The sequence below is a fragment of the Xyrauchen texanus genome, chromosome 6 (assembly GCF_025860055.1).
Source record: "Xyrauchen texanus isolate HMW12.3.18 chromosome 6, RBS_HiC_50CHRs, whole genome shotgun sequence".
Taxonomy (NCBI): Eukaryota; Metazoa; Chordata; class Actinopteri; order Cypriniformes; family Catostomidae; genus Xyrauchen; species Xyrauchen texanus.
In genome coordinates, this window is record NC_068281.1 from 5,441,252 (window position 1) to 5,513,340 (window position 72,089).

Consider the following 72,089-nt stretch of genomic DNA (forward strand, 5'->3'; position numbering starts at 1 on the left):
GATCCCCACAGCCACCACCATTGTGTCCTTGAGCAAGGCACTTAACTCCAGGTTGCTCCGGAGGGATTGTCCCTGTAATAAGGGCTCTGTAAGTCGCTTTGGATAAAAGCATCTACCAAATGCATAAATGTAAAATGTAAATGTAAAACGTGTTATCCGCGAAGATCAATCATTATTGGAAACGAGGCCCTGTCCACTGACAGGCTGCGTGCTTATCCGATAACTATAGGTCTTAGCTCTTATGAGCATTCTCTACTTGCGAAGTTGCAAACGTTCTTTCCTTTTTCATGTGCGCTTCCCAAACCTGCACTTAACACGTATGCAAGATGCCCTTTTAAGTGCTTCTTAAGGGTTGCTGTCCAATGTGAAGTGCTGAAATCTGACCGTATAGTGTCGATCATCCATAGATTTGTGCATAACTTTATAAATACTTTTAAAATTTCTCAGCGAGGAAAATTACAAGTTATTTTCTTAAATAATCAAACTAATTAACTACATAATTAAATACATTGTTTTGTAATTATTTTTGTGCTGGAAGCAGGGGCGGACCGGGACTTTTCCCAGTGGGCTGGCCGTGAAACGGTGCAGCGATATGCACCTACCAACCCCCCGCCAACAGAGCAGAGATATTCTTCTAAACAGCTTTGTTTAGAAATAAAGTCATAGCACTATTTGTCCCATTGTTTACATTAACTATAGAGATAAATAACTGTTTACATTAATACCTCAGCAAGATGGAAGTGCATTTTACCTTTTAAGGGAGCATTACCGCAACTCGCATGCACATAAGCACACACATAAAAGCCGACTGTCAGTCAGTAAAACAGCATGCGCAGACCGAAATGAGGAAAAAAGGTGTTTGGTTGATAAACGGCTTGCAGATGCCTCACGTCTGTGAGATAGCTACCAATAAATGAGAGCCTTTCTGTTCATGTTGTTTCATGAACCACTTGAAAAGATTTTTAAAATCGATATATATATATATATATATAGATAGATAGATAGATAGCAGATAGTTCTGGTCCTCGAATCTGATTGGACGAGAGACGTTCCATGAGCACTGATGGTCTGACAGCATCAGCACTCAGAGGCTTCACTGTGTGTATCACTCCGCTTGTGTTTGTGCTGTTCAAAACAGGTGTAAGAGCAGTGCAAATCTGTTATGAGTTACTGTCTTTATTTTTGAAATTACATACAGTGAGGAAAATAAGTATTTGAACACCCTGCTATTTTGCAAGTTCTCCCACTTGGAAATCATGGAGGGGTCTGAAATTGTCATCGTAGGTGCATGTCCACTGTGAGAGACATAATCTAAAAAAAAAATCCAGAAATCACAATATAGGATTTTTTAACTATTTATTTGTATGATACAGCTGCAAATAAGTATTTGAACACCTGTCTATCAGCTAGAATTCTGACCCTCAAAGACCTGTTAGTCTGCCTTTAAAATGTCCACCTCCACTCCATTTATTATCCTAAATTAGATGCACCTGTTTGAGGTCGTTAGCTGCATAAAGACACCTGTCCACCCCATACAATCAGTAAGAATCCAACTACTAACATGGCCAAGACCAAAGAGCTGTCCAAAGACACTAGAGACAAAATTGCACACCTCCACAAGGCTGGAAAGGGCTACTGGGAAATCGCCAAGCAGCTTGGTGAAAAAAGGTCCACTGTTGGAGCAATCATTAGAAAATGGAAGAAGCTAAACATGACTGTCAATCTCCCTCGGACTGGGGCTCCATGCAAGATCTCACCTCGTGGGGTCTCAATGATCCTAAGAAAGGTGAGAAATCAGCCCAGAACTACACGGGAGGAGCTGGTCAATGACCTGAAAAGAGCTGGGACCACCGTTTCCAAGGTTACTGTTGGTAATACACTAAGACGTCATGGTTTGAAATCATGCATGGCACGGAAGGTTCCCCTGCTTAAACCAGCACATGTCAAGGCCCATCTTAAGTTTGCCAATGACCATTTGGATGATCCAGAGGAGTCATGGGAGAAAGTCATGTGGTCAGATGAGACCAAAATAGAACTTTTTGGTCATAATTCCACTAACAGTGTTTGGAGGAAGAAGAATGATGAGTACCATCCCAAGAACACCATCCCTACTGTGAAGCATGGGGGTGGTAGCATCATGCTTTGGGGGTGTTTTTCTGCACATGGGACAGGGCTGACTGCACTGTATTAAGGAGAGGATGACCGGGGCCATGTATTGCGAGATTTTGGGGAACAACCTCCTTCCCTCAGTTAGAGCATTGAAGATGGGTCGAGGCTGGGTCTTCCAACATGACAATGACCCGAAGCACACAGCCAGGATAACCAAGGAGTGGCTCTGTAAGAAGCATATCAAGGTCCTGGCGTGGCCTAGCCAGTCTCCAGACCTAAACCCAATAGAGAATCTTTGGAGGGAGCTCAAACTCCGTGTTTCTCAGCAACAGCCCAGAAACCTGACTGATCTAGAGAAGATCTGTGTGGAGGAGTGGGCCAGAATCCCTCCTGCAGTGTGTGCAAACCTGGTGAAAAACTACAGGAAACGTTTGACCTCTGTAATTGCAAACAAAGGCTACTGTACCAAATATTAACATTGATTTTCTCAGGTGTTCAAATACTTATTTGCAGCTGTATCATACAAATAAATAGTTAAAAAATCATACATTGTGATTTCTGGATTTTCTTTTTAGAATATGTCTCTCACAGTGGACATGCACCTACAATGACAATTTCAGACCCCTCCATGATTTCTAAGTGGGAGAACTTGCAAAATAGCAGGGTGTTCAAATACTTATTTTCCTCACTGTATGTTAGCCAGCAGGTGGTGGCAAAAGATCGTTTTTGTGTGTAATATAAGCCAGTTGGTGACGTGAAGTGAATCCGTTAGTCATTGTTGACATAGAAGAGCACTCCTTGATCGCTCGTATTACCACTACATTACTTAAGCTAGGACATTGTTTTAAATGGCTATAAATGAACAATTTCAGGATTAAGGCTCATTGCAGCTGAGAGACACAACGAACTGTTTGATTACAGATCTCAAGGCGCTTACTGAGTTTCCACACTGAATACATGCTTTTTAAAATGGTGGAGGACATCGCTGTTTCTATAGTAAATGACTCTTTGTGCGGCTACCACGAAAAAGGGAGAAATCCCCCATTGGATGCTATTTTTCCACTGAGAAAGCTGACATTCAGAATGCTGAAAGCATCTCTGCTTGGGAGTGGCAACAGGTGATCGCACACGCTCGGTCTCTCCCTCTCTAACACACACACACACACACAGACACACACACACACACACACACAGACACGCACGCACACACCTATCAGTCCATTGTTTATCCAATAACTTGTTCGAAACAGCACAAGCTGTGATACTATTTCTGAAGTGAACTTTTTGAATTAATGAAGGCTTGGATGCATCATTTGTTTTGAACCAGCCAAGTTCAATGCACAAATGCGTTTTATGACCATACTCAGTTTTTCCCTATTTTTCAAAATGTACTTGTTCATTGAACTGCATATAAGCAATATTACACTCGCAGTCGTGCTATATGGCCCTATATCAGCACTGATAGGCGGAATCACAGCAGTGCTGATGTAGGGCCATATAGCACTATTGCGAGTGTGAGATTGCTTATATATATATATATATATATATAAAAAATACAAATCAAAAGCCAAAAGGGGTTTTTATGTTTATTGCTGATATTTTGACAGAAATTGTCAATTTGCCAGAAAATGCAAATGTGATAAGATTAATTTGAGCTCTCAGTACAGATAATCAACATGTACATATGACAGTAAACATAAAGAGGCAGAGCCATATTCATACAGTACAGCTTCATAAATCTATAAAAAGTGTAACGAATACAGTCGACAGGTTTTTGGGTTCAACCTCGAGTAGTTAACTCCCTCCAGAGTATTTACAGATTAGTGTTCATTTTACCAGAAAAATCATTCAAAGCACATTTTAAAACCTGTAACACAATCAACGAATTGTGCATAACGAATCAGCTGCAGGTAAATGTTACAGTATATGTGCTAGACATGGACAACCATATTAAAAGCCTCGAGCCCTTCATCAAAATGTCTTTGAAAATATCAGAATAAAATCAGTACAGGAAATTTCCTCAATAGAAACATGCCAAATCTGTATATAAAAAGGTAGGGCTGCTTTGGCAATTTCAGCAAGATTTCACAAATGATGACAACTTTGATATTTTAATAGTTTACTTTTAACAAATAATTAAGACTTCTGAGATACTTGTCAATACACACTTTAAACTGATCTCATGACAATAGGCACGCCTGCTTTTTCTTTGACAATTATAAGAAAACATTTTCAGCACACAAGGTTTTTTTTGGATGCTCAAGAGTTGTCCCATGTTAACGAACACCTTTCTTACATCTTTTACATTGAAAATATATTAGGTTTTCCCTCATAACAGTGCTTTAAGCTTAGAATGAGTATGTTTGAATAAAATAGTCCACACAATGCAGTCTTCTACGCCATGAAGACTTTAATACACTGGTGTCGAGATCTGAAGCTGCATGGTAAAAAAACTCTTACGCTCTCTACTGGTCAGAGCTTGTAAATGGAGGCAGTAACTGCAAATCTGGGTATTTCAGTGCATTATAAACACAAGACTCACATTTTTCAGAGAACTGCTGTTGTGCATCATGTCTGAAACAATATCAGGGCAAACCAGCAGCATAATTTAAAAAATGAGCATCATTATTAGCTTTGATCTTCTCTCTTTATCAACGTTATCAGAGGGCAAAAGCAAATCTTTGATAACATATAAAGAACTTTCGAACTATGTTCACAGAAAACACATCTGTGTATTGTTTTTCTTGCATAAAGGAATAGTTAATCCAAAGTTAAAATTCTTTCTTGATTTACACACTCACATTGTTCCAAACCTTCTTGTTGTTATTTATCTGTGGAACACAAAATATGTTTTTGAAGAATCGGTAAATGTGGTCCGTATGACTGGTTTCATTCCAAGTCTTCCGAAAACAAAAGCTTTGTGTGATAAACAGACCGAAATTAAGTTGTTATTCACTGATAACCTTCACCTCGGCCAAAGCTTGCATCTTGTGCACGTTCAGAAATTATTTTTTGGATGGCCTCAGAAGACTTTCAATACAGTCCACGAGTCGTATGGTCTACTTTTTTGTCTTTTTGGAGCTAGACAAGCATGGTCACTATAATCTGATGTTGCATGGCAAGAGCTGGGTAAAGATTATTTGAAAACTCTACTTTTGTGTTCAATGGAAAATATCACAGCATCCAGGTTTGGAACAACATGAGGATGAGTAGATGACAGAATTTTCATTTTTGGGTGAACCACCCCTTTAACTGATCATAGCAAGTATAAAAGCCAATACAGATTCACCCGTGTCATTAAAAAGAAATACTGCAATGGAGAACTCAAGCTTCATTTTTCCTCATTACGCCAGATGCTATTAAAGAGTTCATAAAAAAGTCTTCTGACAAAAATAAAGTACTTATTCTGAACCTAAAACAAAAACCTCTTGCCACTTCTCCTACTTAAACTAGGACTAGATAATCGAGTTCCTAAGAAAACCACATTTTAAGGTTTTGCACCTTGCCAACTTGTCTTGCCATCATTGTGGCCGTGTCCAAACATTTCATATATTCTCTTCCTCTGTGGCTCCCTTTGCATGGGCTCTCTTGACAAGAATGTAAATACAAACATAAAAATCAGTCTAAAGCATCTCTGGAATGGCTTGTTCCCCTGCTCTCTGTCAATCATTTTTGTCTAGTGTTTCCGAGGAGGTTGGGGCAACATACTTCAGCCGGAAACCACCTGAAAAACACACAAACACACAGATGGGTGTTCACTATGAGAGCCAAAAGCATGGAGCTAGTGAATAAGGTTTGAAACACTCTACGCAAGTACAAGAACGCAAACACTTCTAGCTATGCAAGCTCGATTTCACACGTCATTGCATGTGTCCGAACTAGAGATGCATGATTGCACAAAAATAAATACAAAAACCATACTGCGATTTATTTTGATGAAAATTGTGATAGCCATTTGAAATGTGATTCCAGTGTTTCCCCTAAGATTTATTTCAGCAGCAGCGCTGTTGTGCGTGCTTTCACGAGCCTGTAATGCCGGACCTGTATTTGACACGTCAGTGGAGGAATAGCTTAAAACGTTTTAGATGGGTTATTCGTGCTTGCCTTGTCATGTGTGTGTTTACTGGGGGCTTTTGAAGGGCTCTGGATGGCTCCGGGGTAAAATTTACTAAAATATCCGAACATTTACAACAATCTTACCTAAATCTCATGGGGGTTACAATACATATGGTTAATTCACATACAACACAAATAAAAATTGCCTCGCATTGCTCGCGCAAGTTTGACCGCTGGATTATAAATTTGTGTTTAAACATGCGTTAGCGCGAGTAACGCGAACCCGTATTCTCCCATCTCGGGAAAGGGTAGGAGGGGGGGCTTGTATGACATAATTCATAGTAAAGTACAACCAATAGCTGGAATCAAGTAGACACGCATATTTTCAGAACTTACAAGGTAGTCCAACTTCCTCGCTCACTTTCCTCCAAGCGATGTCTTTTTTCATCCGGTTTCTGTACATGTATGACGTTGTGTCATACAATTTCGGGTGCCCACACACCGCTACAACTATTTTTTCATAAATTTTTTCCGATTTTGTCTGCTACTATGTCAGTGACTTTCGGACAATCTAAATGATGATAGGCTTTCGCGACAATGCGGCATGCGGATTTTTCGCTCGAGAAATTTCTAATAAGCAAATTTAGTGATTTTGTGTGTTCGAGTCACGCCATTTGCTTCATTTGCACCACCCGGTGCGAGGAATCTATTCGCATCTTTACATTGACTTGGTATGTAATCGCACCGCACGAAATGCTCGCTTCGCATTGTATGTGAACGCACCATTATACCTCTAGTTTTATTCTGATAAAATTATTTTTGAAGTATATAGCCTACAGGCCCATTCAAACCAAGAATGATAACTATATTAACATCCACACCAACAGAAGATAACATTCTGTTTATTCTAAGCGTGCACTGCAGTTACGTTTACAGTAAAGAAAATGGATGTATGTGGCCTGCTATTGCTCTACATTTAGCAAAGAAACCAAAAGAAAAATAGATGTCAAATGAGAGAAGGCATTGTTGACATTAGTGCTGGATACTGAGGTCATTTTATGCTAAAAGCTTGCGTTAGATTTCATTATCTAATCTCAGTTAATACAGGAGTTTCCATTTCATTTGTGTGTGTGTAATAAATGGCGATCCAGTGCTGGATTGAGTTAATTTTGAAGATGAGTGCACGTTGCGGATCGTGCCCTATAAAGTTGGATGGATTTTGAATGGCTGTTAATGTTTTTATCATTCATCAACTGGAAAGAAAATCACTCTCAAAGTGATCCCAACAATATCGTTCCATGGTGTCATTATCATTATAGTTGTGGTGTGGACTCTGCGATTCCCTTACAGTAAGAATGATATATAAAACTTTGTTTATAGTTATCATTATAGTTATAGTTTCTGGTGTGAACAGGCCTTAATTATGCTTCAGTCACTTGTTTCTCAGCAAGATGTGATGCAATCATGTGATGACTTTTATGTTGTTGTTCTTGGCAGATACCTTTAACAAAGACTATAACAGGTAGTTAAAGGGCAGTTCAACCAAAAATTAAATTTCTGTCATTACCCTCCACCAGGCCAGTATGATGTTCTTTCTTCTGTGGAAGGCAGAATTTTAGTTTCAGTCACCATTCAGTTTCACTATTTTGTTTCCTATACATTCTCCCCAACATCTCCTTTTTGAGTTACATGGTAGAAAGAAAAACGTTTGCAAGTGAAGACAGAATTACTATCAGTTTGAGTACAAGTTAATACTCACCAGTTACATTAAAATGTCAATTTGTGTTAAAATGTTAACAGATGAAATCCTGAGAGAAAACCTTGCTTGAATTATATGTACAGCCGTGGCCAAAAGTATTGGCAGTGACATACATTTTGTGTTTTGCAAAGTTTGCTGCTTCAGTATTTGTAGATAATTTTTTCACATGTTTCTATGGTATACTGGAAACAATGATACGCATTTCATAAGTTTTAAAGGCTTTTATTGGCAAAAACATTCAATATATGCAAAGAGTCAATATTTAAAGTGTTGACCCTTGTTCTTCATAACCTCTGCAATTCTCTCTGGCATGCTGAATATCAGCTTCTGGACCAAATCCTGACTGATGCCGATCCATTCTTGACTTATTAGTGCTCGGAGTTTCTGCTTGTCCACTTGCCTTTTTCAGGTTCTCTATGGGATTAAGATCCGGGGAGTTGCCTGGACATGGATTCAAAATTTCAATCTAATGATCTCCGAGCCACTTCATTATTACTCTTGCCTTGTGACATGGTGCTCCATCATGCTGGAAAATGCACGAATCATGGCAGTGTTTTTGGGCAGAATTGTGAGAGAACCCACTCCCTTGGATGAAAAGAAACCCCACATATGGATGGTCTCAGGATGCTTCACTGTTGGCACGACACAGGACTCATTGTAGTGTTCACCTTTTCTTCTCCGGACTATCGATTTTTCCAGATGTCTCAAACAGTCGGAAGGGGGCTTCATCAGAGAAAATAACTTTGCACCAGTCTTCTGCTGTCCAATCCTTGTACTTCCTGCAGAATTTCAGTCTGTCCTTGATGTTTTTCTTGGAGAGAAGTGGCTTCTTTGCTGCCCTTCTTGACACCAGGTCATTGTCCAAAAGTCTTCGCCTCACTGTGCATGCAGATGCACTCACAATATTGAGCAAGCTCTGCACTGGTGGTGACACGATTCCATAGCTGACTCCACAGGAGGAGACAATCCTGGGCCTGCTGGACACTCTGGGACGTCCTGAAGCCTTCTTCACTGCAGTTGAACCTCTTTCCTTGAAGTTCTTGATGATCCGGTAAATGGTTCTTTCAGGTGCAATATTCTTTGCAGCAATTTCCTTGCATGTGAGGCCATTTTGATGCAAAGTGATGATGGCTGCACATCTTTCTTTAGAGGTAACCATTGCTAACAAGAACACAATGATTGGAAGCACTTCTTCCCTCCTTTTATAGCAATCAGTCTGCTCTTATAATCCAATCAGAATGATAGAGTGATTTCACCTGACTAGTACTCGTAACACTTTCCCAGGTGCTGCTGATATGATTAGTGAAATGATGTTAGCTGGTCATTTTGTGTCAAGGCCAAAAAACAGTGAAATGTGGGTTTTTGAGATAAAGTTTTTTTTTGGCCAATGAAACTTTTTACCATTATTTAAAATGCATCTGATCACTCTGCACAATAATCTAGAAACAATGTGAATCAACACCACAACAACTCAAGCAGAAAACTTTGCGAAACATAAAATGTATGTCACTGCCAATACATTTGGCCATGGCTGTATATTAAAAGATACAAAAGGATGTATTTTAATATTATGTATATTATTAATATTATTGTATTTATAATTATTGACTATATTATAATTATTTATGCATATTTTTACATACTAATTAAAACTAATTAAAACTGACTGATTCACAGGGCAGAGAAAATACCTGTACAGGTCAGATGGGGCTACAGAGAGATGGAGATGATGGATGTAACGGGTGTTTAATTGTTTCTATTTTCCCTGTAGTAGGTTCTCTTCACCCAGAGTAGTTCTGGTATCAGTTTGCACAAAGCATTTTTGCTGTTTGTGCCTTTCTTGCCAAAGGTTCTGTAATATGATGGAGCGATATGAAAAAGTGGCGATCTGAATGGTGGGAAATATGCAACAAACTTACTTGTGACTTTCTCTCTGCGCGCGCTTACACGAAACTCAACAAGCATTCAGTGTGGTGCACGAGAGATGCGGAAGAGCTGATTTACTTAAGCAGATTCTGGAATTACTGTCCGATACAAACACAAGATTATTGATTTGTTCATCTGTCTGTTGGTTTGGTTTACCAATTTGCAGCTAAATGTTAAAGTGAATAAAAGTGTGTGGTAATTCCCGCATTCTGAACGTGGAACATGCAGGAATTATTAAATTTGTGCGTGATACCTGCAATCCTGTGCTGATTTTAAGACCCTGCGGGTATACTGCTTCTCCATTGCAGGACACACTCACGTTGGACTTCTCTGTGATTATGTGCCTGTGTGTGTGTGTGTGTGTGTGTGTGTGTGTGTGTGGTGGGGTCCCTTTTGTTTCATACCAGCCAAATTCAACAGCGTGCCGTGTAAAAAGCATGCAGCCAACTGGGCCTAGCAAGTGTTACGTTGCGTTAAGAATATAAATGAACAATGTGAAATCTCAGCAGCGGTGGTAATAATTTAGCGGTGCGCTGCTGCTAAATGCATAATAGGGGAAACACTGGATTCATATTGCAGCTGCTTAGAAATCAAAAGGGCATGAAATTGCATTGAAACAGCAGCTCTCATGATGAACAGGGTGTGTGAAATGACACAGGTGATTGTTGTTCTAATAGACTTGTTTTCTAAGCAGCAACAATATGACTAACATAATATGCCAATTAATTTTGAATCATTCAAATGATCAGCTTTAAGCCAGCATGTGGTTTGAATATATTATGCTATTAAAACACATTATAGTTAATATAATAATATAATTGAATAATTACAATTCCCAACTACAGGCCATCATGTGGTCAGAATGTTATATTATTAAAATTGTTATATTATTATTTTTTTTATTTATAATGAGATCATGGTTATTCTATTAAATCATTTTGAATATTTCAAATTCTCAGCCTCAGTCCAGCATATGGTCCAAATATATTAGTAATATATTATAATTATAATATGATATAATAATTAATTTGAATAATTCTCAGCTATAAGCCAGCATGTGGTATGAATACATATATATATATATATATATATATATATATATATATATATATATATATATATATATATATATATATATATATATATATATATATATATATATTTTTTTAATCTATTATATTTATAATAATACAATATTTGCAGTATTATAATAATTAATTTATAATATTTTAAATCCTCAGGCAAGCATGTGGTCTGAAAATGTTATCAATACATTATAATTATATTTATAATATAGCAATTAATTTTGTATAATGCAAATTCTCAGCTATAAGCCAGCATGCAGTTTGAATATAATATTAATATATTATATCATAATAGGTAAGGCAATAAAATTATATAATACTTGAACATTCAAATTATCAGCCATCATGTGCTCCGAATATTTTATATTATTAAGATTGTTAAATTATTATTATTATAGTACATTTATAATAATATAATAGCAATTATAATAATTGATTTTGAATATTTTAAATTGTCAGTCTCAGGCCAGCATGTGGTCTAAATATATTATTAATATATTCTAACTAAAATATATTTATAATACAATACATTCAAATTCTCAGCTACTGACCAGCATGTGGTCTGAATAAATTATATTATAATATTTATATAATATATTAAATATTCATATATTCAGCTACAATTGTAACACATTTCTGCCTTCATTTAAATCAGTCTTTCACAGTTTAATAATCACACAAGGTCATATTGCAATTTCTATTGTTATTCTATTAACTGTACAGCCCTAGTCTGAATGTACAACAGGCTAGTGTGCTTGCAATGCGTTTGCAAAGCATTGTCATCTGCATGTGCGTACTTGCGTAGAGTACGTTTCTGACCACATCATCATTTCCTGGCCCTGCCGTTACCCGTCAGCCCGGCATCGATGGACGGTTGTTTGCAGTCTTGGGCGTAATGCCCGCTCATACCGCAGTTATAGCAGGACACATTGGTGAGCTTTTTTGGACCAGTTCCACCTGACATCAGGCCCACCGGTGGAAAAACAGGTGGGTAGAACCGTCGAAAAGGGGGCATTTGAGGCATGCTGTAGCCCGCTTGTGAAGCCATCATAGGATCTGAGTGGGTGTGAAGAAAAGCAGTGGGAGGACCAGTGTGGGCGTAGAAGGGCAGAAGTGACCCGTTAGTTTGGTGACCTTGGGCAGGGAAACTGTTGCATAGAGACGGAGGAAGATGGAAGAAGGGGGGCGGTGGCCCAAACATTTGACGGGCAGCTTGAGGGGGCAAGAAGTAACTGGGCGACTGGTGGGTGGCGTTGCCTCCACAGCTTCCACGACACCCGCAGGCGTTGCAGCCCCCTTGCTGTGCTTGTGCTGTGACTGACATGCTAGAGCTGTTGATGTAGGACAAGGAATCGCTCGGAGCCGTGCTGTGTGTGACGGCAGGTGCCGGCAGGGGCCCGGGCCCCGTGGTGCGAGTGGGTACACTTGTATGACAAGATCCCGGGACTTGGCTAGAGGAGACGGGGCAGGAACTCGAGCTGAAAGGTATATAGACAGATACGGGCAATGATGTGGCCTTGACATTTGACTTGACAGGATTGTTGGTTGTGGCTGGGATGTTGGTGGGCTTTAGAGGACACTGGCCAGCAGAGAGGATGCTAAACGCCCCCTGTGGAGGCTGCTGCTGTGGGTGAGTGCTGGCCGATGATGGTTCCGGGTCTCGGGCCAATGGAATCGTAATGGTTATCTTACTCTCTCCGGTGTCCCTTTGGGTGGTGTTGTACTGCAGGGCATAGGGGAGGCAAGCGGTCAGCGCCAACTCCACCACTGAAGGCGGCTGCAGTATATTCTGAGGCTCAGCCACTAATGGGTTCACCATGGCAACCGCTTTACCGGCAATGCTTTTGGCGAGGCTAGTCTTTTCAGCCAGTTCTTGTGCCGAGTTATCTGATTGACTCTCTGTATCTACAAAAGACAAACAGTTTAAACTCCATGTTGATTTCATCGAAGCACTAGTAATTCATCAATTAAAAGAACATAACTTGTTCAATACAAGTTTAGCTCAATCGACAGCATTTATGACAGAATGTTGATTTACCACAAAGATTACTTTTGAGTCTGGGTTACAGTGAGGCACTTACAATGGAAGTGAATGGGGCCAATCAGTAAATGTTAAAATACTCACTGTTTCAAAAGTAAAGCCACAAGATGTAAAGAATGAGCAGGTTAACATAATTTTAGTGGGATAAATTGCTTATTAACCTTTAATTTAATACAGTTTTAAAACTTTGTAGCCATGACCATGTAATGCCACCATATACCACGAAACGTCTGTAACAACGTTAAACTTTTAAGTTTCAAAAGAAAAATGAATGTACATGCTTTTATAAAATTATACGCTTCTGCCTCTAAACCCTCCAAAAATTGGTCTCATTTACTTCCATTGTAAGTGCCTCAATGCAATTTTTTATTGTATTTTTTATTTTATTATTTACTGTGGTAAATCAACATTAATTAATACACAAATTAGTTTCAGAATATAATTACATTAACAGGTATTACTATTTACCAATGCATATATTAAAAACTAGGGCAATCAACAGATCGAGCACAAACAATTTGTTGTAATCTCATATTTTTAGGCATTAATGTGGTAAACCTCAAACTTTTCATTAGTATCTAAATACATTTTTATCCTACTAAAAAAACACTATAGAAAATAGTCACAAATCGTCTTCCATTGTGGGCAATATTAGCAGAAATCATGCACATATTTACACTTCTAAAAATCTGCTGAAATAGAGTGCCATTCTGGCATCTTTGGCATTCTGTTTTCAATGTACTATGATCTGGCACACACTTATTCTCCTCTCATATACTACATAGACTTAAAGCATTTAGAGTACGAGTTCTGTGTTAACTTCAGCAGCCTTATTAAAAACACATTAACACACCTTGGTCCTCCAGGCTCTTGGGGTGAATAGGACTTGATGGCATGGAGTTTGAGCTCTCTGATGATGTGTCACCATACCGGTCCCTTCCTATGTCTACAAATCAACAGACAGAAGTAAAAGCACAGTAGCAGTTCATGTATGCATATGACATGCACACACACAGAAAATCACTTTAGCATGTAGAAAAAGAAGAAAAGAAAAAAATCTGGGCTAATTACTGACCAAATTAAAACCATCAGCACATCGTGATGGTGCACAGCCGGGCACTGAGCCAACTGATCAGTGAGAGAAAGAGATACAAGGGAGCCGGAGACGACAGTTGGAGAGAGAGAGACGCACGTGGCCGCTGGGTGTGTCTTACGTTTTATGTTGTTTTAAGTTAAGTTTGTCATTAAAACTTTAGTTGACTGCTCAGCTGCTTCCCACCTCCTCCTTGCCAATCCCCAACCATTATAATTTGTAACTAATTAGTAACACCCTTTGTTAAAACTCTAATTTGAAATGCCCAATCCAGAAATAAAAGTAACCACAATGTGTCCTAGAAGGGATGGCACTCCTAAGATCATGTAATATATATTTTTTATTCTTTCTCACGTTAATGTGGAAAAACCAGTGTTACAGTCACGAGTACAGTTGTGAAAATGGCACTTATCTATAGGTTACAGTGCTGTGTGAGCAAGCACCGCCCTCTAGTGGTAGGCATTACCCGTTATACATTATACCATTTTAACAGAATCTAAAAGGGTTGTTTCTTTAGTTCAAAAATTTTTTTTCCATTATGTGGTTGACATTTTTTTTTAATGTTCTATCATATACAATACATGCATGTGAAAAGTGAGTTCTGTTGTTTTGAACTGCAAAAACAGACATGCTAAAATGTTTTAAAAGTACAAAATAACCTTATTTTTCAGATCAATCATGATGTTATCATATTAAGTTTTCTTTCTATATTCTCTATAAAATGTTGTGTTCAACACACAATGTTTATGTTCAATAGAGATTATTAATTGTTAGAACTGTAAAAAAAAAAGCTTTTGTCCCTCTTTGTATATTTGATATGATGAACAGTGATAAACAGTGATATGATGACAAAATAAGGTAATACCGATCTAATACCAAATATCGAATACCGAATATCAAATAATATAGTTTTTTGTTCAAATCTGTATCGGCCAAAATTGTTCATGTCAGTGCATTCCTAGTAATTATATTGGCCTTCGCCACAGCACACACCTTTGCAAGCGGCCTGGTTGATCATCAGTGTTGCAGAAGGTTTTTGGATCCCATTAGAACTCTTTGCACTGACCACTCGCCGGCTTCTCTCCCTGAAAACAGAGAAGAAAAAAATCTTGGATAATACCTATATGTTGATAACTGATCAATCAGAAGGTTGACATTATAAATCTACAGTGTTTTTCATTTTTTTTTTTTTTTTTACATTCAGTTTCAGCCTCAGCAATCCATGAAATTATCTGCTTCCAATACTAGTCTAATCAGGTCAATGTCGATAATATTAGCCCAGCTATTGTCACAGGGTCATTTCTGACTTAGGACAGTCAAAGAATGCGTTATAAATACAGCATAGTTTTTGATACTGGAACCAAAACGTTGTGACTTCATCATAACAAGCAAAAGAAAAACTAAATTTTAATGAACAGAAATAACAATTGAAAACAAATTGTTCCTTCCATTGTCTTAACTGGTCAATTTTGACCCATATGGGAAGAACCAGTTGTGACCTTTTACCTTCAGACTTTCTGGATGTTTTATAGCTTTAAATAGTTGTTTTGTATATTTGTGAATCAAATTTGACCTAAAAATACGTAAATTTCTCAAATTTAGCCCCTAGCCCAATAATGATCTCTAGCTTCCCTACCTGCTTTACTGCATACTTTTCTCTCAAGCTGGTTTGTGCATAGAAGCACATGTCCACAAACACACAGAAGAGAGAGTATTTTACAGGTACAATGGTGCTAAAGGCCCTCCAATGGTAAAAGACCTATTACATGTTATTTTCTCCAAAAACATTAGATGGCAGAAAGAACTATTAAAGCACCTTCCGAAACCCCTGTAATTCCACAACAAATTGTTTGATATTAGTGGGAAGGAATGGATAGACATTCAAAGATGGCCCATTTTCACTGCTGAAAATGCAATAGTGATTTATTTGTGAAATAGACATGTGCTAAATTTGTAACTCTAAAATGTACACTATTGATTTTATAAAAGCAGAATAATTGCTATATGAATTAACCAGCTCTGCATCCCTTTGAAAGGATTTCTGGGCTTTAAGCTGTCTCAATCTTCAATTCAGGCATCTTCAATATTTATCCTTGTTTTACTACGCCTCTGGTCATGGTGGTTTTTAGACGGATGGCGAGGCTTTTTAGGTCAGGTGGAATCTGTTATCTCTGATCCAGTTCGTTTTCTGGCTTCCATGGCTGCAGCACGCTGTGTTGTTTGCCAGTAAACTTGTTTAAATCTGGCAACCCAGAAATACTATTGGTGAGTGGGCAGTGGGCGGGAACACACAGGCAAAAACAAACAGAAATTCCTGCTGAAATGGAAACTTCAAAGTAGAATATACTGGCTGGTAGCATTGTTATCGGAGAAGCCAATATTTCAACTTAGAATGTTTCCTAATTCTCTAATAACATATTATGGTCATTTTATGATTTAGTAAAGTAAAAATATTACATATAGCACCTTTAACATACTATAACCTGACAAAAATGATCGAAATAAACGTAAATTTAGACATCAATGGATAATGTATGTTTTTTAAACTTTTTTTTTTTATTTATTCTTCAAATTATGTTACTCCTAGGAATGTCACAGTTATGTAATTTGGCTGATGATTAATTGTCAAATAAATGATTGTGATTATGACGATGTCTGTTTGAGGGCCACGGCGATTAACTGTCTGTTTGAGGGCCACGGCGATTAACTGTCTGTTTGAGGGCCACGGCGATTAACTGTCTGTTTGAGGGCCACGGCGATTAACTGTCTGTTTGAGGGCCACGGCGATTAACTGTCTGTTTGAGGGCCACGCCGATTAACTGTCTGTTTGAGGGCCACGCCGATTAACTGTCTGTTTGAGGGCCACGCCGATTAACTGTCTGTTTGAGGGCCACGCCGATTAACTGTCTGTTTGAGGGCCACGGCGATTAACTGTCTGTTTGAGGGCCACGGCGATTAATTGACTGTTTGAGGGCCACGCCGATTAATTGACTGTTTGAGGGCCACGCCGATTAATTGACTGTTTGAGAGCCACGCCGATTCATTTTCTGTTTGAGAGCCACGGAGATTCATTTTCTGTTTGAGAGCCACGGAGATTCATTTTCTGTTTGAGAGCCACGGAGATTCATTTTCTGTTTGAGAGCCACGGAGATTCATTGTCTGTTTGAGGGCCACGGCGATTCATTGTCTGTTTGAGGGCCACGGCGATTAACTGTCTGTTTGAGGGCCACGGCGATTAATTGACTGTTTGAGGGCCACGCCGATTAATTGACTGTTTGAGGGCCACGCCGATTCATTGACTGTTTGAGGGCCACGCCGATTCATTGACTGTTTGAGGGCCACAACGATTCATTGACTGTTTGAGGGCCACGGCGATTCATTGTCTGTTTGAGGGCCACGCCGATTAATTGACTGTTTGAGGGCCACGCCGATTAATTGACTGTTTGAGGGCCACGCCGATTAATTGACTGTTTGAGGGCCACGGCGATTCATTGTCTGTTTGAGGGCCACGGCGATTCATTGTCTGTTTGAGGGCCACGGCGATTAACTGTCTGTTTGAGGGCCACGCCGATTAATTGACTGTTTGAGGGCCACGCCGATTCATTGACTGTTTGAGGGCCACGACGATTCATTGACTGTTTGAGGGCCACGCCGATTCATTGACTGTTTGAGGGCCACGACGATTCATTGACTGTTTGAGGGCCACGGCGATTCATTGTCTGTTTGAGAGCCACGGAGATTCATTTTCTGTTTGAGGGCCACGGCGATTCATTGTCTGTTTGAGAGCCACGGCGATTCATTGTCTGTTTGAGAGCCACGGAGATTCATTTTCTGTTTGAGGGCCACGGCGATTCATTTTCTGTTTGAGGGCCACGGCGATTCATTGTCAAACAAATCATTGCGCTTAAGACGATTAATTGTCTGTTGAGGGCCACGTCGGTTAATTGTTTGTTTGAGGGCCGCGGCGATTAATTGTCAAAAAAATTATTGCACTTATGACGATTCATTGTCTGTTTGAGGGCTGTGACGTTTAATTGTCCCTTTAGGGCTTTCACGATTAATTGTCATATTTCTTAAGATGTATAAAGCACACATGCACCTTAAGTCTTTTTACATATTTCACTTAAAATATATAAATCAAATAATAAAATAGAGATATAAGATTTCCTTTTAAGGCTTTAAAACTTTAAAAGACATTGAAAAATGTTTTTAGATATCAAAATATTTCTTAATACTTAAAATATGTATATGTACATACATATTTGTATATGCATATTTAAATATAATAAAAAAAATATATTTTTTAATTATATTTATATAATATAATAGTATGTTATATCAAGCAATAGTCCAATATTTCTGTCCTAATGTCTTCACTTTCACATGTTATTTTAATGGTCTGATTAAACATACAAGATACTATTTCTAATGAATATTTATTTTCATCATTTTATCACGCCACAGAAATAAAGTGTGATGTGTGCACATGCTCACACGCTCTTCTTTCATTAAAATACTTCCATACGAAACACAATAACAGAGTGTGAATTTATATGTACCTTTTGCCAGCTGATCTTCCTTTGCTCTTCTGTCCAGGCGTGTGGATTCTTCTATCATTTGTGCAGCTCTATCCAACAGATACAAACAGAGCCACTTTAAGCATAACATGCCTCAAAGGACAATAAAGACCTCAAATCTGTAGTTATCTTAAATCTGCTGAGAGATCAGCTGTGTCGGAGAGAGAGATTTGGTCTACTACTTACTATGCAGTATATCCTGCTTTCTACATCCTTTAAATAGTATGTGAAACAGTATGCAGTGTTCAATGTTAAATGTGTCTGAAAGAAAGTTCCAGGGTCTCACCTGTTCCCTCTCTCCATTCTGCTCACAGTTTCCCCTTCGCTGGCATTCAGAGCGCTGATTACTACATGGAGAGACAGACAGATTAAGTGACAGGAAAATACATGGACGTGATTCTTACAGGAAAGTCCTGATATTGAGGATGAGGATGAGGATGAGGGTGTGTGTGAGCTCTACCTCAATCCTGTAGCTCTGATGCTGTAAGCCTCCACATCTGTAAGAGAGAAAAGGAATGATGAAACTCTTTAGTGCATTTGTGCTAGTGTGTATGTTACACTTCTTGGTGAAATATTAATGTGAGCAAATCATATTTATTTATGGAATACATGGATTTAGACATTTTAAAAAAGCTCAAATGTGACCAAAATGATGAAAAATAACGATAAAATAAATTTGTAAAATTTATCTTTTCAAAATGTACTTAGGTGGTGTGTGTGGCAGGTGTGTGTGTGTGTGTGTGTGTGTGTGTGTGTGTGTCTCTCTCACCCTCCTCTAGACTGGAGGTCTCGGAGCAGTCCTCAGAGAACCCGCCACGTTCAGGCTGATGGATTCTGGCTACAGGTGCACTGGTACCTGCAAAAAAGGTAGATGGGCAAGTATTACACATGCCTGCATGGCACAGAGGAATCACTGACTGATATATCGGCAAGACTGATTCAATGGTTCATTTTTGGCCAATTTGAGAACATATATTCACTTATTTAAAGAATAAATGTTGGTTGCTCACAGTGGCTGCAGGGCAGTAAAGACGGATCAGACATAAAGAATCTGTTAATGTCACACCTCTGAAGAACATCCTGTGATAAAGACAAGAATCTCTCCCTGTACAGGTACAAAAGAGAGTAAAGAACACACTGAAAAAGGTCAATCGTTTTCATTTTGTCAGACAGCAGTAACTGCACTGAAAGTATACGGTCACTAGCATTTTGATTTTCTTGCGAAATCTGTTGTCACACATAAACTGTGCTACAGGAAGTAGAATCCCCTCTGGTCCTGACATTGGTGTTACTGACCCAAATACTTCTGTGTGTTATAGGGCTTGAGAATTAAACAGTGATTTCCACTGTTATGGTGATGACAAGGCCAGATGCAATTTTTCGCATTCTACAGTCAGTTCTAAAAAATGAAAAAGTATGTTGCCATTTACTCATTTACAAACCTGTATGATTTCCTTTCTTCTGTGGAACACAAAATGAGATGCTAAAGGGATAGTTCACCCAAAAATGGAAATTCTCTCATCATTTACTCACCCTAATGCCATCCTATATGTAGGGTTGCTCCAATACCCACATTTTGGCTTCGGTACGATACCAGCCCTGGTACTTCGGTATCAATATCACCTTGATACTTGATGCAACGAATTAAATATATATTCATCTTTGATGAAATTACACTGAGAGAACTGCATAAAGTCTTACAGATTTTATAAAGAATTATTTTTGCTAATAAATAATAAAAAAAGATGCATAATTGAGCTTTACAGTATGGCTGACTCACAAAATGCTGATATTCAGTGCACTTGCTTTTGTGATATTGCTTACAGATAATAACATAATAATATAACCATATAATATGATATTATTGTTATTATGAGCATTATTGCTACTTTGAATATTACCCTTTTATACAGTAGTAATATTTTTCTGTCGTAATGTCTTCAATTTCACGCATTCAGTTAAATAAAGCCCTCATTTCAGAAGGACTTTTATTTTGAAAGAACTTTTGAAGTTTGTCCTGTTCTTGAAGGGTTCGTTATATTAAACTTCCTGTGACTCTTGAGCTGAAATCTCCGGTGAAAAAAGGTAATTTGAGAGTTCACAGTCGTTCACACTACACACTCTGTGTGTGTGTGTGTGTGTGTGTGTGTGTGTGTGTGTGTGTGTGTGTGTGTGTGTGTGAAGGAGATGACAGAGCAGAGCCTCTCATTCATTCTGTGGTGCGCAACGTACGTGACTATATTATATAATTAAATGGTATCCTTCTGCTTTTTAATGATCACACCTGGCCATATCGAGACTTTTTCTTTATTATTTTCAAATAGTCTTTGATTTCATCTAAAACCTCTCACATTACATTATGGTAATGGAAGCATACTTTAATATGGTACCGAAATTAACAACAAGATGATATTGCGATACCAAAAAATGTGAAACTGTATAAAATTTAGTTAGTACCGGTATATCATGCAACCCTACCCAGATGTGTGTGACTTTCTTCTGTGGAACACAAACAAAGACTTTTAAAAGAATATCTCAGCCCTGTTGGTCCATACAAAGCAAGTGAATGGTGATCAGACATTTGTAGCTCCACAAAATGCATAAAGGAAACATAGAAGTAATCCATAAAACTCTAGTGGTTAAATCCATATCTTCAGAAGTGATAAGATAGGTGTTGGCGAGAAACAGATACAAATGTAAGTCTTTTTTTTCCAACTCTAAATCTCCACTTTCACTTTTACACTTAAAGTCACATGTGGTGCCTGTTTAGTTTCACTTTCACATCTACATTTACATTAATGCATTTAGCAGACGCTTTTATCCAAAGCGACTTACAGTGCACTTATTACAGGGACAATCCCCCCCGGAGCAACCTGGAGTTAAGTGCCTTGCTCAAGGGCACAATGGTGGTGGCTGTGGGGATCGAACCAGTGACCTTCTGATTAACAGTTATGCGCTTTAGCCCACTACGCCACCACCACCACTCCAGCAAGTCAAAATAGAGATTTAGAATAAAAAACGACTTCAATATTGTTTTGTTTCTCACCCACACCTATTATATCACTTCAGAAGACATGGATTTAAACACTGGAGTAATCTGGATTATTTTTATGTTTCCTTTGTGATTTTTTAAGCTGCAAAAGTTCTGATCACCATTCACTTGTATTGTATGGACCTACAGAGTGGACAAATTTTTCTAAAAATACACATCTGGGCATGATGGTGAGTAAATGATGAGAAACTTTTCATTTTTTGTTGAACTATCCCTTTAAGTAGAATGTTAGCCCATCTAACAGTATGCTTAACATCTACCTTTGTGCTTCTTGAGGATGAGTAGATATTTACAGCATTTTCATTTTTGGTTGAACTATTCCTTTAAAAAAAAAAAAAAAAAACAGATATTCTGAACATAGGCGAGTTAACAGTTATTAAGATAACTCACCTGAGGGTTTTCTCTAGTTCTCTGTGTTCACACTGATCTCCCCGATTGAGTAGCATCACAATGCTCTTCTCAAAACCATCAGGACTCTGCTCCTTTGGAAGCTATAGAGAGAGATTATTTTACTATTTTCATTATCCGTAGCTAAGCTGCAAATGCTTTGGCAAAGGAAGAGGACTGTATTTGCCCTGCCAATAAAGCACGGTAAACTGAAACTGAAAAATAGTTGGTTTTCTATCGTTATCTGCAAAAATCAATGCTGAATGTAGTTGTCAATAGTTCCTCTTTGGGGAACCGCAGTGTGATTCAACAGTTAGAATGGCTTAGTTCTACAGTATAACTGCGGCCTCTAGAGGTGAAATAAAAACAATCGCGGGAATTTGCTGAACCTAAATCTTTCATCACTTACAATATTCATCCATGTTATTTTCCTCCGTAGCATAGGGTCCGAACATTTATTGTTCATTTGACTTATGTCAATATTATGTTGCATATATTATACATATTATTATACTAATAATTAACACAGAAATAGTTTACCGTATTTTTTCTAATTTGTCTTGTACACAATAATTCCCGGACACATTGGCCAGCAGGAACATTTCTTAGCGGAGCCTCTGATATACTATACAGTATGTAGTAGACAGTATGCTAATATTCCACTCCAAATACAGCCAGAATGGTTGAAATAGAAACAGAAAGCCATTGCAGGTCTGGCGTATCCTGGCTAACTTGTCTAACAACATCTTTAAGTGTGACTCTCTCCTCACCTTTAACAGAAATTCTTCTAACTCACGATGACTTTTGGTGACGGCAGTGGATGTGTCGTCAGACCATTTCACCTGAAAAAGAGAAACTGGTTTGAGGATGCTTTTTCCTTTTGCCACAGAATGCCTTGCATAAAACGAATTTCTTCACATTGCAAAATATTCCAATAATTTGGATCCAGAAGTTGGAGTACAAGAAGACTATTTGAGGTCCTAGACTGTTAACTAATTTTCAATGCTTATGATGTGTTAGGTAAATAAAACCATTCCAATGGAATCTCCCATTGGAAGCTGGGCATACCTAAAGCATTACAACTGGCCCAAATCGAAACAATGATATCAACATGTGGTGTATGCCCAGAATGTTCCAGAATTCATCCTTTGCCAAACTGGGTAATTTCACCATTTTAACACAATGCTTTAGCATTGTTTGAGTTAGTTCACCACAACTTCACTTTACAAATATTTAGTATGAAAACACTGAGAAATTGAGGTCTCTGTGCAAAACCGAAGAGAACCTCTAACCATGCATACCTAGCAGTTGTTAAGCAGATCATCAATCTAAAACGTTTAGATGCTGGAGAAGAGTAAAATCAGTGTCTACTTTACCCTAACCTCAAATTTAATTAATCCTTACTTCAACCCCTAACCCTAAATTTCAACCCTAACCTCATGGCTACAAAAGCCTCGATATTTAGTCAGCTCATTGATGATATTCAATATCATGATAATTATGCATTTGCACTGAAATGGTTTAAAAGTTGTTGTTTTTTTCCAGAGGACATTTACATTCACATTTAGAGGAACCGTAATTTTAACTGACCAGCCACTGTAGCCAAGAAGATTGGGAAATATAGTGGCGCTTTTTAGGAAATATCAGTGTCTACTTTACCCTAACCTCAAATTTAATTAATCCTTACTTCAACCCCTAACCCTAAATTTCAACCCTAACATCATTACATAAAAATGCATTCAAATCATCTTCAAAATATTGCAAACATTTTATATAGACCGCAAAAATCATCAAGATTATACTGTGAATATTCTATATATTGCCAAATGTACCCCTAACCCTATACTTAGGGCTATCACAATTATGAAATTTGGCTGGTGATTAATTGCGATTATGACGTTCTTGATTATTATGATTAATTGTCTGTTTTATGGTTTCCACGGCTATGATGAATAATTGTCAAACAAAGTGTGCTTTATACATTTTAGGGAGTCATTATTTCACTTTTAACTTGGAATGTTATAGTAAAATAGGGACGTATTATTTCCTTTTAAGGCTTTAAAAACATATTAATGACATACCATATATAATGTACTTCCAATTTCAATGTGTCTTTTTTCTATTTTATCTTAAATAACCACAATCAGAAAATGATTATATAATTGTGACAGGCCTACCTATACTTATTCTACAAATGAGTCCAACAATTCAAGTTTGATTTCCTTCATCAACACATACCTAAATGTGTCATTTCATATATGACAATTTATAAGACGTTGCAAATACACGGTACCATACGGGCAGGGACGGATTACCGACCGGGCCAATGGAGCCAGTGCCCAGGGGCCCTTTACTACCAGGGGGCCCTTGACTGCCCGGGGGTGCCCTGGGCTTTAAGGCTGCGCAATCTAGTTTGGTGACCCCCCCCCTCTCTTGAAAACCCTTTTGGGCATGAACAATGAACTACCGTACCATACCGTAGCTAACTTAATAACACATCCAGTTTAATAGCACAAATATTTGAAGGTAACTTTATCACCCCCTTTAGAACTGAGGCTTGAAAGTGCATGACGTGGGGTTTCAAGCCCAAAAAATATTTTTTATCAGTAACTTTCTATTTCATCTATGCTTGATAAACACAGTTGACATGTCTAGCTCTCCAAAGGATAACACAGTCACTTTCATAATCTGTTTGTGGCAAGAGATAGAGAAGAAAATACAGGAAGCTTGGGAATTGCTGGATTCATTTGGTAGAATTACACAATTCAGACCAAAATAAATGACTGCAGCTGTGAAAATTCTTTGAAAATCCATTTAGAAAGAGCTGATTAAGTAATGTCTGTAATTGCGTCAATTCATCTTTCCCAGACACCAAAGAAAGTGCTGAAGTGTTTATCAGTAACTCCACATCCGCTCTTTCAACACCGGGGTAGCCCATCGAGCAGAGTAAACATTTGAGCCCTAACAAGGGCTGGCAGTCTGTTTCGTCTGTTTCTCTAGTGAATACTGATGTCTTAATCTTAGGGTAACATACAGCAGGCTTGGCGAGACACAGGTGCTCAGAGTAAGTCTTGGGTGGGGAATCTGTCTGCCAGTGAAATATGGAGATTTCTGATTGGGATGCAACACACAGCTCAAAACCAAAAGGGTGATTTCACACTTGGTTTGTTTGCTTGGACTGAACCGGAGTTCATTTCCTCCCCCCTCCCCAGCTGGTCTCTCTTCACATAATATTCTTTGGGTCCAAACCACGGTATGATTGCGTCATCAATGTGATTGATTGCAAGCGTTTATCTGCCACGATCCTGCGGATGCATTGAAAGAATGTAAGCTCTTTGAAGGCGATTTATTTTTAAGACAAGCTGGTATGAGAAATGCATTATACAACAACAATTGTGAACGGGACCCTGCAAAGATGTTTTCAAATTGTGTCATCACAGGTAGTTCACGTCCACAATTTGGTATGATTGCATTAATCTCAGCAGCGAATCATACTGGAGTTCACATAAACCATATTAAGGCTAACATTCTGCCTATTGTCTCCTTTTGTGTTCCACAAAGCAAAGAAATCATACAGGTTTGGATTGGAACAGATTAAAACATTTTGTTGAACTATCCCTTTAAGCTCAAATCGATAATAGTTTAAATCTGGGGGATAAGAAGATAGTTCCCTGCTACACAGCTCCTGGTCCAAGCTCTAGTAATTTCAAGACTGGACTACTGTAATTACCTGTTGGCCGGCCTCCCTGCTAGCATGATTAAGACAATGCAGATGGTCTAGAATGCTGCAGCAAGTCTTGTCTTCAATCAGCCTAAGAGGGCTCACATCACCCCACTCTTGATTTTACTCCACTAGCTGCCAGTAGCTGCCCGCATCAAATTCAAGGCTTTGACTCCAGTCTTCAGGACAGCCAATGGAACAGTACTCTCTTAATTCAATTCACTCCTCCAGGTATATGTCCCAACTCACTCTCTGTGGTCAATGAACAAGCAGCGCCTGGTTGTCCCATCACAAAGAGGCAAAAAGTCTATTACACAATCATTACATTTCTCTGTTGCTCTGTGGTTGAATGAGCTTCCAACCTCCACACAATCTGCTGACACCATCTCAGCAATCAAGAACCAGCTGAAAACACATCTGTTCATTGGCACTTAACCAACCCACACTTAATGCACTAAATGTCTCTTTCTTCAGTGCTAGCATCTATACTAGTCTAGCCACTTGGTAAACTTGGCAGTGCGATATGCAAATACTGTTGACTTTTGTATGACAAATTGCTTATGATCATCATTTGCAAGTCGCTTTGGATAAAAGCATTTGCGAAACACAAAGGGACAGACGATAGGCTTATGTACAATAATGTGAAAAAAAAATTATATAAAGCCACTTTTTGTCTTGTAAAAAACGCAAACGTTCCATTATTCAAAGAATTTTTTTTTACCTCCATAAACTTTTATCTAAATATAATAGCTTGCTCCACCTCTGAAATAACTTTCCTTTTCAGCTGATGTTATCAAGCACTCTTATTTGTTTTAGACAGGATTCCTTTTGTTCAGCATTTTGTGTGTGTAAGATTTATACAATTTAAAGTGAACAATGAATTCAAATTGACACTATTTACTTTATTAATACACATTCCATGTTTTACAGTGAATTATTCATTGGCGTGTTCTTCCAAAAAATTATTTTCGTAATACTTTCATCAAAATAAAACAACTTGCTCCACCTCTGAAATGACTTTCCTTGTCAGCTAATGTCACCAAGCACTCTTATATGTCATCCCTTCCCCTCCAAACACCATATAGAGACCATGTTTCATGAGCCAATTGATAAAACACCCTAAATGTTTTACCTGTTTTTCATATCTCGTTTAACATGCATCACACTATCATTTTGGACTTGGAGGATGTTTTGAAGTCAACACGAAAAGCCATTTACAACACATTTTACTTGCATTAGCAAGTAAAATGTGTTGTAAATGGCTTTTCGTGTTGACTTCAAAACATCCTCCCAAGTCCAAAATGATAGTTATTTAAATCAAAAAAATATGTCAAAGTTATGGACAATTGCCCACATTTACACATCAACAGCACCAGTCACTAAGAGGCAATCCAGAAGAAGCAGGACAGTTGTTACACATACATGACATAAAACATGCTATTGGCGAAAACTTGTGAGATGATTTTTTTGATTTCTTTAGAGATAAAAGACTAATGTTTCACATTTTGCTTGGTATATTGTAATGGACAAGATATTTGTCATGCCATGACACATATATTGTGATAATTTTGTACTGCAGGATCGCAGGGCAATTCCAACCCCTCAAAATGATGTGATACATTAGGCAAAGGAAAAGAAAAGCACTCAGTCAGCACTGTCTCTCTCCGACAGTTTTGGCAGTGGTCCATACTCTCACTGTGAACCAAGCAAATGCCTCTTTGGTAAGGCTGTCAAGTGTGTATCAACAATCAGATGTTTACAGCTCAGGCTTTGCATGTTTCTTTACTTGTCCCAGGGATACAGAAATCTCATGTACACAGCTGACAGCATAGCCCAGCCTTCACGACACGTCTGGAGCCATAAAGTGCTCTGTACATGCAAATCTAAAGTAACAGCTTCTAGTAAGAGATGTTGATGAACTGTATATTGATTCACATTGCATATGATACACTACAAGAGACTGGCTTGATTTTATCCATCAGAAATGTTTTGGCCCATGAAAATATTTCTCTATATGACCGGTGGTTGGAGGGGAGGGGTTGAAAAATAAGAGGACTTTGCATTAGAAAAGAAATGTTGTTTTAGATGCGGAGCAAGTTATCACAGTTTAATGAAGGAATGGGGACAATGTTTAGAGGGTTTAAAGTAGACGTCAACCAATAGTGGATTTTGCGGATACTAAGGTGTTGGAAAAGGCAGCTAACGATAAATCAGCCAATAGTTTTTAAAATTGATTAATAGAATTTCACTAAAGTCTATACTTACCTTGAAGGGCATAGACATTGAGGCTTCAAGAGTCCAAAAGTAATACAATCCAAAAAGCAGTTTAATACACAACCAAAATCCCAATAATAACCAGCAAAATTAAGTTTAACCCGGAACATTCCTTTAAGATTTGGAACTAAATGTGGAACTTTTAACCATAACCAAGCCTGAAATACATGGGGACTCTTATTTTGAAGTGACAGAACTTTGGCTCCTTCACAATGCACTATATGTTTTTTTATAGCCTGTATATTCACCAGATGAAGAGTTATATATATATATATATATATATATATATTAGTGCCCGACCGATATGTTAGTCGGCCGATATTGTCGGCTGATATTAGCCTTTCAACCGATATATCGTATCGGCGTATATGTTTACCGATATGCACAGCTATGAAAACTTTTTTCCAGAACATATAATGCAGAAAACAGTGCTTTAGAATTGGTGTCATTACGTAGTTTGTACAGCAGAGTGCACTCCATCTCCATTGTTTACAGAGCTGGTAGTAGCTCTGCAGACAGGGTGGAGTTAAGCGGTGTGGAGTGGAGCAGAGTCTTCTTGGTAAGTTGCTAACTAGTTTGTGATATACATACTGGAAAGTTAATAAACAATGACCCAATCATTTTCCCTTTTCAATATAATTAATATAACGTTAACCCTGTCCCTGACAACCACGTCACTCATGCCAGCTATTGTTTGTCAGTGCAGTCAGTAATGTAGCAAACTGAAAGGTAAACATCAGAGCATCTTTTTCCAGCTCAGCAGACAATGGTGCGGTGGTGGATAGTGTCTGTTGAATGTTGATTTCATGCTTCGTTGTTACCTAGTTGGTGATACGCAATGCTGGAAATTAAAAAAATAAAGTGCATCTTTTGCTCTCCGTGACAACGCTAACCACGTAGCTACATTCATTGCTTGTCAGCTAAGTGGAAGCTAATGTGCAAAAATTTTTTCGCCAAACTGTTTTGTTCAGGATTCACAGTTTGGTACCCCCTACAACTGACCAAGACCGCTGCCACTGTTTAACTCTTGACTTGGCAGGTGAAAATGCCTGGTCCCTAACTAACTGGCAGTATTAAAATAGTCAGCATTTGACTGATACTAAAAAGTACTACTGATGTTTATTTAGCTATTTATTTTATTTGTATTTATTCTTTATTTTAATGGTCAGCATTTGACTTATACTAAACAGTACTGATGTTTTTAAGCTATTTATTATATTTTTATTTATTCACTCAGTGTTAATTTCTAGAACTTGTTGACAATGCATAATAATAATAATAATGTAAAATATTCTTTGATAAGAATATTTAAGAATGCAGCCTTCTGAGTAAAAACAACAAAATAAAAAAACTATCAACAACTACTGGCATCGATTTTTGACGATAACCGAAAAGCAACTATCGTCACCGATTAATCGGAAAAAAGATTTCAGTCTATCTATAGTTTAAAGGCAAAACTGTGAACCTAATCATTTTATAAAAGCACCTACATAAATTCAACTGTTAAAACTTGTGTATTATTTGAGATGTAAAATGGTTTAAATCGTCGTTTTTAAGGTCATTTTAGGGTTAATGGCATTACGTCGTCAAGGCAACAAAGTTGTAAATTGGATATAACTTTACACAGAAAAGATCAGTAAGTGATTTTATCACACTAAAATTATGTTAACATTCATATAGTTTACACCTTGTGGCTATACTTTTGAAACAGTGAGTACTTTAACATTAACGGATTGGCCCCACTGACTTCCATTGTATGTGCCATAATGTAACCCAGATTTATTTTAAACAAAGTAGGGACAAGTCGAAATTAGTTTTGTGGTAAACAGCATCATGCCACACATGCTGCTGATTGAGCTCAATTTGTATTGAACCCGTAATATTCCATTAAATGAATCACAATAAAGCAACAAGTGAAACATCCAAACTCTTCCATGTTAGAGGTGAGGCAAGTTCAAAAACATTTTCAAGAAAGGTTACAAAGTTACTTTTCTTTGGAATAGCATGCACTGATAAATCATGCCAAATAATTTCAGGAACATGTATTAAAAGAATAGTTTACCCAAAAACAAACATTTTATGGTGAGTAAATAATGAAAGTATTTTCCTTTTTGGGTTAACTGCAGTGTCAGAAATGAACTTTTCCATTAAGGGGCAATATTTACCCTGTTGATTTGATTTTCATGTGCATTTTTTATTACTATTATTATAGTATATACTATTACTAATTACTAATCATTACTATTATTACTAATCATACAAAAAAGTACTTTGTCCTTTTATGTGACATACTTAATTAATCAAGTCATTAACAGAAATTATCTCTATTACATTTTGTTCAATAATATGCATACCTAGGCACAGAATAGAGCGCAACAGTGCCCGACCCACTTTTTCAGCTGTCTGGATTCTGGAAGTAATTTTCCCATTAATTTCAAAAGAGTTTAAAGCCATGAACCAAACCAACCAGCTCCAAGGTGAATCACAAGATTACAAATAGGGGTTGGTAAAAAATATCGGTTTTCCGATCCACAGCAATCTTCATTTGAACGATCTCGATTTCAATTCTTAAATCCCAAGATCGATCTTTCACTCAGTGCACAACACTCCACTTCAATGAGAGGAAATCATTCGCGTTTGCAACCAAATTTCGCGCTATGCGACTAAAGTGAATATATTTGGCAACTGGCTGGTAAATGTTTACATTTCACTCACCAATAATTGTGTAGTTTAGTCGTGAATTATTCACCAGCGACATCCTTTCACAGCATGTTGAGAGTAAAAGTTGTTCCATGTAACGCGTGTCCAAAGACAAGATCCACGCAACCCATTTGTAATTGAATACGGTCTGTTTTAATACCTTTTCTGTTCTTTACAGTCAGTTGTTGATCAAAAACAACAACAAGGAAAACTTTAATTCAAATCATGCATCACACAGATGAGGTAAAGCCATTCAAGTCCTCTCTAGTTAACAGACGCTCACTTAGGGTGCTTTCACACAAGTACTTTTGGTGCGCACAGGGGGTTGAATGACGTCAAAGTTCGGTTTGTTTGGATAATGTGAATGCTGTTTTCCGAACTCGGGTGCGCACCCATGAACTGCACCTGGGTCCGCTTGAAAAGGTGGTCTGGGGTATGTTTCACGCGGCAGACAAACACTGATATTCATCACATCATTGCACATTTAATGCATCTGCGGGAGACAAACACAAGTGTTGTTCTGTGCATGGCAAGTTTTCGTGGTAAATCCAAAGAGACAAACTTTAAGACTTCACTTAACACAGTGACATCTTCACGAGTTGTTACCTAGATACAGTGGTAAACAACTGCGGTTTGTTCTCATGTTGATGACGTAATCGGACCGCGGTTTGGACCCAAAAAATATGATGTAAACAGAGACCAGCGGGGGCAGGGGTAGAGGGAGGAAATGAACTCTGGTTCAGTCCAAGCAATCAAACCAAGTGTGAAAGCACATATAAAGACGCTGTTTACAGAAATTTCGTTTTTTGTTAAAGAGACAGTACCGATTTTAGCATTCAACAAATCAATGTAAACACTTAGTACAAATAATGCAATTTAACAATGAATATGTAAGAAAAATTATTGATAAAATATAAAATCATTTTTATTGACTGAATACATTGATTTGTACATTTTTTAAAAGCCAAAATGTGAACAAAATGATGAAAAAGAAATAAAATATCATTAGTATAATTAATATTTTCCTAATTTACCTAGTTATAAGGTCCTCTGTATAATTAAAAGCATTAGCTGGGAGAGCGTTTCTTTCATATATAAGCAAAAGGGACAAAAAAAATAAAAATAAATAAACAATCGGATGAAAAGACAAAAGGTACAAGCCTATGTACTTAACATCTTTCACAAGAGCACAAACTACAATCCCATGAAGCACTGCGAATAACTTAATCGAATATAAAACCATGGAAAATATATAAACTACTGATTTTAGTTTGTTGATTATAACTGAAGAAGCAACATAGTTTGTTTATTTCTAAATATTCCGATATATATATATATAAATATATAAGTAGTTTAAGCGGGAAGGGAGACCGACTCGATTGCGTCATTCACAGTACCTCTTGGTTGGTCGCTTCTGGGCTTGTTTGGCGATCTTTCTTTGCCACAGATCTCTGACTGTTTGATCGGTCTCGGCTGAACCATGGGTAATGTAGTTGTTCACCAGGAACTCTATCAAACGCGATTTTTAAACAATAAAGTTGAAAAAACGTGGACTGATGCTTCAACAGTGGTTTGTCCATCAATGAGCAATCTCGGAGCTCACAGTAGGCCTTTACATATTTATGAGTTATCTGTAAAAATCAATTCGTTTATGGAAAAAATGAATGGTATTTTTACTTCCAGAACTCGACTGTTGCGCTCTATAGAATATTAAGAAATCCTGTATATCTGATGGGGGGGAAAAAACTAAAAGATTTGTTGCCATTTTTGCCCAGAGCCCTTTCTTTGCCTAATTTCTGACACTGGTGACCTATTCCTTTAAGATATTAAATGTGTACATTTTTTTACTTAATCTTAACTTTAAATTGAATTCAGTTGCCCTGGGGGAGTGTTCTTTGCTTTCAAGTCTTTAAACTGTTTTGGATAAAACTTTTAGCTAAATATCAATAATTAAATGAATCAATAGCCTAGATGATGACAGATACCAGTACTGATTTTCTCTACATTAATTTTTTCACATTCTTAGCAGACTTCCTTGCCAACGTGACACACATCATTCCAAATCATGTTCCACAACTGAGAATATGAGTTGAAACTCATCTGACTTTGAGAGGTTTTTGAACTTACCTCAAAACTGTACTGCCTGCCATCTCCTCCCACAGAAACTTCCTTCAGAACAATCTTCTCAATATGAACCACTACAACATCAAAAGACTTCATTACAATGCTGCAGTGGAGGATTTTTTTGGGCTCAAAGGGATTTCAATACGTAGAAGTGACATACCTTTCCTCTGTGATGTGCTGCTGAGGTGCGGATTGGGATTGCTTAATAGAGTCCAGTCTACATCATTCTCCTGGTGCGGACAGAGGAACCCCGGCCTGGAAAACTGGCTCTGGGACATCCAAAGAAAATGAAGTAATTAAACAAATGAATAAAGCCATTAATTTCCAATATCTATCTGATAAGGATAATGTTTTTTCCCCCTTTTTTCCCCAATTTAGATTGCACAATTCCCAATGCGCTTTTAAGTCCTTGTGGTCGCGTAGTGACTCGCCGTAATCCGGGTAGCGGTGGACGAGTCCCAGCTGCCTCCACATCTGAGACCGTCAACCCACGTTTCTTCATCACGTGGCTTGTTGAGCGCATTGCCACAGAGACAAAGTGCGTGTGGAGGCTTCACGCCGTCCACCGCGGCATCCACGCTCAACTCACCACGTGCCCCACCAAGAACGAACAACATTATAGTGACCATGAGGAGGTTACCCCATGTGACTCTAACCTCCCTAGCAACCGGGCCAATTTGGTTGCTTAAGAGACCTGGCTGGAGTCACTCAGCACACCCTGGGATTCTAACTAGCGAACTCCAGGGGTGGTAGCCACGATAATGTTACGTTTAGCATATTAAATTGCCAAATAAATATAAATATTTTTTTTAAAATGTGCGCAAGATGGAACGGCATGTGGAAAAATAATTATACTTTAAGGTGGTCACACACCAGACGAGAAGTGTTACGCCGCATCGTGGCTAGGACCGGACACGTTGTTGTGGTGCTGGAGGCAGTCCAAAGTTTTGAATAGTCACCATACAAACAAAAGTTAAGAAGGTCTTCACGAATAAACAAAGTGACATTGATGAGTATGCAGGTTAGTGTTTTAAATGGATAGCTCACCTCAAAATGAAAATTCAGTCATTGTTTACTCACTTCTGTGTTGTTTTAACCCCATATGACTTTCTTTTTCTTAATACAAAGGGAGAAATTGTGAACAATTTCTATGTTCAGTGATGCTATACAATGGCATTTTATGGTGACCAAGTTTTTAAGCTTCAAAAAGATGCAAAAGTATAATTCAGAAGTCTAATCAATTATTCCATGAGACTCACGATTGTTATGAAAGCATACGATGAGGTTTGGTGAGAAACAGACCGAAATATAAATTATTATTCAGTGAAATCGACCGTGATTAAGTTTGCCAAGTCGCTGTACTGTTAGTTGCTTATAGGTATTCCTACTTGACTTTAGTACGCAACTGTATCAGGAGGTGAAGCTTCACTGTATGTACTTGTATTGGTAGTCAACGCATCACTGCTCATTGCAAAAGTTAAACACTGCTCATGTAACCGGTCCGGATTGACCTGCTCAGGGCGAGATTTGAACCGGTGTCGCCGGCATTGGAGGCGGGTACGCTAACGAGGAGGCTAAAGGCTACAGCCTCTAGTATCAGTCGCTAGTGCACCTCGAGGTCAGGGGAGTGAGGTTTACACATACTACACAGCTATAACATACCAGCTGGCTCCCGTTACACTCAAATAGAAGTATGTCTGGTGTAGACAGGATGCAAAGGTTGCTGTCGATCATGTCACCTTAAAACAGCAATTTCAGAATTTCAGTTGCTTTATTACTTGTCGCATTGTTAGGTTGCACCGGTTAGGAGGATATACTTAAAATGAATAGGTTTAGTAAACAAATCCATTCAAAACCTAAACATTCTTGTGGTAAATGAGTGTAGTTCTCCAAATATTACATAAGAGGGCTTTTTAGGTATGACACTTCCACTCAAATCAAAAGCCATTCAAATTCAGCCATTCAAGATGTTCCAATTAATTTGACTGAACCGAGTTCTCACTCTTTCTCTTGTTTTAAAGCAATTAGCACAAAACCTCAGGCAACATCATCATCATCATAACCATTAACATCACTCTCAACTTGACATCTGCAGTAACAAACAACAGACCTTCATAAACAGACAGAGAGTACCATTTTGGAGATTTGGTCTAATGAGTGTGGACATCTCCTGCGCCCAATATCCCACACATGGCCTCATTTACAAAACACAAAGCCAACAATAAATTCATTCACATGGAGATCAAAAGAGATCAGGGAGGACAGCATTAGATGTACATGACATGGCCTATAGGCCTTCTGCATACACAAGAGATGAACTAAGTAAACCGAACATACCATCATACAGTATTAAAGAGGACTGATATCTAACATGACATATTCCATATTTCTTTTGCTTTTATTCTTTGAACTTTATTGTTAACTAGTCTGCAGGATGCAGCAGCAAAAGTAACAGTAATTCCAGTGAAAGTCTCAGTAGAAAAGACAGTTCTCTTTACACATTTTAACTTGTATCTGGACTTGTAAATGGCTTTAGATCGCTCTCTCACTCTGTTATTTTTTTTTTATTTATAGTTTTTAGTATATCCATCCACTTTTCAATCACACAGTAATTTTTGGAACCAAAGTTTTATTGTAATTTCTAATAATAATTTTACTATACATTGGCAATACATTTCATAAGACTTTTATTTTGAAAGTCCGGAGCCGAGTACTCAAGACGTCTGTGTTTTTTTGTAGGCTAATTCAGTGTAATACGCTTCTCATTCAACATCTGGTAAAATGCTTGTCTGGTGCCATTCTCAATGCAGGTTATAAGCAGAAAGAACTATTGATATATGTAGATGACATCTGAGATGGAGTTTGTGTGGGGCGACCACATATTGCGCTGAGCAGCACATCACAAGCCTCTGCGTGTGCTTATTTGTGTGTGTTGTCAAAGAGGCGCTCATTCAGTAAAGCATGCTGCCAAAGACTACTTAGCTGTGCATGCTGACTTCCTATTAATTATTAAACACAGCCTTTTGCCATTCACAAAGCTTTTGGATGACTGTATGAGCCTGAATAAAATTCACTAGTTATATGGACTACTTTAATGGGGATTTGAAGGTTATTTATGTAAATCTTTGAGCTTGAAAGTAATGTCAATGACCAACATGCGGTAACGGATTTGGATCGGGCTCGTCGGAACGATACCCAATCCGGGTAAAAACTTAGTATCGGGCACGATACCGCTCCAGGTATCGGATCAGTGCCATCCCATCCCTACTTTAAACTGGCTGAACTTAAACTGTCAATCATCTGACATGAATGCATGAACCATGCAAGGCGCTAGCCTGCCATTGGGATTAGGGTTGCAGCGGTATACTGGTTTCACAGTATACCACGGTTTGAAAATTGACGGTTATCATACCATGTACATTTGCTTATCTACGGTATTGAGAAAAAAATGCAACCGGACAGAGAATCTCATATGCGTGTCTCGTTTTCCCCTTTGAACAAACTTAGCGATCTGTAGTGCAATATTCTGCTCAAGTAAAAGTGTTATACGGCTACTCTGTGTCCATTCTTGAGGCTGCTTGTGATGTTTGGTGCAACTAATTTAGTAGGTAAACCTTCTCAGTGATTAAATTAAGGAAGTAGATCTCGGCATCATTGACATGCGAGCAAAAGCAAGCCAGAGACGAATATGTATATGTATTTTTTATTTGTGCAATTTAGAAACGTTGAAGTCCCTTCACGCCTGTATGTTAATCTAACTAATATATATTTTTCATAAATACATAAATTTATTATTACTATTATTTAAGACTAGCACACTGACTTAACCATGGTAATGAGGAGCCTTTCCTTCTGTGTAATATGTGTATAAATATGTAATATTAGGTAACAAATGGGATAATAATGGGCTCATATAAGTAAATATGCTCTTCAATTTTTAAAAGGGGAAGAGACAACTTCCTGTAGATTTTGTTGTTGACATCATCAACAAAAATAATGTCACTTGATTCATGTTCTTGTACTGGAAAACCATGAACAAAAGTTGCAACATAAAAGGAAATGCAACCCAGGATACATTAAATACAGGTTATGTTTAATCTATGGCAGGTCGACACTTGATTTCCAATGTAAAATCTGTCCTGAAGCAAAACCAGTTGAGAACTGCTGAGTTACAGACAGCCTCAATGTCGTGCACCTACATTACATGTTAACTGTTAATAATCATAGGACATTACTTCAAAAGCTCACACAGCTCATGCTATTTTTCATTTAGTTGTTCATTTAACATGCTATGCTAACATGTAAACTAACTAGCTTTAGTTATATAACATGTTATAGTTACATGATATTTTTTATCATGTTTATAATTCTGTTTACTATAATTCTGTTAGCTTTCTTATTTTTTCTATTTATTTATTTATTTTCAAAAGGGAGCATTTTTTTTTACATATATGTACCAAGAGTGGACGCCGCATCATTCTTAAAAGTGCAACACATACTTCAATAAAATAAATGGTTTCAAGTTTCAATTATAATAAATTGTTTGCTCAAAAATAAATAAATAAATAAAATAACACTTCTGTTTTCACTAATAATAGTAATTGTGTAATACCGTATACCGTGATATTTTCTGAGACTATTATCATATCGTGAAAATCTCATACCGTTGCAACCCTAATTGGGAGCAACTCAAGGACACGTCGGCATGTGGACTCGTGTTTAACTATATACGAGCCCGAAATACACCCTCCTCTGTTACAATATACTATATGCAATTACAGTATCACACAAAAGTGAGTACACCCTTGACATTTTTGTAAATATTTGATTATATCTTTTCATGTGACAATACTGAAGAAATGACACTTTGCTGCAATGTAAAGTAGTGAGTGTACAGCTTGTATAACAATGTAATTTTGCTGTCCCCTCAAAATAACTCAACACACAGCCATTAATGTCTAAACCGCTGGCAACAAAAGTGAGTACACCCCTAAGTGAAAATGTCCACAATGGGCCCAAAGTGTCAATATTTTGTGTGGCCACCATTATTTTCCAGCACTGCTTTAACACTCTTGGGCATGACGTTCACCAGAGCTTCACAGGTTGCCACTGGAGTCCTCTTCCACTCCTCCATGACGACATCACGGAGCTGGTGGATGTTAGAGACCTTGTGCTCCTCCACCTTCCGTTTGAGGATGCCCCACAGATGCTCAATAGGGTTTAGGTCTGGAGACATGCTTGGCCAGTCCATCACCTTCACCCTCAGCTTCTTTAGCAAGGCAGTGATCGTCTTGGAGGTGTGTTTGGGGTCGTTATCATGCTGGAATACTGCCCTGCGGCCCAGTCTCCGAAGGGAGGGGATCATGCTCTGCTTCAGTATGTCACAGTACATGTTGGCATTCATGGTTCCCTCAATGAATTGTATCTCCCCAGTGCCGGCAGCCCTCATGCAGCCCCAGACCATGACACTCCCACCACCATGCTTGACTGTAGGCAAGACACACTTGTCTTTGTACTCCTCACCTGGTTTCCGCCACACATGCTTGACACCATCTGAACCAAATAAGTTTATCTTGGTCTCATCAGACCACAGGACATGGTTCCAGTAATCCATGTCCTTAGTCTTCTTGTCTTCAGCAAACTGTTTGCAGGCTTTCTTGTGCATCATCTTTAGAAGAGGCTTCCTTCTGGAACGACAGCCATGCAGACCAATTTGATGCAGTGTGCGGCGTATTGTCTGAGCACTGACAGGCTGTCCCCCCACCCTTCAACCTCTACAGCAATGCTGGCAGCACTCATACGTCTATTTCCCAACGACAACCTCTGAATATGACGCTGAGCACGTGCACTCAACTTCTTTGGTCGACCATGGTGAGGCCTGTTCTGAGTGGAACCTGTCCTGTTAATCCGCTGTATGGTCTTGGCCACCGTGCTGCAGCTCAGTGTCAGGGTCTTGGCAATCTTCTTATAGCCTAGGCCATCTTTATGTAGAGCAACAATTCTTTTTTTCAGATCCTCAGAGAGTTCTTTGCCATGAGGTGTCATGTTGAACTTTCTGTGACCAGCATGAGGGAGTGTGAGAGCAATGACACCAAATTTAACACACCTGCTCCCCATCCACACCTGAGACCTTGTAACACTAACGAGTCACATGATACCGGGGAGGAAAAATGGCTAATTGGGCCCAATTTGGACATTTTCACTTAGGGGTGTACTCTCTTTTGTTGCCAGTGGTTTAGACATTAATGGCTGTGTGTTGAGTTATTTTGAGGGGACAGCAAATTTATACTGTTATACAAGCTGTGCACTCACTACTTTACATTGCAGCAAAGTGCCATTTCTTCAGTGCTGTCACATGAAAAGATATAATCCAATATTTACAAAAATGTGAGGGGTGTACTCACTTTTGTGAGACACTGTATTTACCTACATTGATGAAGGGCTTTGTATGTTGAAATTCCACCAGATGAGGATTGTTGATGAGGAATAAAAAATTAAATATCAACTATCGGCAGAGATTTTTGCCAATAACAATAGTTCCAAAAAGCAACTACCGGCACAGATTAATTGGTAAAACCGATATGTTGCTATGTACCTGTAGGATTGTTGCTAAAAGTGAGTATTTTAATGTTTACGGATTGGCCCCATTGACTTCTATTGTATTTGCCTCACTGTAACCCAGATTTTTGCTTTCTTTATCTTTTTTTATATGAGGGGCAAGTCCAACTTAATTACTGTGGTAATCAACATTATGCCACAAATGCTGTCGGTTCAGTTTAACTTGTATTGAACTTGTGTTCTCTTGGTTTAAGCAGAGATAGTAACACCATTGTACTTTAAAATATACCCACGATCTGAATGTTTGTTATGTATATGCAACTCCTAGGTACTTCAAAATATACCATGGATATATACCTTGATATAACCATTGTCCAAAATTCATATATAATATTTCATTTGTCAATGTAATGTCAGTGGTATTGAGTATATTATAACACACACCCATCCTTGAAGTCGGTCCAGTTGCGCTCGCAGCTCTTCCCGCTGATGGAAGCTGAACGCCGGGTGTAACGAGCCCATCGTGAAGAGCAGCCGCAGCTGTTCGACCGTCTCCGGCTCCGGTAGAGCCCCGCACATCCCCGCGTCCATTCGGCTCAGCGTCCTGAACAGTATCCCGGCGCATTCCCTGCCCTTGGAACCAATAAGAGACAAATAAACAAGCAGTTTTGACAGCACCACCGCGTCGCTCACGTCCACCAATGATTCCAGATCAGCTGGGCTGTTGGCCCGGGTCTCGAAGTCTCGCAGGACAGAGAAATCTCTCCGGGCCAGATCCTCCAGACAGGCGCCAAGGAAACGTAGCTCCAACGGCTGACACATATGCAACAGCCCGCAGAGCAGCTCCACACGTCCGGCCGGGCTCAGCTGTAAACCAAACCACTCGAACACCGTTTCCTTATCGAGTAGAGCCGCTCCGGTACTGCTTTCCCGATGTCCCGGCCGATCGGTTCCGTTAGCGGGATTCAAGTCGCATCGGTGATTTTCGCTTCCCGCCGCTCGCAGCTTCATCTTCATCATTATCAGCTCTCAAACACGATCATCAATGATTGAAGTCCATTGAAGCCACTTTCTGACCAATATTTCGGCATCAAAACGCGATAAAATTCCCGGTTTGGGGCGGAATTTCGTAAAATTTTGCGATCGGTAGTCTGACGGTGACTATGGTGGTCAGGTTGCCAGATCATTCGCCTGCCGTGCCTCCAAAATATTATGTCAATCATCCGTGACTCCTCCCATTCTTCCTCTGAGCCGCAGGGTCCTAAACTTACCATGTTTATTTGGCAGATACCTATGCTCATTCAATGGACAAAATGAAACAATTATATAAATCGCTAAATGTATAAATAATTAAATACATTAAGCATTAATGTTAAAGTAATCAAGAGTGGCATGAAATGTGTATATAGTTATTTATTAAATTAGGCTACGACTTATTGGTAATCTAGTTTTTTTGTTTTTGAAGCTGCAACTTATTGAAATGAAGTTTTGGCTGGATATTTCTGCAAGACCCACCTTGAGTTCTAAGAGCTGAGCAATAAAACACATTTTAGCAAAAAACACATTTTGTCTAGAATTAGGCTACTAATTGAATTTTATTTTCATCACAATATTTTATCACTCATGTAGGCCTACCACAGTTTACCATGCTTGACTGGTAATCTGGCATACCGGGCATTTTCCCGGTGGGCCGGCGCACTTTGTGGCCGATCAGCGGTGGACTGGCCATTGGAAGAACCAAGCGGGCCGGTGGGTCGGCCGTGAAACATGCCGAATAGCCACGATAAGCTAAAAAATGTTTTTTTTTTTCAGTTTTGCTGCCATCTAGTGGAAGCAAACAAAACTTTCCATTTATAAAAAGAGCAAACATGGCTTGCACTTTCAAAGACATAATTCAACGAAGAAGAAAAAAATCAAAAAGCGCCTATATTTTGTGTTTTTACAGTAGTTTGAACTCATAAAATAACAATTATAGATTATTGATAATTATTAATTATACAATAATAAAGTTTCCTTTAAAATGTGACCAAACCTTTACATTTACTTCACCTTATGTTGGTAAGAGAAGCCTACAGATTTGGGTATGTCAGTTACGCAAGACAATTATTATTTTTTTTCACTCTTCAAAAAAAAAAAAAAAAAAACATTTCTCTTCAAAAACAAATGTTTATTTCGCTCTTTAAATTTTTTTTCTCTCTCTCTTCAAAGAAATGTATTTTTTCTTTCTCTTCAAAAAAAAAAAAAAAAAAAATGTTTCTCTCTTCAAAATCTTTTTTTTCCTCTCTTCAAAAAATATATATTTATCTCTTCAAGTGCAAAATGCGAATACAAGAATATAATGATAATATACGATAAACACGATAAACAAAAAAATCTTAAAAAAAAAAAATACATAAATTGTTATTTACAATGAAGTGCCTTGTGATAGGGACAATGGCTTTTATCTCAAGATAATAAATAAATAAATCATGATCATGAACAAATCACATTTTAATTATGGCAAGATCACGACTAACAGATCAGATAAAATGTTGTCCATGGCCAGTTAAGACTGAACACGTTCGTATACGTGAAAGCGAGAAAGCATTAAAGGGTAACTAAACCCTAAACCAACTTTTTTTAGTTAATGATCTGTAAGAATGGGGCTTTATTAGTACTGGTCATTGATTCAAGTAATTTTTTTGACATTTGTGTATAAAGTGTTTTAATTCTACAATATATGGTGTAAAAACATCTGAGTGCTGCCCTCTTCAGGTTGAACGGTGGCTACTGCAGTTGAATTTTCCTATTGGCTGTTTGCAGTACTTCGTGATGTAAGCGGTGACAGCTGACATAAGCAGGTTCCAACTCACCACGCCCTTGGTACGAGCTACCACGCCCATGGCAGTATAAAAACCATCTCGTTTCGTCAAAACCACTGTTGCGAGTCAGGAGTTGGAATTGTGAGTATAGAAAACGATCAGGATAGAGTATTTTAGCATCTATTTAACATAGCATTTATATAGTTATTTAGATTATTTAGTGTAGTCTAGGTAGTTAATTAGCATATTTGTTAGTGTAGTATTGTTAGAAGCATAGTTACTTAGTAGCATAGTATTGCGTCAGTTAGGATAGCTTCAAGTTAGCGTAGATTATCTGTATTTAGTACAGTGGTCAGGATGGTACGTTGGTGTAGTGTTGCTGGTTGCAACAGCACTGCTGGACTGTATTGCTTTCCAGCAGACTTGGAAATTAGGTGCCAGTGGTTGCATGTCCTTGGCCTGGAAGACCGCGAGTTCCCGCCTAGAGCTGTAGGAGTGTGCAAACTGCATTTTACGCGGGATTGTTTCTCCAACGCAATGGAGGTGGGAATGGGCTTCTCCAAACAGCTCGCGCTGAAAAGCGACGCAGTGCCAAACGCTGCTCCTCCTGCATGGACTCCACCACCGCAGCGGCGTCTTGAGTATATATATGGGATATATATATCATATATATTTCAATCACAATTTATGGTTAGGCTAAAGTTAATCCTCTGGGGTAGACAAACGCGCTGGCGCATTTGCTGGATTTTTTCACATAGCGGCAAAATATGAATATGCCTACAGAGCGCGCGCTATTGACATCAACTCGATAAAACTCATCAGATTCATGTACATGTCGTCTTGCGACCGTGTGAGGAATAATAATAACATAATAGTAATACTCCTGGAGAAAAGTACCACTCCAGTCACTCTCCATTTTAGAGTCTGACAGCAGCTGTCAATTAATCCGTCACTACGGGTCTCAGGTGCACGCCCCCCTGCTCAGCCCAGCCCTCGTTTCGTCCCCTCTATCCCCGCTGGTGTCTGCCCACTTTTCCAGCATTTTTCAAATATTGCTAGTGGGTGGAGTCAGACTCTGAGCAGGGGTTTAGTTACCCTTTAAAAGCATTAAAAGCATAAGATTACATGTTTACTGATAGTGGCTCCTGGTGGCCAAGATTGGTACCGCATTCCTTTTTTTGAAGGAAAAAAAAAAACAATTTGAGAGAAAAAAATTTAAGACTAACGAACTGAGACATAAACATTTTTTTTTCACCGTTTTTTTTTTTCTTTTCACCTTGCTGTTCAGGCTTCAGTAGTCAGTTTCAGGGAATAAAAAATAAATAAATAAATAAAATAAACCCTAAGAGTTGAACAGGTTAAACTGCAGTAGAGACTATTGAAGAGATTGTACATATATCCCTAACAGCCTAGTTGTCATTCCCCTCAAAAATCAAAGATGGCGTCGCTGTGAATAAGGTTACAGGGAATATTTAGCTGAAAAGGTAGGCCAGATTTTCATAACATTCAGAACGTTCTGTTTTCTAATAACTAATTGAAAATAGTTACTAGTGTCAGGATTTCTTTAAAAAAGACATTTTTACATTAGACAATGAGCAATTGCATTTTGTAAACCAAAAGTGACCCATTTTTAAGAAGTTTATATTTAGCAACAGACATGGTCCCAATGTCAGACTACTAATTTAATGTGTTTAATTGCCATGACAATATAACTATATTTTACACTTATTCCCCATATTAAAAAATCAACATGATCACACGTGAATTCGGCATGATGTTTCCGATTGTTTCGGTACCCTAGGATCGTCGACTGTATACTGACATGCTGACATACAGCATTCGCATCAGACATATTTGCAGTGGTTCCAATGTGTTTACCTTTCCATCTGCCGTGATTCGCTGCTCGTTGTATCAGCTGTGTGGGAAACTAGGATTCAAAGCCAGACAGTAACCACATTTGAATAATCAATGATGAGCATGATTCGGAGTTATTGTCAATAGGGCTGTTTACCTGGGCCAGACGCAGTACACCAGAGATGAGCTGGTGCAATTATACAATTATATAGCTATCGGACTTCATTCTGAGAGATTCGCATGAAACCTCTGGAGGAGCAACGAGAGATAAGAAGAGGAAGCGGGATAAACAAGGAGTAATTAGACTGCGCTTGAGGAAACATCGACTCACCTGGTTTCCTCTGCCCTCGGTGATTATGGGGAACGTTCGGTCACTGAGGAACAAAGTGGACGAGCTTCAGGGGTATGTCCGTTTTCAGAAGGACTTCAAAGGCTGCTGCGTCTTGGCTTTCACTGAGACATGACTTACTGAGCACGATCAGGACACCGATCTGTTTATCGATGGTTTTGGAGCACCATTTCAGCTGGTTTGAAAAACGGCTGTTACGAGGAAAAAAACTAGGTGGTGGGATATGTTTATATTTGCACAAACGATACTGTAGCTCTGTGACTGTCAGAGAACGCATTTGTAAGTCATATGTTGAACTTCTATCGGTATCGTTATGTACTTTTGACCTACCCCGAGAGTTTCCAGAAATGCCGCCTCTGCTTCCAGCACTATCTTCGATGTAGTGCAAAAACTGCAGTCGATTTCACCTGATGCACCAAACTTCATTGATACTGGGTGATTTTAACCATGTGTCCCTGAAAAAAACAATTACACATATGTATCAGTACGTTTCCTGTCCAACTTGGCAGGATAAGACATTAGATCTTTATTATGGGTCAGTAAAAGTCGCTTATAAATCACCCCCACTACCTACATTGGGCTCTGCGGATCATAACTGTGTGCATATATTGCCCAAATATAAAACCGTTTTAAGGAGAGAGAAAGTGCAGACAAAGGACATAAAGATCTGTACTGATGGATATGTGCTCTGTCTATAGGAATGTTATGATTGCATGGACTGGAATATGTTTAAACAATCCTGTGGTGATGAACTTGTTGATGTAACATGCTCATATGTTGCCTTCTGCAGGGACATGATCTTGATCCCTGTAAGTGAATTAAAATGTACCCCTGTAACAACAAACCATGGGTGATAAAATCTGTTAAGTCCAGCATACAGAAAAAGATACTTGTTTTTAAACAGGGAGTATCCTCTGATCTGCATATAGCTACTAGGAGCTGAAAATAAAAATCTTAAAAGCAAAACAGAATTATAAATCTGAATTAGAGAACAAGATGGCTGCAAATAACCTTGGTCAAACCTGGTCTAGCATGAAAACTATAACAGGCCTTCGGAATCCAAAGAATAGCAGTCAGGTCACCCTGGATGGTTTCAATTCAAACACTGAGCTCGCTAATGCTCTTAATTGTTTTTATAATCGTTTGAAATCCAGGAACTGAACAAACTTGAGGACAATCAGCATTTTAATATAGACCAAAAGGATGTGGAAAAGGCCTTCATCTCGGTAAGAGTAAGAGTACATAAGAGCCATAGACCTGATAACATCTGTGGCTGCAAAATAACTGAGCCTTGAATTCCCTGAAGTCTTTACAGGCACAGCATGTGCCTAAGGTTTGGAAGGATGCTGTGGTAATCCCTGATCCTATATCAAGCTGCACCAAATCTCTTAATGATTTTAGACCAATTGCCCTGACATCAATTTGAATGGAAACATTGAATAAATGAAAACCTCGAAACATTAGTAAGATCAGAAATCTTAAGGAAAAGTGAGCATGCACTTGACCCCATGCAGTCTGCCTATAGGCCACACAGTGGAGTACAGGATGCTACAGTTACCTTACTTGATTTACTTATTAGACACTTGGAGGGAAATGGGTCTTCTGCTAGTCATCTTTTGTAGATTTTTCCTCTGCTTTTAACACAGATCAACCTCATATTTTAACCAGTAGGCTTTTAGAACAATTTGAATTGAGTAACAATCTGGTGGGCTGGATTCTTGACTTTTGAACTAATAGGACACAAAGAGTGAAGGTAAATTGAACTCTGTCTGACCAAATGTGCACTTCCACTGGCTCCCCACAAGAATGTGTGCTTTCACCCCTATTATTTATTCTCTACACAAATATGTATCAGAGTAGGTGGAAAAATAGGACCATCTTAAAGTATGCAGATGACACTGGTATTGTCAGTCGGCTTCAGGACAATGAGACCAGTCATGGTCCGGTCATCGATGACTCATGCCCATGCCTGACCATGCCTACATCCGGCCACGCTCCATGATCACACACAATTTACCACGTTCCCCATTGAGAGTGAGAACCACTAATCGCGACCATGAGGTTACCCCATGTGACTCTACCCTCCCTCGCAACCGGGCCAATTGGGTTGCTTAGAAGACCTGAGTGGAGTCACTCAGGTGGTAGAGCGGGTCGGCTGCTAATCGCAGGGTTTGCGGTTCGATTCCTGGCCCACACGACTCCACATGCCGAAGTATCCTTGGGTAAGACACTGAACCCCAAGTTGCTCTGCCGCCATTGGTGTATGAGTGTGAGTGTGAATGTGTGTGTGAATGGGACACAGTGTAAAGCACTTTGGTAACCTCTAAGGTTAAAAAAAGGCACTATATAAGTGCAGACCATTTACCATTTTTCCGATGACCAATGCGTCTCATTTGCTGAAATTCAGAGTAATCATTGTGTACAAATACAGTAACTACAAAATCCACATAAAAATAATTCAAGCCATTTTTCTCAGTTTCAATGTTTGTTAATGAGTATGGCCTTTGTAGGGTAGTAAAGGGTATTGGTATTTTTTTACCAGTGAAACTATATTTATAAAGTAATTTAGGGAATATGTACATTTGGATGGATGGAAAGTAATGCCATGTAAGCACCAAAGGTTATTTTCATAGCAAACAGAGTAGTTTAAAGCGCAAAATTGTTTCCCAAATATTTGATTGGGTGGGCAAGACTAACTTTTGGGTGGGCTCAGCCTGCCCATACCTACATCTGGCCCATGCACCATGCACAACTTCCCATGCGCCCCATTGAGAGTGAGAACCACTAATCATGACCACGAGGAGGTTACCCCATGTGACTCTACCCTCCCTAGCAACCAGGCCAAATTGGTTGCTTATGAGACCTGGCTGGAGTCACTCAGCATGCCCTGGATTCGAACTCGCAGGGGTGGTAGTCAGCGTCAGCATTCACTGATCTACCCAGGCCCCTGAGCAGTTTATTCTTAAAGCATTTTTGTCCTCACACTAATAAAGCCTTTTATGAATCCACATAACCACACGTTGTCGACGTATTAAGCATAATTGGTGTAAGAACGTGCATGTAAATGTGCTCATTGAGTCTCTGACAACCGAAACGATGGAAGTGAAGAAGAATGATTTGTTCACTTAAAGACTTATTCTAAAACACATATTCGTTCACAAACAAAACACTATAGTGTTTTAGACAAAAATCTATACTCAAGTGAAGCAACAAAGATTGGACCAAACAATGCTAAATAATAAACCAAGTCAACAAAGTGTGATATGTTTTGTGGTGCTTGTAAATGACTGTGAAAATGGCCCTTTGAAACTAAAAAGACACTTATAAACCATTTGAAGTTTACCGCCGTAAAGAGTCAATGTGACATTAATTAACCAACCAAACCACCATGCAAAGCTGCTTTTTCCATACGCAAATAAAAAAAACTTTCTGACATTGAAGGATGTTTTACACATGCTGTGTCAATGGTGGGGTCTTGAGGGTTCCAATGAAGAGACAACCACTTGCCCACCCTATCAAAATGTCCCCCCATTGATCACATCTTAGTAACGGCCCTGGCTGTGTCTTGACACATGAATTGACATCAGTTCTCATATTAAATACAGCACACAGTATTTTATGTATTGTATACATGTAGCATGCATAACTGTAATTATATTATGTAGATAATGTGTCATTTTTTGATCATATTTAGCATTTAGCACATATTTACAACAAAGGGAGTGCATGTCCTGATAGGTTGAAAACCTATGCCTCAGTGATATATATATATATATAATGTAAAGGCCCTTGTTTCCACCAGAGGGAGATGTTGTATACCACTATACCCATACATTCAGATTTCAACAAACACTTTTACAAAGTAATCAAGAAATATCATCACCACCCTTCCCGACACCAACCTTTCTTTGAATATCTTAGGAGAAGCAAACAAGATATATTCTCCTCTATTAAGATGTTGTCACTTCTGTTTTAAACATTTGCACTCCATTACACATGCACAACAAATGCAACGTTGTACTGTAGTTCAGCACCATTACATCATATTTCAAACACTATGCACACCATTAAACGAAACGTATATGCTTCAGTTCAGTTGTTGTATGGTGCTGTGTTTATGTCTCCACTATTTTTGTCTTGTGTACTTCCTTGGGTACCTTGGAGCCCACCTTTGATCCAAAATAGCTGTGCTAATACGTATATTTGTTTGAATAGGGGTACTTTTACATTTGTGTACAAGTCTGTGGTGTATAAATATATACACTGGTTTGTTTAGCAAAGCTGCTTACAGGGGTTGCAGGTACATATTCCTTCCCTAAATACTGATGTGGTTGAAATCTATCCTGTCTTTTACTTTCTTTCTAAACATCTTTTTATGCTGAAACTGCCCAGGTGGAGAATGACGGTGGTCTTTAAGAACTATTTCTCAGTATAAGGACTAAATAGAAGGTGCCAACATCTGTGTTTAAGGACCTGGCCTAAAGTGATGGAAACAAACTGTATGTGCTACTGGAAGAATAAAGACACGGTCTTTCGTTGTAACACAAAGGATATTGCACAGACATGATGTTAATGTAACGTCAGTTGACTTCTGAATAACTCAATGCACGACAGCAGAGAAAATAAATACTTTTTCGACTGCGCTATTTGTGGCGGACTGTGGAATCGGCCTCAAGATAGGCGGCCTGGAGCCAATTGGCTCGATTTTCTTTGAAGATGGTTTTGTGGAGGGTTAAACCCGTACTCCTCCCTCTCTCTGATGCCTGATGTCTTTCATTCTGCCCAAGGAAGGCTGTACGTCACTGTGGGTGAAGATATAAAAATGTCCTTGGCTGTATCTAGCCATGCGAACACTGTTGTCAACAGCACTGGACTATAATTCATGTTAGTGTTGAGAAAACACTAGAAAACACTTGGCTGTTTTTTTAGCCACATATCTTGTTGGTGGTGACCAACTACATTTCTGAGATTCAGAAGTCCCATTGTTGGTGAGTAAATGCTAATTGCATGTTTTATATGCTTATTGGAATATTTGATGTTTTGTTAATATTACACTCTTTTATGTATTACCATAAAAATACCATGGTGGTACCTTTTAGTACCATTTAAGATCCATAGTATAATATGGTAAATCAAACAGCACCGTGGTCTCAAAATAACATAGGATTACCATCTGATTGAGTTTTCATATAATGTTTCAGAACATATCAGTGGCACTCCATATCAGAATTTGGAGACTTAAGCCATAGTTACAAATGTATAAATGTCAGTCAAATTACATTTGCATTTACAAACAAATCATGCTAGCTTTTCTCAGAACTAATTTCACTTCTCCAAGACATGTTTTAAATAACTTTTAACAGACTGATCTCCAGGTGATTTTTAGTGGAAGTACTGTATGAAGTCGAGCTCACACAGGTGTCCTAGCAGAGTAACCACAGGCCTAGTTCAGAACATTAACATTATAGCTATTGTTTAATATTAGAGGAAAACCAATATATCGGTTATCAATGAATCGTGTCGATGGTTGCTTTTTGGAACCATTGTAATCTGCAAAAATGTATGCAGAAATTTGCAGATAATGTTTTTTTTTCCCTCTTGTCACTTGAATAGCATGGAAAGAAAAATACGAGCACATCGTTCCTCCAACTTCATATCTTGTAAATACTAATAAAAATAGGAATTAAAAATAGTAAATAAACTAAAAACTGATCTGGTGGAAATATATATATATTAGGGCTGTCAATCAATTAAAACATTTTAATTGAATTAATTACATGATGTCCTGATTAATGAATCGCGATTAAACGTATTTACAAATATTTGCTGAGAAAGCCCCTCATATAAAAATAATTAAATATATAATGATGAAATAATGATACATTGTTATCTTTAAACATTTAAAAATTATATATATATATATATATATATATATATAAAATAAAAAAGTATTCAGATAATTAAAATGCATTAAATTCTTGTGGCAGAAGAGTTAATCATTTGTAAAACAATATACAATGTATTGTTTACTACCATATTATTGATCATAAGTCAATCATTGGCACACAGTTCACAGCAATCCATTTCACAAGTGAATTTGCCAATCAGTTGGAGATTTTATTATGAGGGCTTGTTTAAGAGCCCGTCAATGTACACCTGCGTCAGACATGCTTGTGTTGCATCTCGGGTACGTTGCGTCATAAACATAAAATGTTTAGGTCACTGTGTCAAGTTAAATATAGTTTAATACTTAGAACACATCTTGAGATCACTTAGTTCGGATTTGCGCTCAATCACGTGTTTTGAACGCAAGAACGTAACACATGTTTGTGTTGTTCTGCTGCTGGGTTGTTTTCTTCACTGTATAAACTGTGTGTTGCTCATACAGCTGAAGTTTCACTTACTGCCCTCTGGAGTAAACAGGTGGTACTACAAGCTTGCATTTCTCAGGAATCTTCCTTATTACTGGCGGGGGCATTGCGATTAATTGCGTAATTTTTTTTAACGCATTATTTTTTTATCAAATTAATTGCACTGAATTAATGCATTAAATCGACAGCCCTAATATATATATATATATAATATTTATGTATGTGTCTGTGTGTGTTTGTGTGTATACATCAATCAGCTACAACATTTAAACCATCTGCCTAATATTGTGTAGGTCCCTTTTGTGCCGCCAAAACAGTGCCAACAATTGTACAGAGCGGTTATCTGAGTTACTGTAGACGTTGTCTGTTTAAACCAGACTGAGCATTCTCTGTTGACCTCTCTCATCAACAAGGCATTTCTGTCCACAGAACTGCCGCTCACTGGATGTTTTTTGCTTTTGGCACCATTCGGAGTAAATTCAAGAGACTGTTGTGTGAGAAAATCCCACTTGTAGCCTCTGTGTGTCTCTTTATGTCTGTGATTGTCTTAGTAAGGAAATTCTCCTCCATTCCATAAATCGATTTTAAAAACTATTGGCAGATTAATAGGTTATCTGCCTTTTACACCACCTTACTTCTTGGTATCGGCAAAATCCACAATTGGTTGACTACTATTTTATATTGCACAACTTCTTTGTGTGAAATGTTTTGCTTGGAAATTGTACTTGTGCTATCTTTCTTTAACATAAATGCCACTTGGTTTGATAGTTTGTTATGTAATAGTATATAATGCAATGACAGTCATACATTTTTAAGCATTGCTCACATGTTCAAATACTTTTTGAGGCCAATATATGTATGAACTCCAGTATAAAATGATACAATTTTTAGATATTAACAGTCTGATACTGACCAGCTGGATTGATTCGCCCATTAGGTTATGATACATTAGGTTATTTCATCTTCCTTGCAGGATTTTCTACCTGCTGCTTGGTTTGATGTTCTGCTGCCATACCATGAGGACATGGACGATTAGTTCACTGATTGTCTTTGTTTTCTTGCCGCACATCAGAGGACTACAGCAAGAGGACACTCAAGCTGGTTTGTTATTTAATTCCTAGTTTCACCTCAATACAGGATTCCTGGAAATATCTGGGATTTCTAAAACTGTGATTTCCAGTCCTGATGAAGTCAAGAAAATAAATAAATAAATACAATTGTAAATTTTTATAGCGAATATAAATTTTTCTAGTATTCCCCTTCCTAAAAATATCTCATCAGCTAGATTTTGTTCTTGTCTAGAGTACAGTAAAACTTTATTTCAAAACATAGTGATAGTGATTTTATATATCTAAAAATGTTTTTTTAATGATTCATTAGCAAATTGGTCTGAATCAAAATAATAATAAAAAAAAACAGATCCAGCAATCCCAAATGACTTGAAAGGTCAAAAATGGTGGAAACTGTCACACTGTCTCCCTTGTTTTTCCTAGGACTCTTATTTTGAAGTGTTTCCCCCGGCCTACATTTCCCAGTGTGCACTACCCTTATCAATGCCATCTGTTCCTGATTGTTCTCGCCTGTTTTCCATTCCCTCATTCGCTTTTTGTTTTGTTGCATAAATACCCTTTAGATTTTGCATTCCTTTGTCAGTTCTTGTTTGTTGTTGTTTTGTGTTCCCGTTTGTTGGTTCACTGTCAGTATTGTTATTAAAGCCTGCAAATAGATCCTACATCTCAGCAACCACTCATGACAGAAACCCTGTGTATAAAACATTAGTCAAATGGTTTAAAATTATCGAAGCAAATTGACAATTTTAAGCTGCATTCAAATGTGATTGCTTTATACTTTTATTTAAAATAGTTTTTGGCTAAACCACAGAACCAATATTTTGGTAATATGTATTGGTTGTTCTCGACTTCATGGAATAGGGTGAATTCAGGTCAATTAGACAACTTTTCGATATTGAGATGACTGTCAAAAAGGGGCTCAAATTACTTGATTTTCCCCTACATTTGATTAAGTAACTTGACCCTTTTTGCAAACATCTTCCTGGTCTTGCAGGTTGTAGCACAACTCCAAATGACATTGCATACATAATTGATGGCTCCTCAAGCTTGGGAGTCCCCAACTTTGAAACAGCCAAACGCTGGCTCATCAACATCACCAATGGCTTTGACGTGAGCACCAGACACACTCAGGTGGCGGTCGTCCAGTACAGCGACACGCCTCGACTAGAGATTCCCCTGGGAAAGCACCACAATAATCAAGAACTGGTTAAGGCCATCGCCTCCATCCCATACCTGGGGGGCAACACTCGGACTGGCCGTGCCATCAAGTTTGCCACAGACCATGTCTTTGGGATGCCTAACCGCACCTCCCAGTCTGCCAGGAACCGTATTGCTGTGGTTCTCACAGATGGCCGTTCACAAGATGATGTTGAGGATGCTGCCATGGAGGCCATGGCACAGAATATTGTTTTGTTTGCAGTTGGTGTGGGAAATGAAATCACCAAATCTGAGTTAGTGTCCATGGCTAACAAGCCACCATCTACTTATGTGCTTCACGTGGAAGACTACAGCTCCATTGAATCCATTTGGGACCTGATGGAGCAGAAACTGTGCGAGGGTAAGTCATGCTTGAATTTGGAAGGTGCTCTCTTGTATAACTGTTATGATATTATAGTAATGCAAACTTGGAATCCCACTGGCCCAATCCTTCTGTTAAATGCTAAAACTGATGCTCTTCTGCCATGATTCAAACAGCTTTTATCTTTTGACCAATGATTATTAAATTTTACATGGATTTACACCCATTTTCTGTTGTTTTGTGACCGTATGATCATTTGTTTAAATTTTTTATTGCTCAAATGTTGATCTTTGATAGCTCAGAAAATATAATGGAGTTCTTAGTTGTGATACATTTACTGGTATGTTTATAATTAGTCTTGGATGTTTCTTTTAAAATACCTTGAGAGACATACTGTAAGAATTGATGGAATTAAGACAATTGTTGACATACAGTAAGAATATAGAGCTATGAATGTAAGACCATAGCTCAGAAAATTTGGTCGTGAAATAATTGATTGAAAATTGGTGTAGTTCATATGGAGATCTCTTTGATATTTTGAGCACAATCTGAGAACAGTTTGAGACATTGTTGAGATCTCTACAGGAGACATTTGTTAAATTACTTGGGTCTTAGGAGTAGAAATACTGTTTGTGAGAAGCAGGAAGTCTCATTTCTATCCTAGAGAAACAACCGAGACATCTCATTTGTGATTTTTGATTTCTAAGGACAAACTAAACAAAATTACATGCTAATAACAACAGAACATACTTAAGAAACGTGATTTTTAAGTGGCAAAGTGTCACACAGTGGTTAAAATGAATCTTGAAAGTTGTAGATTGTCTGTAGATTTTGAAGCTCTCTCATTCACAGAGTCGGTGTGTCCGAAGCGGATCTCTGGGACAGTGAACGATCAAAAGGGATTTGATCTAATGAGCATTATGAGAATAGAGGAGGTGGCTCAGAAGGTTCAGGGTTCTTTGATATCAGAGAGAGCGTCACTGCTCAGCCCTCATCTGGACATCACTCACAATACCAGGTGATTCTTTGGTCACTCATGACGGATGGATAAACCATCAGACAGACAGACAGACATAGATGGATAGATGCATGGATGGATAAACCATCAGATAGACTAGAGTGTTGGTGGCGTAGTGGGCTAAAGCACATAACTGTTAATCAGAAGGTCGCTGGTTCGATCCCCCACGGCCACCACCATTGTATCCTTGAGCAAGACACTTAATTCCAGGTTTTTCCGGGGGATTGTCCCTGTAATAAATGCACTGTAAGTCACTTTGGATAAAAACTTCTGCCAAATGCTTAAACGTAAATGTAGACAGATGGATGGACAGAGGGAGGGAGGGAGCTGCATGTTGATTCATGGTACTCTGCTCTTCACTATGACAAACTGATGTACTTCACAGCAAGATATTTCCAGAAGGCCTTCCTCCAGCCTATGTGTTTGTGGCCACACTGCGCTTAAAGAACCCAGCTCACCGGATGAAGTTTGACCTTTTGAGGGTGTTGTCTCAGGATGGGGTCAAACAGGTTGTCGTAACCATTAACGGAGCAGACAAATCCATCACCTTCACCTGCACCAGCACCCTGAAGAAAGAGCAGGCAGTCATATTTAATGACAGAGGCATCCAGGTTCATTAAATCACAATTCATTTTTACATCTAATGAAAAATGCTGGCTGTGTCCATTCTATCCATACGGTCTGTCCTAGAATGGTGCATCACAAATGATACTACATAAAAAAATAGTACGCCAAACTGATAATGGGGTCTGTGATGTAGCTTGTCCCATTACTGGAGTGCTGTCTTGCTACACACTGTAAAGTATGTACTTTGCCAATTGCCATCACCAGCGAATTGCGTACTCAAGTTTAGGGCATTCAAATTGTGAATCAGCCTTTTTTTTTAATATCCATACAGTAAAAAATTTCAGTTGTCATTAAAATAAATGTAAAATCATATTTATTGTGTATTATGCAGTCTGTTATTCATTAGGATGTGTATTTTTATAAATGAGGGGACTGAAATGTACATTTACAGTTTGATCTATATTTCCATAGAGGCTCTTTGACACTGATTGGCACCAATTGAAGTTGCTGGTGAAACCCAAACGCATCACTTGTTTCGTTGACGGTGCATATGTGGAGGAGCAGCTCTTAGATCCAATGGTTCCCATTTACATTAATGGAAAGACCCAGGTGGCCAAGAAAGTAAATATACAGACAACAGTCCCTGTGAGTGACTCCATCAACATTTTCATAGTTCTGTCCAACACACCTGCCCAACCCAATGAAGTTTGTTACCATGATAACGTCCCACAAACAGTTGGATCAGCATGTTGTTTATGTATTGTGTTTCTGTGTTAGATTGTGCTGCAGAAGTTGCGACTATACTGTGACCCTTTACAGAGTGAACGAGAAACGGCATGCGAAATTTTATCTGTGGTAAGTTTGTATCGACTCACTATTAGCTCAGGTTATATGCTGTACATCATGATATACCTTTGTAACAGATAAAGGATGGGCAAGGAGGAACTGGCTGAACAATAAACAAAGTTTAATAAGAAACTCAAATAAAACAAACAAACACAGACACACATGCAACACGGCCGCGTGCGTCTCTCTCTCCCTCGAACCGGCGCCTCCAGCTCCCCTTTATCTCGCTCTTCCGGTGATCAGCTGATTCAGCGCCAGCCATGCATAATCACGGCCTGGACACGCCCTCCTCCTCATCACAGTCCTCCACCGCCACTGGTCTGACCAACTACACCCCCCCCCCACCATATCTGGAGGGGAAACCCTGCCCTTTCGGCTGTTCTGTCAGCTGGTGGTCCATACCACCTCCTGTGAACCTGGGGGAGAGACAAGAAGAGGCATAGGGAGAGGGAAAGTGCGAGCAGAGTCACGGAAAGAGAGAGGAAAGAGAAGAACTTGCTTACCGGATACCCGACGTGCTGTCGCCCGGTCCTCAACCGCTCCTCCGCCCTCTGGCAGACAACGACCTCCCCTGGTGGATGGCAGCGAGTCCTCTGGCCCCTGGCGGATGGAACCGCTCTTCCCCTTCTTCGGTGGACAGCAGCGGTTCCTCCAGCTCTCAGTGGCTGGTAGGACCCCTCCGTCCCCAGGCAGATGGCCGCAGCTGCTCCCCTGGTGGATGGCTGTGGCAAGGACTCTGTGACAGCCAATCCCTCCTCCCTCCCGGGTTTTGGCACCACTATAACAGATAAAGGATGGGCAAGGAGGAGGCGGGAACCGGCGCCTCCAGTTCCCTTTTATCTCGCTCTCCCGCTGATCAGCAGATTCAACGCTGGCTGTGCATCATCATGGCCCGGCCACGCCCTCCTCCTTGTCACAAGCTTACCAGTATATAATCATGAATTAAGATATTTTGTTGGTCCAGGATCAAAATCATAGAATATACCTAATCATTATACCCGCCCTTACCATCATTTCAACGTAAAACTAACTTGTACACAGTTAACACATTTAAAAAAAAAAAATTTAACACCAACCCTAAGCTTTATCCTTTTCATAAATCTAACCCTAAAATCTGATTGGTTGATAGAAATGTTGTTCCAGGAACAACAAGGTTGTTGATAGTAAAGCAGCACACCCTAATTCGGTAAATCATGTTAAGCATTTTATGTCACAAGTCATTTCTTTCCCACTGTAATTCATTTTTCCTTTTTTTCTTTTTTTTTTTTGTCGTCATAGGATGATGACAGGGTAAGATACCCAACTTAACTATTCCTGTTTTTAAAATGTTCAAAATGTTTTTTTAGTTTTGATTGATTTAGTTATTTGAACTTGTGTGGTTGCTCTTTTTGATGGATAATGTGTTTTACCCCCAGTGTCCTGTGGAGCGCTCTCCTGCTGTAGATGTGTGTGATTGCCCAAGTGGTAAACCAGGCCTACCTGGCCTTCCAGGGCCGATGGTCAGTTTTAAGTTTGTGTGTATATTTACATGCACCGTTATCGTCAAATCAATCAAATCCCTTTATTGTCGCATCAAGCTTAAGTCTTCATTTGTCTATGCAAGTATACATGACACAACACGTAATACTTGTGAGTATAGTGTATGTGAATATTTAGATACACTTTAAAATAAAGTTCCATTCATTAACATTCAAGAATAAACAATGAACAATATATACTGCATGTATTAATCTTTTTTAATGCTGTTAGTTAAAAAGCTACAATTGCATGATGTAGGCAAAAATTGGACTAGTCAATCAGAATAAATTGTTTACATGACACTTTAAAAAGACAAATGATTGTTTTTGCTGGGTCATCTTTTTACTCTGAGATAAATGCCTCGCTGTTTCCAGGGCTTCCGAGGGGAGAAAGGCAGAGAGGGACCACCTGGCCCTGATGGAAAACCTGTGAGTACAAGATAATTGTTAGTGGTGTTTACCAAGGCAAGCATCACTATTACTACAGTATTACTTATACTTAGGATTCGACCAAAGCAACCACCCAAAATACTGTATAGCTTAGCAACCACCTAACAACACACTGGCGATCACCCTTAACACTAAGTAAATGCAAAGAGATACCCTAACAACCACCATGAACACACTAGTAATCATCAGACCACCTTAGTGACCAATTGGACACTAGTAATGCCCTGGCAACCAGCCAGAACACCTTAGTTACCGCCTAGAAACCACTCTCCCTAGAAATGCGATAGGGCAGCTACAACATTATTGTTTTATACAGGCAGGCACTGCTTACATTTTCTTCAGAAAAAGGAAAGTTCATCATTTACGTTGTTGTAAACCATGTGACTTCTGTGGAACTCAAAATGAGATGTTAGGCAAAATGACCTCAGTTACCATTCACTTTCACTGTATGTATGGACAAAAGATGCAAGAAAAGTGAATGTTGAATGTTGTGGCTATCATTCTGGTCAACATGTACTTACGTGTTTAGGGTTGCCAACATTCTGCCAGGCAGTATTCTGGACAATCCTGCTCTAAATATGGGACTTTGTTTCAGTGGGGCTCCTGCTTGAGATGCTGCGAAATGGTTAAAGAGGTCCACTGAGAGCTTGTTTACATAGGAAAACAGTTTAAAAACAGCACAGAGGGATGCAAAAGCATGTTTGGTGTGAACAGCTGAAAGAACAAACCTGCAATTAATGGAGAAAAAAAATTGTTTCCTGTCCCATGATTCAGCTTACAGGAATAATTAACCAAAAAATTGAAAATTCTCTCATTATTTACCCTCATGCCATCCCAGATGTGTATTACTTTCTTTCTTCAGCACAACACAAAGGAAGATTTTTAGAAGAATATCTGAGCTCTGTAAGTCCTCACAATGCAAATGAATGGGTTCTAATATTTTGAAGCTTGAAATCACATAAAGGCAGATAAATATTTAAGTCCTTTTTTACTATCAATTTCCACTTTCCATTCTTCTTGTGTTTTTAGTGATTCACATTCTTCGTGCATATCACCACCTACTTGGCAGAGAGGAGAATTTATTAAAAAAATAAGGACTTTGAAACATTGATCTGTTTCTCATCAGCACAAATCAGAAATAAATGTAACCACTGGAGTTATATGGATAACTTTTATTCTGCCTTTATGGCGGTTCAAAGATCTGGTCACCATTCACTTGCATTATGAGGACCAACAGAGCTGAGAAATTCTTCTAAAAATCTTTGTTTTTGTTCAGCAGTAGAGCAAACGTCTTACACATCTAGGTTGGCATGAGTGTGAGTAAATGATTAGAGAATTTTCATTTTTAGGTGAACTATCCCTTTAAGACTTTTCTGTTTTTACAGCTCAACAAACCTGCTTTCCATTTAAAATTGGGTTCATCAGTTAGTAGACAGTACAGTATATGAATAATGTGTTAAAAAGTATATATCACAAAAAAACATTTCGGGACCACTGTCTTAGTGCAAGTCTACGTATTATTTTAAGCAAGCATGCATTATAATGGATGTTTTATGGGAGAGAAAATGCTTAACATGAAAATAGTGAATTTCTCCATGGATTACAGCATTGTTTTGGAAGTTAATAGTGTTTATCACAAGGGAAAATCACATTAAGCATTTTAATGAAACCTGTACTCTACTTTTGTAATAAAAGTACTGCATTTTTCCTCAGATGCATTAATGTCTCTCTTCCAGAACGAGCACTGACATTTGAAATACAATATCATTTCTGGTGTTTTAGAATCATAATGTTGAGAAGCAATTATCACGCACTTGAATGCTATATGTTTGACAAAATTGTCCTGCTTATAACAGAAACAGTGGCAAAAAACATGCGCATATTGCCATGTGTAACTGGTGTAATCTATTTGTCTACCAGGGGAAGCCGGGGGAGAAGGGAGCACTAGGAGAGCCCGGTCAAAATGGGCACAAAGTGAGTAAAATGTCAAGTACAGATTCTGATATCCTAAAAGATTCACGGTAATTGTTTTATTCTTCCATTTACAGGGTGAAGTAGGTGAGCAAGGACAAAAAGGGGAACGGGGACTGGACGGACCCAAAGTATGTTTCACTTTCCGGTAGAAATAGATGTAGTTAGAAGTGTTATGACTATGATTTATGAGTGTTTTTCTGTAGCCCACCAGCTAAAGCATGGCAAAAGCAATGCCAATGTCATGGGTTTGATGCCTTGAATTCATTGTAAGTCAGTTCGGATGAAAGCATCTGTCAAATGGAGTGGTGGTGGCGTAGTGGGCTAAAGCACATAACTGTTAAGCAGAAGGTTGCTGGTTCGATCCCCACAGCCACCACCATTGTGTCCTTGAGCAAGGCACTTAACTCCAGGTTGCTCCGGGGGGATTGTCCCTGTAATAAGGGCTCTGTAATTCGCTTTGGATAAAAGCATCCGCCAAATCCAAATGCATAAATGTAAATGAATAAACTTATATGAATGAAATACTGTTGGCATCATGTAGCTGGACATGGCATACAAATGTTGGGTGCAGTTACAGTATTTTCATAAATCTCTTAAATCTGCATATATATAATGGCTTGTAACATATTACTGTCCTTATCCTCAATCTTTTAACAGGGAGAGATGGGTCCACCAGGACCACCGGGGTCATCAGAACCCATAGTGAGTTTCAAATGTTGTATACATTTATTCTTAACTTTCCTGTAGGTTTATTTGTATGTTGTGTGCATAACTCTTCTTAGTAAGGCGAGGCCACAATAACTTAATTTATTTAATGTGAAATTCCATTTTAGGGCTCTGGATTTTCCAAACCGGAGTTAGATGACATTGAAATGCAAGGAACCAAGGTGAAGAAAAGATATCCCATTGAATTAGTTGATCAATACAAGAAATGTTCACCAAACATGGTTGTTGTTTATACAAACTCTCTGAACTTGTAGGGAATCCCAGGAGAACGAGGAGAAATGGGACCACCTGGAAAACCTGGGCCGATTGTAAGAAATCTCAACTGCTAAATGCTAAGGCTAGAAAAATCTAATGCTGAGAGCTAACAATTTTTACTCTCCTCTGCACATATGTTCCTTTTGTTTCCATTTTACAGAATAAAGAATCAGAATTCAGAATGGAAAATTAAAAAAACAAAGTCTTTGATGGAAGTTTTCCTGTTTCTAATGTTTAATGTCTCCTGTGCAGGGTGAACGTGGGGTACCTGGTCTACCTGGGTTTGCTGGTCCAAAGGTAAGGCCTATATGGGCCTCAAAAAACTTTCCATATTTAAATCGAAACTCCATTTCACTACTTTTCTTAAAAGTTGAATCTCACAAATCCAGTCAAAAACATGTCATATTATACTCTTTATACTGAATGTAGAGTGTCTCTCTCTCTCTCTCTCTCTCTCTCTCTCTCTCTCTCCCTGTCTGTCTGTCTGCCTGCCTGTCTGTCATTTATTTCTCTTCTATCTATCCATCTATTATCTGTCTGTCTGTCATTTATTATTCCTTTCTATATATCTATATGTCTGTTATCTATTACTCTTTTCTATCTATCTATCTATCTATCTATCTATCTATCTATCTATCTATCTATCTATCTATCTATCTATCTATCTATCTATCTATCTATCTATCTATCTATCTATCTGTCTGTCTGTCTGTCTGTCTGTCTGTCTGTCTGTCTGTCTGTCTGTCTGTTACTCTTACTATTTTCTATCTATCTGTCTGTCTGTCTGTCTGTCTGTCTGTCTGTCTGTTACTCTTACTATTTTCTGTCTATCTATCTATCTGTCTGTCTGTCTGTCTGTCTGTCTGTTACTCTTACTATTTTCTATCTATCTATCTATCTATCTATCTGTCTGTCTGTCTGTCTGTCTGTCTGTCTGTCTGTCTGTCTGTCTATCTAATGTCTTAAAGGGATAGTTCACCCCAAAACAAAAATACTCTCATCATTTGATTTATAAATTTATAAATATTACCATCCCAAATATTTGTGACTGCAGAACACAGACAAAGACAATACAAACAATGCAAAACTTCCAAAATTTTGAAGCTTAAAAAGCACAAAGGCAGCCTAAAAGTAATCAATATGACTCCTGTGGTTTACGTGTAATCCATATCTTCTAAAGCGATATAAGTGTGGGTGAGAAACAGGTCAATATTTAAGTCCTTATTCACTATATATCTCCACTTTCAATTTCACTTCCACATTCTTTTGTTTTTTGTAGATTTGAATTCTCCTTGCGTAACACCGCCTACTGGTTAAGGCTGGTCAAAGGACTCGATTCCTCACCCACACCTATTGTATAGCTTCCTAAGACATCGATTTAACCACTGGAGTCATGAATCACTTTTATTCTGCATTTATGTGCTTATTGTACATTCAGAGTTCTGGCCACAATTCACTTGCATTGCATAGACCTACAGAGATTAAATATTATTCTAAAAACCTTCATTTGTTTTCTGCAAAAGAAAAAAAGTCACACATCTAGGATAGCACGAGGGCAAGTAAATGAAGAGAGAATTTTCATTTTTGACTGAACTGTCCCTCTTTCATTTCATTTGTATATTTTTTCTTTTGATTTTGTGGTGAATTGTTTTACTTGGACATTTTTCCATTAGATTGATTCAATGTTAGCTAGACTTTCTGTTGTTATACACTACAGTACGCTACATTTACAGATAACTCTGCATTTCACCCTGTATTTCAAGCAACACGGGTGTAAATCATCAGATGTCTTAAGGATAAGATCAGATGTGTTCTCTCATAAGAAAGTCTGGGTTACTTTAAGCTTTAGGGCATATTTGTGGCCTTGTCTATTTTTTTACCCCCCTTGTGACATTTTTCTTAGCTTTTAGCCAGCAGTAGACAGACATGTTGTCTAAATATAGAAACTCAAACACCAAATTATGATGGGCCAATGATACAGTACAGCTCTCTGCTGTATATAAATATAAGCACATAGAGCCATGCCAGCCAAAGTAATTCTGTGTTCAATTTTACGTCAGCTAAGGTTTAGCATTATTGTAGGTGAATGTTTTAAGATAAACATGGCATTTTCTGAAGTTTGTGTATCACGGCGAAGCTCATTTATGGGGGTGGATTGCATTACGTTGACTTGCTCTTTAGCTTATCAGCAAACAGGATCTAGTGGTTTCTTCTTTACAAACTAAGTCTGCACATATAAAACCAGCACCTCGCTATTTTTAAATGTCACTGTGAAAATGAAAAACTCATGTGATGAATATTGTAAACTTTGTATAGTTAATCACAGAGGGGTGGTAGGTAACCTGAGAGGGATTTTTTGTTATTGCTCAGATGCTGCTCTTTTATACTTCAAGAGACTTATAGTTCCTTATAGTTTTGTCATGTAAGTCTCCACTCTATAATTCTTTTGGAGCAATAAAGTTAATTAAAATGAATGTGGATAATGTATAGTAGCTCTAATTATTCTCTGTACAATTTGATGTGGTGTTTGCAATGGTATCTTTTCAAATACAGAATGAGTACATTAAGAATCTCTTGAGAATACTGGACCTTTTTTTAGGTTGATATGCTGGCTAGGAGAAAGAATTGAGATATTTAAGAGATTTCGTTAGTGTTTTTTCTCTCTTGAAGTACTTGAGCTGAGATTTGAGTAGATTTTTCCAGACATACTGCAGAATCTGCGCTCAGATCTACTTTCAATCTTCTGTATCTGTTTTCCACCAAGGACCTAAATCTCATTCTAAGAAATTTAGTGACGCACTACCATTTACTTCACTGGTAAATACTTAAATGTAGGCGATTGTAATGCAATAGAGCAAATCTCCGTCATTTCAAAATAAGCACATGTATTCCGGGCTTGTTTGTAGTTTAAAAGTCCAGCATTATGCAACAAATCTTCATTTATTTCTGGTTATTATTGTGATTTTGGTTGAACAATAAATTACTGGAATATGAATTTTGGATCGTATAGCCTCAATGTCTGTGTCCGTCAAAGTAAGAAAAGACTTAGAATTTTTCTATAAATCAATTTAAAAAACTATCAGCAGATAAATCGGTTATCAGTCTTTTCCATCACCTTAGATATCGGTATCACCAAAATCCACTATCGGTCGACTCTAATTACAATCACTTTGTAATCCAAAGGGGGTGTAACTTGAAGTGGCTGTGGGGGGTTCACTGTCCTTTTCGGCATATCGTGGCGCCGTTTTGTGGTCTGTTTTGCATAAAGTGGCGGCACATTTGACCTTATCTCAGCCCATTTCGCGGCCGACCCACTGGCCTGCTCAGTTCTCCAGATGGCCAGTCCTCCCCTGATCAGCCCCAAAGTGTGTCGGCCCACCGGGAAAATGCCCGGCATGCCAGATTACCAGTCCAGCCCTGCACTTTTATGAATAATTGCGAAGACAGTTTTGTTTTTATCTTAGTACTAACATGGACTGACAAGGATTATGCTTGAAGTAGTATATTTGGAATTCATGCAAGAAATTGTGTGACAAGCTAATTATAATGTAACACTTTTTTTAGTGGCACAGCTGTCAACACATTTACAAAGGCTGATTGCCAGCATATGTAGTCAAAACCTTTCTGTTGTGAATGAAAAATGAATTGGACAGGATCACTAGAATCACGTTCCTTCCATTCCCGCTTTGGATCTGAGACAGAACTGCTCGCTGTGGCGGTCACACCAGGTTCCTTCAGCCGGCTGAGGGGTGATTAATTAACCAACACTCGGTTTCATGTGGTGAACCAGAAGAAAGGCTCCCTAGTAAGGGTGTGCCAACACTGGAAACAGCCTCTAATTGTGACATACAGGCATAAATGCATATTGGCTGTTAAAAGAAACTGAAACACACAGACACCAGACCAAAGAGCTACTGGGGATTGTGTCTATGTAGACTGTGTATGCAAGGAGATGGGTTGTTGTTTATGTTTCACCTGCATCAGAAGTCCAGGGGATACATAAAAAGTGCCACCAAAAGGTTTAAAGTGATAAAAGTTATCTGGAATCTCATAAATTATATTTAATTAACCTTCTCCTGGATATAAATGCAGAGGAATGGTAGAAGGTACAATTATTGTTTGTCATGTATCGAGAACATGCTTTGTGTGAGGTCTTTTTCAAATGTCAAACCCTCAGGGTAAAGTCAACACGTGCATGCATTCGCTTGTGAAACAACAGGAAAGACCAAAACGCTAGCATTTGTACCTTAAAGAATGATGAGCTCAACACCCGTTAAATTGCATGTTATAAATCGAGTAGTTCCGACTCTAAAATTCGAATTGGATGTTTAGCAACCGTAAACAGCCTAATCAGGCTAATGAACTATATAAGTTGACAGAAGAGTTGTTTATATGATTTGTAATATCAACAAAGTATTACTGTTGGTATCTTATAAATCACATGGTTTTATTCACTCTGGGTATTCCATGCACAGGAGAGTCGCATGCTTTGCACAGTGTGGATACTGCTTAAGTGCATAAGTAGTATGAGTAAATGGTCACGCTATTTTGAACATACCATGCATTTTCTGTCAGGTGTGTTTTACCATACACAAATTACATGCACATGTAACCAGAAAAAGCATACTATTTTTGAGCACACATGATGGGAATCCACAGCCCACCATCCCTGGAAAGGAGGACAGCTCAAGGCAGGGTTCCCATATGTGTATGGCTTGTAATTTAGTACTTCGGAAAGTGACTAAAAAGTCTTTAGATAACTTTGTGCAGTTCTCAGTACGCTTGGGTGTAGCATGTTTAGATTTTAATGAAAGACTGTCTAAGACTTTGCTCTGTCCATGCTTACTTTGAAATTAGTATGTGTGCATATTTAACTTCTCAATGTTTGATTTCTCGTTTTTTCATTAGTAAAAATGTAATCTACAGGGAAACTGCAAACGTTCTAGTTCTAATTATATCTGCAATTAGCGGAGTGTACCATAATTATTTAAGGAATGGTGGCAATTTTAACGCACGGCTTACCATTTTTCTCCATTTTTAGAAACATGCGTGATGTTAACAAACGTTGCAGCAGAAAAAAATGGATTGGAATATTCTGATGAGAATCTGGTGAATTTAAGTCATTGCAAAAATCATTCTTTAAATAGTGGAATAAGAGTGGGAATTAAGACTTCAATGACCCCCAAAAAAGGTGAAGTGGTCTAAAAAAAAAATTACAAAAATAAATAATTAATTGACCTAGTCACTACTCCAGTTCTTTCTGTTAGGATCAGTATAGATGGTAAATTGACAATACATACTGTAAGTAATTGCTGTAAGTATTTCAAAAATATATCACAAAAGCTTTTGTGTTTTGTTTAAGAAGTCTTTAGGTTGACATTTGTCTAAATCAACAGATTGCACCATGAAAATGATTTACAGAAATCTATTTAAAAGAGTTGACCCTCCCTGAAAGTCATTGGATAATTTGCATACTGTAATTGTGGGTAAAACTCAAGTTGATAGTCTGTTATAGCTTAATACAATCCGCAAGCTCCTTAGTTACCCACATCTCAGTCCGTAATCAGCAATATTTACAACTTTTGCAGTCTGAGGCCACATTAAAAACTCTTGTTTCTGATTTCAGATACTGAAAAAGCTTTTTAATGTTGTTTACACTCATGCAAAGACTTTTAACAGCATTTTACCTCTTTCTTTGCATTCAGGGAGAGAAAGGGGATAATGGTGTGGCTGGATCGGATGGAGAACCAGGAATTCCTGTGAGTTTATTCAATCATCATCATTTATCAAATTTGTCCACTTTGTATATTTATTCCCCTTTTTGTTTCCTCTACACACTTTTAATTCAGCACCCACAATGTATTTTGAAGCAACATGAAAACACTTGAGAAATGAAACCAATGAATAAACAGAGAGACATGGCACTGTCAAAGATGTCCGTCTAGTGCACCCTCAAGGGGCCACAAGAGGGAGCTGAGGGCATGAAAAATATCAGTGGAAATAAGAAAAAGAAACATAAAAAGAACAATTATAAAAAAAGAAATATTAAAATAATGAGTGAAACAGAACATTTCCCGATTGTGCTTTCTGAAGACTAAACAGAAGCTTTGAGATTTATTGAAATTATTCTATTTACTATCTTCCTGCATTTACTGTATGACAGGAAGAAATGTATAAAAATCTGCATATTGCTTTGTAAAAAAATATCCGAAACACTTTACAATAAGGTTCCATTTTGTAACATTAGATAACAACATTAGTTAACATGAACAATAGTTTTACAGTGTTTATTAATCTTGTGAATTTTCATTTAACATATACTAAACCTTTTAAAAATCACAAGTTGTATTTGTTTACATTAGTTTTACATTACATTAACTGTATTTTTATTTAAATAACACTTACAAAGATTAATAAATGCTAAAATATATTGCTAATAGTTTTTTGAAAGTGATAGTGTTACCATTAATTGTTTTGAAAATATTCAGATTTATACATTTAACATTACTCAAATCAAAGTAAATATTTTTCAGATAATACAGTAATTTGATTATTTCTTTAGGGTTCAGTACTATATACAAGTCAATTATTTAAACATGCATTAAGCTAATTATTTAATTAAACATGTTGTCTTTATAAAATTCTTATTTATACATGCAAATATGCAGCTGCCTTTGTATTTAAGATAGGGGGTCCCCCACAAGGACACCATCATATTTGGGGTTTCTTGGCAACAAAATTGACAACCCCTGGTCTAGTGCAATTGAGTATAATAAAACTGAAACTAGTGGGGACTGACACAAAAACACGTTGAGTGTGAACGCCCCCTAACGTTGTTGTGAGCTAATGAAGAACTGTTGCGACGTTGGGCCGCTCAAAGGGAAAGAGCGATTATTTGAAAGTGCCACCGTGTTTACGCTCTTTGGGGAAATGAAATGACAGATCGTTTATTTGAGTGGCCTCTACACATCATAAGCTAAGAAGGACGTATTTTAACAATGAAAACATTATGCACATCACCTTAAAATCGCCAACTTTTAGGCTATCTCTCTGTAGACTTCCCATAGCCCACCCGATTAAAACTTTCTAAACAGCAGAAATCCAGTTCACAATCATTAACTCAAACATAACAGATCATTTGATTAAAAAGATGTTTAGTTGTTTGATGTTTATTCAAAGCTTTCTTAATATGATCTTATAGACTCTGTACTGTGTTGTAGCAGGAAGCCTCTATATAACCCACTAAAAATGTCCCTTGTGGAAGGAGCCATGTTTCTTGGTTTACGAGCGGCCCCATAGATTTGCGGTCTGCTACTGACTCCATATGGAAATGATGAAACCACAGTGTTTACTAACCTCCAGAATGCATAATTGAGCTGCAGAGTGGAAGATGACACATATTTTCAGTCTACATTTTCTTTAAAACAATGATCATTAATAACATTTGCACATGTGGAGTGCAGCTGTCGAAGAGGAAAGAAATCTTTCTGTAACACCACAGATGGGGCCTTCGTCAGTCATATTTCAAAGTTCATCAGAAACATCGGCTTGTATATTAGTGGTCCAAGTGGCAAAGTTTTTCATATTGGATATTATTATTCATAATGTTCTTACTTGAAACCTGTAACCTTCGCATGCAGGTTATTTCCATGACTACATTTATTACACGTTTTTGCATCCATCTGCTGTTTTCCCATGTACACATGCACTAGACGGACATCTTTAACATCTTTTGATACTGTTGATCTCACAATTTTTTCAGCCTCACAGTGTCAACTTTGTGTCATTCCCCCAGAGACACATAGAGTTCAATTCATCCTGCATCTAGCTTTGTCAGTGCTAGGACGTGTTTGGCGTGAATGGCACTTTAAGTGTGTCTCAGGAAGCACAAATTTGCCTCTTGGACTAATGAAGTCCATTTTGTTGTTTTGTTTTATAGAGTGTTTTTTGCATGACCTGTTGAACTGATGTGCAAGATATTTTACATCCTGCTTTTCAAAGTATATCTTATGAAACTGCAAAGGAAGAGTCAAAAGGAAAGACAACAACAGATTTGTTAGAAAACAAATGTTTTTGTCTTTAGATTATCATCTGAACGTATAGTTTATTTATGAGCTGGCAAGGAAGAGGATGTCATAAACTGATGATGATGTGCTAAGTTTCAGTGTTTGTGGTTGCAAGGGTGTATCTTCTAGAAAAATGGAAATTATTTTGTTGCAACAGCACATATGACTACTACTATTGCTTATAATTAAGGTGAGGGATTTGCACAAACCCCTAACACCAAGTATTAAACATCTGCACATACTTTGTCCCGCAACATTTGTGCTACCGAAATGTATAATACAGTACCTTGAGGAAAGGTTTGCTATTTTGGCTTATATGTTTTGCCATAAAAACGTACGAGGTCTGAGAACGTGAATAGCTCCGAGTAGAATCTACAGTTGCCATCTCGTAATTACAGCAGTCCCGACATGATAGGAACACACCATTAGAAGACATTTGCATCCACAAATCAACACCGTGGCAACAATCCACAACACCTAAGCATCATGGAGGCGAGTTTTGCATGGCAAAGCACCACTCACTTTCTTATGAAAATTTTAAAATCTAAATCTAGTTAAACAAATCTGTTTATAGGAATGGTCCGTGTTAGGTACAAGTTAAGCTAAATCTACAGCATTTGTTGCATGATACTGATTACCACAAAAATGTATTTTGACTCGTCTCTCATTTCCTTTAAAAAAGCTAAAATCTTGGTTCCAGTGAGGCACTTACAATGGAAGTGAATGGGGCCAATCTGCAAACATTAAAATACACACTGTTTCAAAAGTATAGCCACAATACATAAAGGATATGCGTGTAAAAATTATTTTACTGTGATAAAATCCTTTAATAAACTACTAAGTTATATAGCCAATTTTACAACTTTGTTACCATGACGATGTAATGCCAACAAACCCTAAAACGACTGTACAAATGACAATTTTAACAACTTTAACGCTCAAACAATACACAAGATTTAACCGAAGAATTATTTTGTGCTTTTATAAAATTATAAGTTTCACATTTCTGTGTTTAATCCCTCCAAAAAGTTGGTCCCATTCACTTCCATTGTAAGTGCCTCACTATAACCTTGATTTATTTTTTAAGGAAAGGAGAGACAAGTCCAAATGTATTTTTGTGATAATCAACATTATGCCACAAATGCTGTCAATTGAGCTTAACTTGTATGGAACACGGAACGTTCCTTTAAAAAGATATTTGCAAAAAACATTCAATATTGTTGAATATTGCTATATTTCACTTTGGAGTGCAATAGATCAGTCAAGCTAGATTGTGTCAATCCAAAGTTAAACTGAAGTGACTTAAGATTGTTTACACCTGCAGCATGAAGTGATGTGGTTTAGGTCTCAGTGTAAATATTTAGATATTCTTAGCTTACTTTGATATATATTCATAAAGCAAGCACTGCCCATTTGTGAGTTTTGGCAAGGCACTATATTGTGACTTTCTAGACCCAGATGCTGAGAGCAACTCCTTGAAAATGTTTAGGTAGATGTCTGTGATTATGACACCCCCCCCCCCCCCCACCCCTCTCTCTCTCTCTCTGAAGTTGTGGTGAACCTCTGAATGTTCTGGTCTTTTTTCTTTCCTGTGGAACCATTTTATTTGGTTGACGTGCACACACACACACACAGGAAGTGGAAACAGTGGTATCTAGGCACCGATTGCTTAATGTTAATAAATGCTCTGCAAACTAGCTCACTCAATTCAGCAAGTTCCCTTTATAAAAGGGATCTAAGCCATGAACCAAACACCGCAGATCTGAGGTGAATAACAAAATTGCAAACTTTGGTTTGAAGCTAAAAAATAAGTGTTTGAAAATCAGACCCAAAGATACAAGTCTCTGTATTTAATGTCTTGAATGAGGGCATAAACTACAATACCCTGATGCATTGCGAAAGACAATCAAATTAAAAAAAGGATGGAACATTTTTAAACTATAGATTTAAAGTTGTTGATTATAGGAATAGAAACAACATTTTTACATTTACATTTAAGTATTTGGCAGACGCTTTTATCCAAAGCGACTTACAGTGCATTTATAAAGGGACATTCCCCCCGGAGCAACCTGGAGTTAATTGCCATGCTCAAGGACACAATGCTGGAGGCTGTGGGGATCGAACCAGCGACCTTCTGATTAACAGTTATGTGCTTTAGCCCACTATCTCACCACCACTCCAGTGCAATTGTATGCAAAGACCAATTGGATTGCATCATACATGATGCATTATGAGAGTGGTCGTAGCAGCAAAGCTCATTTGGCGCACTTTGTTTGCAGCCATTCTCTGATTGGTGGATTGTTGATCCCTTCAGGATCATGTGTAGTGTAATTCTTCACCAGAAATTCTGCTTTTAGACATGAAATAATGAAGACTGATCATATACCATTGATTAACAACCTTGGAGCTCACAGTACAGTACGTCTGTCTTTAAAGATTTACAAGTTATTGGTAAAAATCTATTCCCCTATGGAAAAAAATAAATGCCATTTTTATTCCCAGAACCTGACTGTTGCACTCTATTCTTGTTAATGAAAACTAAAACTAAAATGCAATGAACACATTTCCATTAACACATTTTTTTTTTAAATAAAATAACAACTGGAAAAACTGAAACTAAACTTAAAAAGGAAAATTGTAAAACTTTTATTGCTGGGTCTTATTGGGTTAAAGTACGATGATATCATAATAGCTTGCCATGTAGAACAATGAGATGTTTGAATTGACAGAGCAGGCTGCATATACAAATAAATATTAGTTCAAACTTCAGATATATCTTACAAAAATATATGTTAGAATTTTCAAAGTTTTGCGTTTTTTTTTTTTGTTGTCGTTGTTGTTGTTTTTGTGGTGGGCAGGAATGTAACGGCGACTGACAGATATACATCAGAAGCCTTGTATCATATTTGATACATGGATATCAGTGTACCTTTTCAATAAAATAATGTACAAAATTTTAACCAAGCACAAGTTGTTTATATTCAGCAAATACTTATTTTAAAATATCAATAACAATATTATTATTATTGTCACCTTTACTGTATCAAAATCAGCAAAGATTTCACATCAAAAAGGCCGACTTCACAATACCAAATCAGACATTTTGGAATTTTTTACTTATGGAAATATATGGAAACATCAAACAGTTGGCAGTAGACATATTGTCACAATTCCTTGTTGTCTGCCCCGTGTTTTCCGTTTCACCCTCCACCGATCACATTCCATGTCACGTTTTCCTTGTTGT

At 38.1% G+C, this 72,089-nt stretch overlaps 2 protein-coding genes across 3 annotated transcripts in view; one reads left to right on the top strand and one right to left on the bottom strand.

Moving 5' to 3' along the window:
• Window positions 1-3,688: 3,688 nt before the first annotated feature.
• Window positions 3,689-40,629, bottom strand: LOC127645082 (zinc finger CCHC domain-containing protein 2-like). 2 transcript variants are annotated; one of them, XM_052128600.1, is made up of 14 exons: window positions 39,907-40,629; window positions 33,065-33,173; window positions 32,908-32,978; window positions 22,856-22,927; window positions 22,089-22,189; window positions 19,657-19,751; window positions 19,416-19,502; window positions 19,107-19,143; window positions 18,933-18,993; window positions 18,629-18,696; window positions 15,063-15,154; window positions 13,830-13,922; window positions 11,785-12,840; window positions 3,689-5,833 (listed from the first exon to the last, which is right to left on the bottom strand). In XM_052128600.1, exons 1-14 carry the CDS (start codon window positions 40,480-40,482, stop codon window positions 5,772-5,774), a joined length of 2,580 nt encoding a protein of 859 aa, XP_051984560.1. In that variant the 5' UTR covers window positions 40,483-40,629; the 3' UTR covers window positions 3,689-5,771. The 2 variants fall into 2 exon arrangements, with proteins under 2 accessions (XP_051984560.1, XP_051984561.1); XM_052128601.1 differs by having other exon boundaries at window positions 11,733-12,840.
• Window positions 40,630-49,305: 8,676 nt separating this feature from the next.
• LOC127645101 (collagen alpha-1(XXI) chain-like) overlaps window positions 49,306-72,089 on the top strand; it is a 51,475-nt gene continuing 28,691 nt past the window's right edge. The window contains exons 1-17 of the mRNA XM_052128631.1: window positions 49,306-49,454; window positions 51,811-51,938; window positions 52,902-53,465; window positions 54,279-54,444; window positions 54,830-55,055; window positions 55,483-55,656; window positions 55,789-55,866; window positions 57,136-57,147; window positions 57,273-57,356; window positions 57,750-57,803; window positions 59,745-59,798; window positions 59,873-59,926; window positions 60,456-60,500; window positions 60,632-60,685; window positions 60,779-60,832; window positions 61,032-61,076; window positions 66,485-66,538. Coding sequence (XP_051984591.1) covers window positions 51,836-51,938; window positions 52,902-53,465; window positions 54,279-54,444; window positions 54,830-55,055; window positions 55,483-55,656; window positions 55,789-55,866; window positions 57,136-57,147; window positions 57,273-57,356; window positions 57,750-57,803; window positions 59,745-59,798; window positions 59,873-59,926; window positions 60,456-60,500; window positions 60,632-60,685; window positions 60,779-60,832; window positions 61,032-61,076; window positions 66,485-66,538 — 1,821 coding nt within the window. The 5' untranslated portion in view covers window positions 49,306-49,454; window positions 51,811-51,835. The remainder of the gene's footprint in view (window positions 49,455-51,810; window positions 51,939-52,901; window positions 53,466-54,278; window positions 54,445-54,829; window positions 55,056-55,482; window positions 55,657-55,788; window positions 55,867-57,135; window positions 57,148-57,272; window positions 57,357-57,749; window positions 57,804-59,744; window positions 59,799-59,872; window positions 59,927-60,455; window positions 60,501-60,631; window positions 60,686-60,778; window positions 60,833-61,031; window positions 61,077-66,484; window positions 66,539-72,089) is intronic.

Bases quoted from the DNA above. Each gene is read 5' to 3' on its own strand.
- LOC127645082 (XM_052128600.1), bottom strand. From the start codon at position 40,482: ATGATGAAGATGAAGCTGCGAGCGGCGGGAAGCGAAAATCACCGATGC. The intron at 32,979-33,064 runs GTATGTCACTTC...TTGATGTTGTAG, and splicing joins CAGCACATCACAGAGGAAAG to TGGTTCATATTGAGAAGATT. The intron at 15,155-18,628 runs GTACATATAAAT...CTCTGTTTTCAG, and splicing joins GGAAGATCAGCTGGCAAAAG to GGAGAGAAGCCGGCGAGTGG.